Below are 72,089 nucleotides of genomic sequence, written 5' to 3'. Positions count from 1 at the left end.
TGAAAAAGTTTAAAATTTTTATGACAAGCAAAATCTAGGAGCATTCTAATGGCTTCTAATCTAGCAATAAGGGCATATGTCTCATCAAAATCAATTCCCTCCTGCTGATTATATCCTTGAGCCACTAGTCTAGCTTTATTTCTTACCACAATACCATTTTCATCCAATTTATTTCTGAATACCCATTTTGTTCCAATTATGGATTTATTCCTGGGTTTGGGCACAAGCTCCCAAACATCATTTCTTTCGAATTGATGAAGTTCTTCTTGCATGACCAAAATCCAATCATTATTCATCAAGGCTTCTTTTATGTTCTTAGGCTCTACCATGGATAGAAATGCAGAAAAATTGTAAGTGTTTTGAAGTTTAGACCTAGTTTGAACACCTGATTCTAAATCACCAATAACTTGTTCTAATGGATGATTTCTTACTGGTTTAACTTCTTTAGGAAGTTCTAATGAGTCTTCATTTGATGTGTCTAGAAGAGAATTATTCTCATTTAAAGGGGTAGTCTCAACTCTTTTTGAGATTTCGGATATAACATCCTCATCATCATCAATTAGAGGTTTATACTTTTCTTTTGGAGTAGAAATATCAAATCTAATGTTCATAGATTCCTCCACTACTAAGGTATTTTTTTTTAATACACTATATGCACGACTATTGCTAGAGTACCCAAGAAAAATGCCTTCATCTAATTTTTCATCAAATTTTCCTTTGGAGTCTTTAGTATTCAAAATAAAACATTTACAACCAAAAATCTGAAAATAACCAACTTTGGGTTTCTTTTCAAAATATAACTCATAAGGTGTTTTGGATAGGATCTTTCGAATCAAAACATGGTTTAAAACATAACAAGCAGTATTCACAGCTTCAGCCCAAAAATATTTAGGTAGGGAATATTCATTAAGCATAGTCCAGGTAGTCTCTTGAAAAGATCTATTTTTTCCTTTCAACAACCCCATTGGATTGGGGTATTCTAGGAGCAGAAAAATTATGAGTGATGCCTTCATCATCACAGTATTTTCCAAACTAGCTTGAGTTGTCAAACTCACCACCATGATCACTTCTTATTGTGGTGACCAAATAGCCCTTTTGGTTTTGGATTTTCTTATATAATTTTAAAAATTCATCGAAAGCCTCATTTTTATGTCTAAGAAAAGAAGTCCAAGTATATCTAGAATAATCATCAACAATGACCAAAGTGTATACTTTTCCACTCAAGCTTGAAGTAGGGATAGGGCCAAAAAGATCTCAATGGAGAAGTTCAAGTGGTCTAGAAGTTGAAACTATGTTCTTAGATTTGTGAGAAACCTTAACTTGTTTACCCTTTTGGCATGCATCACAAAAATGATTCTTGTCAAACTTTAGTTTAGGTAAGTTTCGGACAGGATCCTTGGAAGCTATTGATTGAATCAATTTGATATTTATATGCCCAAGTTTTCTATGCCAAACACTTGAATCTTCATAGAAAACTAAGCAAGTATTGCTAGAACTAGCTTCATCAATGATCCAAGTATATATACTGTTATTTCTAGTTCCTTTCAATACTACTTTGTTATTTGTATCCATAACTAAGCAATGTGAAACATCAAAGCTTATTTTATATCCAACACTACATAGTTGACTTACACTGAGTAGGTTGTAGACAAGTTTGTTTACCAGATAGACGTTTGAGATGGTAGTACCTCCGATATTGATGTTTTCAATGCCAATTATCTTTCCTTTGCCATTATCTCCAAAAGTCACCCTCCTCCATCATACTTTCTCAACTTTGTAAATAACTTTATATTTGTGGTCATATGCTCGGAGCATCCACTGTCGATGTACCACTCTACTTGTCCTTTGCTCTTCAAGCATACCTACAAAATAAAGTTTACACATGTATTGGTCCCCACATTCTGTTGGGTCCATTGTTGTTAGATTTGAGAGATTCCTTAGGTACCCAAACTGTCTTATAATTTGGATTATAGTTTGTGTCCAGAACATAGTTCTTAGGTCGTTGGTACCTAGGGTCACAAATGTCAAATGGAGATGGTGCCCTTTTCTGACTTTGTGGTCTTTGGCTATTGAAGGAGTTTTGAGTCCTTCTACCTCTTTGAAATCTTTGATGGTCATAAGGTCTATATGAGTTATACTTCATATATGGCCTATGGTTTGGTTGAGGTCTATAGCTTCTTTCCACTGAGTATGGAGTATATGGCCTATAATATTGACCTTGGGGTCTTTGAGGTCTTTGAGGTACATATTTCCTTTGAGGTCTATTCCTTCTTTGAGAGGTATATTGAAATGCATGATGATGTTGATTTCTATACCTTTGATTTCTATGCTCTTGATTTCTATATCCTCGATTCCTTGAAAGGGAAACATGAGAAGTTGACGTTTGACCTTGGTATGTTCTTCCGTCTACCACTTTTTCTTTACCTTTGGCATGGTATGGGATTTTCCCATTATAGCCTAAACCTTCTTTGTCTTGTGGTGGCTTTTGAGGGGTACCAAGGAGAGTGTCTAAAGATTTTTGACCTTTGGTAAAGGTTAGCAATGCTGACATCAATCTCCCATTTTCTCCTTCGAGTTGGGCAATATAGATCCGTAGGTCATCTATTTTATTGTTCAACTCTATTACTTTCTTTTCTAAAAAAGAGTTTGAAGCTTTAAGCTTTTGACTTACCTCATAGAGAGCTTCAAATCCCTTTTCAATATCATCTTCATCTATGTCATCCGTGTCTATCTCATCAATTGAATCACTATATTTAGAATTAGAAGTAAGATAGGCCGAACTTACCTCTATGTCATATTCTGTTGCCATAAGACCTAGATTTGTGACTTCTTCATCAGAATCCCCTATCACTTTTTCTTCACTTGAGTCCCATGAAATTTCAGCGGCATAAGCTTTCTTCTTTTCTTGTCCTTTTGGGCACTCAGTTCTAAAGTGGCCAGACTTTCTGCAGTCATAGCAGACAATATCTTTCTTAGAAGGAAAAGTTTTATCTTTGGTAGGAATCTTACCTTTGCTTGCTTGTCCCTTATTGAAGTATTTGCCTCCTTTTTTTTTGAGGAATTTTTAGAATTTCTTGGTGATAAGAGACATTTCTTTTTCTGAGAAATTGATATCTTCTTCTTAATTGCTCTCTTCATCTAATGATTTAGTTGTCTTGAGAGCTATTATCTTCTTCTTTGATTCTTTTATTTTCGACCATCTTTCATCTTCATTCAATTCAACTTTGTGAGTAAGAAGAGATCCAAGTAATTCGTCCAGGCTCACTTTGTAGAGGTCCTTTGCTTCCTTAATAGCTGTTACTTTCGGTCTCTACTTGGGGGGAAGTGACTTGAGAATTTTTCTCACATTTTTGGACTTGGTATATGTTTTATCCAAGCCCTTTAACTTGTTGGTGATGTTAGTAAAACGCAAAAACATACGAGAAATTCTCTCATTTTCTAACATTTTAAATAGTTCATATTCATGTACTAATTTATCAATCTTGGATTCTTTTACTTGTGAGGTTCCTTCATATGAAACCACAAGTATATCCCAAATTTCTTTAGCCGTTTCACACATGGCTATTTTATTAAATTCGGAATCAGTCAAGGCATATTGTAGGAAGGTGATAGCCTTGAAATTGTACTGAATTTTCTCCTTTTCAGCAGGAGTCAATTCAGAGGTTTCTTTAGGTACACTTTCACCATCTATAGTCTTATTGAAAGAGTAAGGTCCATGTTACATGCCAAATTTCAAGATTATGTGCACATGTGAAGTTTCAAAATCTAATTTTCCAATAAGGAAAATTATCTCCATTGAACAAGGGAGGTCTAGAGACATTTAGTCCCTCAAGAGGATTGGTGTAATGCGATCCCATAGATCTTAGTCTCAATCAAAATGAGCTCCCGCTTTGATACCACTTGTTGGATAACCTAGAGGGGGTGAATAGGTTATCACTAGTGAATTTATGTCCTTTTTAAATTTTTAAAGAAATTAAATAAGATAGAGAAAAAGAGAGTGTGCAAATAGAGGACACAAAGAATTTATAGTGGTTCGGTTAAACTTAGCCTACGTCCACTCCTCTCAACCTTGAGAGAATTCACTAGTTTCTTTCTTTCAGTACAGTAGGTGGGAAGAACACCTTTACAATCTTTTTACATGGGATAAGAGGATCCCAATCTTTTAAGGATAAGAGAATCCAAAATCTTTTAAGGATAAGAGGATCCTTGCAATGCCTAAGTACAGTCTAGGCCAATGCAAACAATGCTTTGTAAACTTAAAAGCATAAACTAAATATAAAAAGAAATAAGGTAGAAATACCTAAGCAAGGAGTGTGATGTGTACTCCTTGCAAGTGCCAAATGATGCGAATGTATGCTTACACAATGAAGACCTTCTCTTAGAATTAAGCCTTGAGTGAACTTGGGAAGGTCCTTTAAGCTTTGAAGTCAACTCTTGATCAATGCGGACAAGACTTCAATTATGAGAGCTATAATCACTTTACACCTTTCACAAAAGTAGAATTTTGGACTGTAATGGATAGGTGAAAAGGACTGACAAGTTCTCTATTTATAGGTTCATTAATGGCCTAAAGAACATGTGCAAAATGTGCTCTAACGGATCTATTTTTCACCAATCCGATCGACCTGAAGATTGTTCCGATCGACCGGATCCTAGCCGTTGGAGAATATAACTGTTAAAAACTAGCCGTTGGAGGTAAATAGGGCATCTGATCGATGTCCGGTAGATCGGATCATCGTCCCACTTGATCTGGTCGATCAGATCATCTATGGGAACGTACCCAAGCAGCTATTGCCAGATTCGGTCGATCCATACACTGAGATCCAATCGACCGGATCATCAGACCAGATCACAATCAGGACTTGATTCTGACTGTTTGACTGATGGGTTCGGTTCGAGACTTTTTCCAACCAATTTTGACTTATTCTAAGTTCATAGGGGATTCATTTGTATTCTCCTAAGGTCTCTAAAAGATGCACATGATTATTTTATTAATTTTTATGCAAGTGCAATACAAGCATGCAGTAAGTGTTCTAAGTATGTGCACACGAGCATCTTGATTAGGGTCTTGGTCTCTTTCTTCGAAGATGTTCTTCAATCTTCAAAAGATCTTTTTAAGATCTTCTTTTCTTGAAATGCCCTTGATATCTTTGATCTTCATTGACTTGTCCTGTCTTCTTCTCTTTTGACTTTATTAGCTCTGTTGACACATAAACATATGCAAGTCTATATCTACATGTTTGTTATCATCAAAACATTCATGGAGGTGGGGTTAGAATTACCCAACAGAAAGATGTGCAAACAAAAATTGTACAATAAAACTTTCTGGCTTACCTCAAAAGTTTTTCTCAAAATATTCCTATCATGGAAAGCCTTGGGTTTTACCTTATAAATCCGGGCATTCTCATATGCCTCATTCTTAAGCTCTTTAAACTCAGATAGTTGGAGTTTCCTATGGGCACCTGTAGTGGGTAGGTCAAAGTTAAGATTCTTGATAGCCCAAAAAGCCTTGTGCTCAAGCTCAACAAGTAAGTGACATGCCTTTCTATATACTAGACGGTACGCAGATTGACCAAGATCTGTCTTGAAGGTTGTCCTATGGGCCCACAAAGCATCTACCAACCGATTAGACCAATCCTTGCGATTCGGGTTGATGGTTTTCTCAAGAATTTACTTTATTTGCCTATTTGAAACCTCAACTTGGCCACTAGTCTGGGGATGGTAGGGTATGGCCAACTTATGGATGACACCATACTTTCGCATGAGAGCCTCAAAGGGTCGGTTACAAAAATGCTTGCCCCGATCACTAATCATAGCACGGGGAGTACCAAAACGGGAGAAGATGTTCTCCTTTAGAAATTTCACAACCACCTTGTGGTCATTGGTCTTACAAGCAACTGCCTCAATCCATTTTGACACGTAGTCCACAGCAAGTAATATGTACAGGTTACCAAAAGAGTTAGGAAAAGGCCCCATAAAATCAATATCCCATACATCAAACACCTCTACCACCAGAATTGGGTTGAGGGGCATCATATTTCTCCTAGTGAAACGCCCTAAGGATTGACATGAAGGACATGCCTTGTAATAAATAAAAGCGTCTTTAAACAGACTAGGCGAATAAAATCCACACTGTAAAACCTTGGCCGCAGTCTTATTAGGCCCAAAGTGGCCTCCACAAGCCTGATAATGGCAAAAAGATAAGACAGATTATTGCTCATAATCAGGAACACATCTCCGGATTACTTGATCAGGACAAGTCTTATAAAGATAAGGATCGTCCCAAAAGAATATTTAACCTATGAAAAGAAATGATTCTTATCTTGGGTGGACCAATGTGCAGGTGTCACACCCATAACCAGATAATTGACAATATCAGCAAACCATGGTTCACTAGACACTGCCATCAGATACTCATCAGGAAACTTCTCATTGACTGGAGAATCAACAGTCAAAGAATTAGGCAGCCGGGATAGATGGTCTGCAACCAAATTTTCACATCCTTTCTTATCCCTAATTTCAAGATCGAATTCTTACAACAAAAGTACCCACCTAATGAGGCGAGCCTTAGCATCTTTTTTCTGCACAAGATATTTGATAGCTACATAGTCAGTATAAACAATCACATGTGATCCAATCAAATAGGGCCTAAACTTCTCTAAAGCAAATACAACAGCTAAAAATTCTTTCTCAGTGGTGGTATAATTAAGCTGTGCATCATTAAGAGTCCTACTTGCATAATAAATCACATGGGGCAATTTGTTGATTCTTTGCCCAAGAACAGCCCCTATAGCAAAATCAGAGGCATCACACATAAGCTCAAATGGCACTGTCCATTTTGGAGCTTGCATAATGGAGGCTGAGGTCAATGCTCTTTTTAATTGCTCAAAACTCTCATAACACTCAAAAGAGAAATCAAATGGGTAGTCCTTTGCCAAAAGAGAGGTGAGTGGTCTAGCTATCTGGCTAAAATCCTTGATGAATCTTCTATAAAAACCTACATGGGCAAGAAAAGATCTAATGTCCTTCACACTTTTGGGTGGTGGTAAATTGGCAATAAGGTCCACCTTAGATCTATCCTCCTTGATCCCTTCTTTGGACACAATGTGACCAAGAACTATGCCTTGCTTCACCATAAAGTGACATTTCTCCCAATTCAGGACCAAGTTCTTTTCTATGCATCTTTTAAGAACCAAAGAGAGATGATGCAAGCAATTAGAAAAGGTAGAGCGTGAATAGAAAAATCATCCATAAACACCTCTAGAAAGTGCTCTACTATATCAGAAAAGATACTCATCATGCACCTTTGGAACGTAGCAGGGGCATTGCAAAGCCCAAAAGGCATACGCCAATAAGCAAAAGTTTCATAAGGGCATGTGAAAGTGGTCTTGTGTTGGTCCTCTAAAGCAATAGGGATTTGGTTGTAGCCTGCATAACCATAAAGAAAATAATAATATTCATGGCCAGCTAGTCTCTCTAACATCTGATCAATAAAAGGCAAGGAGAAGTGATCCTTTCAAGTTGCCGCATTTAATTTCCTATAGTCAATGCACACTCTCCACCCCGTTTGGATACGGGTTAGAATCAATTCATTATTGGCATTCTCAACTACAGTGACTCCTCCTTTCTTTGGTACAACCTGCACAGGACTCACCCATTGGCTATCAAAAATAAGATAAATTATGCCATGATCCAAGTACTTTAGGATCTCTTTCTTAATTGTCTCTTTCATGATAGGATTAGCCCTCCTTTGGGGTTCCCTAGAAGGTTTGAAACTCTCCATCAGATGAATATGATGTTGAACAATGGAGGGGCTAATACCTTTGAGGTCTGACATGGTCCAACCTATGACTTCCTTATGGTTCTTTAGAAGCTTAATCAATTTTTCTTCCTGAATAGAAGTCAAATCAGAAGCAATAATAATAGGGAGAGTATGATCATGTCCTAGGAAGGCATACTTAAGGTTGGAGGGCAATGCCTTCAACTCTAATGTGGGGGGTTCAATATTGGAGGGTTTGGGAATGGAGGTGGATAGGGGTCCAAGGGGCTCCAAAGGTGGTTGGATGCTCCAGACCTCAGATAAGGGGGTATCATCAACACCTTCCAATTCCTGCATACATTCCTGAAATCCTGAATCAAAATCAATTTCAAAGAAAGTATCAATATCATCGGGAAATCCCTGAAGCATATGTACCTCTTCATCCATATCAGGTTGCTTGACCAACCTAAACACATTAAAGTCAACAGAAGTATTGTCAAAAGATAACTTCATGAGACCATTCCTGCAATTGATTAGAGCATTACTGGTAGCTAGGAATGGCTTACCCAAGATGATAGGGATTTGGTCCTTAAAGTTGGCAGTAAGTTGGGTATCTAAAACAATAAAATCCACAGGAAAAATAAATTCTCCAACCTTCAACAGGACATCCTCAATCATTCCCTTAGGAACTTTAACCGACCAATCTATAAGCTGAAGAGTGATTTTGGTCGATTTCAGCTCTCCCAATCCCAATTGTTGGTAGACATGAAAGGGTAAGAGGTTCACACTTACACCAAGGTCCAATAAGGCATTATCAATAGTGGTACTACCTATAGTGCAAGAGATGGTGGGGCTTCCAGGATCCTTATGTTTGGCTGCTACTGGCTGTGAGATGAGAGAACTAATGTTAGCAGCCAAGAATGCCTTTTTGGGCACATTGGTGGTCCGCTTTTGGGTGCATAAGTCTTTGAAGACTTTAGGATAAGCGGGGATCTGGCCAATGGCATCCAACAAAGGGATATTCACCTGAACCTGTTTAAATACATCCAAAATTTTCTCCACAAAAGGGGACTTCTTGCTAACCAACCTATTTGGGAAAGGGGCAGGTGGGGTATAAACTCTCTCAGGGGTGATTTCTTCTACTTTCTCAATAGAATCATCTTTGGTTTTCTCAACCAAATCATCTGGAATTACTTCAGGTTCATCAAGAATTTCTTCAGGTTCATCAGACGAACTAGGAACCATAGGCACTTCAATGGTCTCATCAGAAGGAGGAGAACCAATAGGAGTATAAGATGGTAGAGATGGAGGTTTACTAACCTATTGATACTCACGGCCACTCCGCAAAGCATATATTGCATTTACCTGATTGGAGGGCGCTTGATACTATTGGCCTTGTGCTGTAACATTGAGTGGAGGAGCTTGGGTACCTTGCTGAATACAAACCTGATGCCTAGGATTTGGCTCAGGTTGGCTAGGTAACTTTCCTGTTTCCCTCTCATGCAGGATTGTGACAAGCTGGGTGAGTTGCTTCTCCATATTATTTTAACCTGTCATGAGAAGGGCTATATTGTTCTCCATCTCACTCATTCTTGTTGCCTCTCCTGTATTTATAAACCCTGGGGGTGGCTGATAAGGAGCAAGGAGAGGTGGTCTAATAGAATTAACAGAAGGTCCTAGATGAGGACGAGGGGGAAAGGGCTGAGGAGACATACCTTGGCTTTGTGGTGTATAGTTGGGCCTTTGGAGACCAAGGTGACCTTGATTGTGAAAGTTGGATGGGCCTACTTGGTTCCCTTGAGTCCAGGAGAAATTGGTCCATCCTGGGTTATAAGTGTTGCTATATGGATTGTTTTGGTAGAAGGTACTTACATTCTCAGTATTGGAATTACCCACAAAGGTGTTGGGGCATTCTTCCAAAAGATGTCCAGGGTTTTGACACCAACTGCATATTGACATATAATTGACCTGGTTAACTAGCATAGGCTCTTTAGGCATTAGGGACTCCAACCTTTTGATAAGGCTATCAAGTTTGGCCTCTTTGGGCAGAACACCCTCTATGAGATACCCCCTTAGTGGTCCTTTTAGCCTCTTGGGAAGGTTCCCACTCCCTAGTCTTTCAGCCAAGTTGTTCAAGATTGTCTAGGGCTCATTCTCATCAGAAAAAGAGGTAAAGCCTGTAGGACACATAGATTCTAAAAGCTGCTTGGTCTGAAATTCTATGCCTTCATAAATAATTTGGCAAAGCTGCCATAAAGCAATACCATGGTGAGGGCATTCTAAAAGGAGGTCCTTGAATCTCTCCATGAACTTAGAGAAAGACTCATGTGGTTTCTGCCTGAACTGGAGGATGTCACTCTTAAGCTTATTGGTCTTGTGAAGAGGGAAGAATTTTCTTAGGAAGACAATGGTGAACTCTTCCCCTGTATTAATGGAGTTTGTTGGCAGTCCATAGAGCCACTTCTTGGCCTGGTCTTTCAAGGTAAAGTTTATAAACCTCAGCCTAACTGCATCATCAGTTAAATTTTGAACCTTAATTAAAACACAAACCTTCTCAAATTCCCTAAGGAAGAGATATGCATCTTCATTGGTCATCCCATGGAAGTGGGGTAGCATGCTAATGAAGTTGGTCTTGAGTTCATAGTTGTTGCCTGTAGCAACAAGCAGATTGATGCAAGAGGGTTGTGCAGCCATAGCAGGGTAAAACCTATCCTTAAGAGTCTTAGGTTGTTGGTCACCCATGGTCAAAGGTGGGGTCAAAGGTGGTGGAGAAGGTGGTCTTCTAATAAGACGGTTACTTGAATCACGAGTCCACACCGTAGCCACCTAGATATGAGGTCTCCTTTAGAAAAATTAAAGAAAAATAAACGACTAAAAAAAAAAATACTAAAAATAAGAGGGAGCCATAGGTAGATAGTGTATCTATCCCTCAAAAATCGAAACAATGGTTCAAAAGATGTAAGGATGCCATATAGGTTGACAGTAAGGGAACCCGTATAGTCTTCTATAGCCACCTACGGGCAACTCCAAGCGGATTCTGATGTAGAGTGGAGGTCTACTATACGTTTATGTTTCCAACGCTCTCACTATGTCGCTTTCCTGTTATCAAGAGTAGTCACCTCCAAAGATAAGCCACATGCCAATCCACCCCACCAGGTCAAGATGTAGCATCATAGGTAACTTAATCCTATGAGGGACACCAAAAGATTGAGGGTTGGAGCATATGAAGGACTTTAGATTGGGCGCACACTATTTGAAACAGAAGAGAAACAAGAAGAGGTTTTCAAAAACTGATTTTTTTTTTAAGAAAAAGAAGAGAAAATAATAAATTAAAACACTTCAAACTACTTAAAAAAATTAGAAAAATAAAATGGACAATAATCTCCCCGACAATGGTGCCAAAAACTTGTTTGAGTTAAAATAAAACCGCAAGCGTACGGGTCAATCGTAGCTACGGGTCGAACACGAAGAGATATACGCCACTCTATTTAACTAACTTAAAAGTAATACAAAGTAAAACAAATTAAAGTGTTAAATTAAACTAATTAAACTAACGAAAATTAATGCATCCTAACTCATAAGCATCTAACAAAATTAAGGGATTAAATTGGCATCCTAACACATGAGCATCTAACCTATCAAACTAAAGCGAATTGAAAGGAATAAAAATACAGCTACACATACTAACCACATAAAAAGAAATAAGGGAATAAAACTGCATCCACAAACCACAACCATATAAAACAAAAAAAAAAAAAAAATAGAGGGAGAAGAAGAAGATAGAGAGAGATAGAGGAGAGGGAGAATGAGATTGAGAGTGTAGATAGTAAAACGTGGATGTGCTTGCATGAATGTAATTGAAGAGCTTGAATACTTGCATAAACTTACCATGGCCTCCTCTTCTAAATCTTCAAGTCTTGTCATCAACTTAAGAACTTAGACTAGAAGGCTTAAAGCCTAAACTAGAATTAAGAAATTACAACCCAATTGAAGACTTAAATTGAAATTAAAGCATAAACTAAACCTATTACAACCATTAACTAAAAATCATAAAAGTAAACTAAAACTTAGAAAAACCAAAAAATCACAAATTAGAAAGAGAAAAAGAGAAGAAATTTCACTAAGTGAATCAATAATTTTACAAGAGAAGAAGGGGGTATTCATAGGGGAAAGGGGAGAAGAGGGGGGGAGGGGCTTCCACGTTTTGGGAGGAGTCCCTCCTTCTAAAATCGTGGAAGGTGGAGAGAATCTCCTCATCAAATATTCTCTTATCCTTCTTTTTGTTCTTTGCAAAGTGCTTGAGTCCCAAGGAAAATAAAAGAGTGGGAGAGATTTTAGGAGAGAGAAGAAAATGAGGAGATAAAATAGAAAAAAATAAAAAAGAAAAATATGGGAGAGAGGATAACGTGGGAGGGAGGAGATAAAATAGGGAAATTTAAGGGAGAGATATTAGTAAAAGGATTTTAGTAGAGAAGAACTAGAGATTGGAGAGAGAATCGTGGAGTGAGAGATGGAATGTGAGTGGGAATTGAGATGGAAGAGAGAGAAAAATAAATAAATAAATAAATAGGGGAGAGGTGGTGAGAGCCGTGAGTAGGAGAGAGAAAGAGATGGATTAGGAAAGAGGGAAAAAAAAAAAAGAGAGGCCGTGAGTGGGAGAGAGAAAGATGGATTAGGAAAGAGGGAGAGAGATTATCTCTTCTTTTTTTTTTAATCTCTTTTTCCTCCTATCTCTCCTACTATTTCTCCCATCTTGGCCGATCCTTGCTTGCAGCCCATTAAACTTCTAATTTGGATATGAAATTCCTCCTTTGTCCTTGGTAGCTTTAGTGAGAATTATTCCCATCCTACCCTTGGTCACATGTGAACAGGTGCAGGTCCCATGTGGCTTTTCTCTCTCCTTCAATAATGAAAAAAATGCAAAAAGAGGTAAATGCTTGAGAGGATCGCAACCCATGATCATAATCGTCTTCCTCGATGCCAAATATAAATCTCCAAAAATTCAAACTGGCCTGGGCTTGCGTTTCGGCTCATTTCTAGCCCATTATCATTTCTTGGGCTGAAAAGAATAATTGACTGTACGGTGGCCTAGACTAGTGCGTACTTACGTTTCATCACGTCCAACCTGCTCCAAATTTAGTTCTCTTTACAGCCATACAAAAATATTGGGCTGCTTTACGTGTAAATTTGGAGATGTAGCCTCCGATAGTCCAGAACAGCAATAAATAGTCCAAAAACCTGAAATGCACAAGAAAGCACCAAGTAACTCTGTCCAATGTGGTAAAATGTATGCTTTATGCCCTAAGATTTCACACATAAATGTGCTCATCATCCCATAGGAAATAATCCAAAAAGGCAGATGACAGCACGGGCGGATCCTCGAGGGGATTCAGTTCGAGTGAGTCCGTTCGTGACTCCGGTGCTACTATCATGGCCCAAACTTCAAGGAAAATTGCAAGGGTTTGGCCCATACTTCCAGGTCTTCGAGGGGATACTTTTAGTAATATTTTAAATTTGAGGTTACTGGTGTTGACCAGTGTCACCGTGGCATTGCCGCTTGGGTAAAGGTCTAAATTGCCCTGGGGTATAGGGGTATATTTAGGGTGCGGGTGTAACACTTGTAGTTGATGTACCACCACATTCTAACTTAACCAGATACTACATGGACTTGGCAGTTTTGCATTTTTCATGCAAGTCGATGAGATCATCATGCATCGAGCTTAACATGATAAAGCGAGCACTATGGTCACTTTTAAACCAAGCCTTTTATGCTTCCTTTTCTTGACAGTGGTGGGTGGTAGTACCATCATCGGGTTTAGCCATTTCAGAGGTCAGGTGTTCAAGGTAATCTTGTTCATTAAGTAAGAACTTCATCTTACGATGCCTCATGTCATAGTTGGTTCCATCCAACTTGTTGCCTTGGTTAAGGTTAGCAACAACATTCTTGGTAGCCATCACTATAATGTGCAAGGGATGACATTTAGTATACATTCAAAAAAAAACTTTGTTCAAGAAATCCTAATTAAAATTAATGGTTCCCTCTTCCACATGGTGAGACTAAAAATGTCACTAGGCTCATAATCAAATGTCACAACGTGTGGGTTTGGGAACGTATAATTTTAATTGATTTTGAACAAAATTAGAGGAAAGGGCATCTCCACACCATTATTTAATGCATCATACATCGGATGCGCAATGGACTCACACAAGAGACCCAGATTGGTACTTGAAGTGATATGACGAGTCGATACAAAGTCATAATACGCAATACAGTAGCCTCCCTTTACATGGCTTTTCAAAAAAGTAAAATTAAAATTATAACCAACTCTTTACATTCAAGAATCCTACACATCACTACTAGGGAGCACCGCACTTTGTATCATGTCCAGGTACCAATTCTATCGCACATCCATCAAAACATATTCCTTACACAAGCACCAATATTCCATTCCATGAAATACAAAAAATAAAATCATATATGTTGCATAGGATGGGGGTTTGACAGCGTTACCAAAATGGTAGAGTCAAACAAGGTCAATACTGTCACAAGAAGGTAAAATTAACATTTTGATTGTTGCTTAAAGTCCCAAAATAATCTCCATATCATATGAGAAAAATTTGGGATGATTTGGGATGACTCCCTTTCTACCATCTTTTTCCCATAGATCTCTTTAATGGATTTCTTGCTAATGGGTAACCACATCACAAAATAATTCAATCCATAAAAATAAACTAACCAGTAGCAAGAAATCCCCTTAAAGAGATGTCCCCAAAAAATATGAATCACACAAAAAATCTCTTGAATGGGACAAAAATATAATCTAGTATAACATCAGTATCCCATTCACGGGGCACAGGTATAATCCAACCAATTCAAGAAATCAGTGTGCAACCTAATTAATTCAAGAAGATACATGTGCAATCTAACCAAATCAAGAAATCACACATGCAATACTATTAATTCAAGAAATCCATAGGTTGCATCTTCAAAAAAAATTTCTTGGTTCCCTTTTTTTTTTTCTTTTCTGTTCTTTGCCCTTTTATGTTTCTATTTTGCTTGGCAGTAGCTGCTTGGCCTAGCCAACGACTGCTGCCTTGTGCATGCCCAAAGACCCGTGGCAGGCCTGGCTGCACACAACCACAGCAGCCGTAGGCCATGCTGCTGCTGTACGTGGCTAGCGTATGCGCCCTCTGCACACACCCATGGTAACCGGCCACGGCCTACTACTGCCGTGTGTGTGAGCTAAGGGCTACGCGGCATGCGGAAGAAAGAAAAAGAGGGAAAAAAAAAAGAAAGAGAGGGGAAAGAGAGAAATAGAGGAGAGGCATGAGCTGCGCTTCATGAGCAGCACTCATGCTCCTTCCAAACCAAAAAACCTTAATTCCATAATCCAAAAAATAATAATCTCTTTCCCATATAGGCGAACCATAAATCAATAGCTCTAATGCCATTGTTAGTTCACATAAAACTAAGATCCAAATAATCCCGGGTTTGGATCATACTTGAATGTGTACGGAAAGGCAGTAGAAGAAGAATCAAACGCCAAGCTTATGGTTACGAGCACATGAACAAAGCACCACGATCTTGATAGGTTTTTTCTCAGAGAACTCCACGCCACAAATCCCTAGGAAGAGATGAAACCCCAAAGAGAACACTAAACACTGGAAAGAAGGAGAATTTGGTTTTTCAGATTATATGACCATAGGGTTAGAGGCTCTCTATATAAAGCCAAAAACCCTGAGGCCCTGCCCCCTTTTAGATTCACACTAGGATTCTGATCAAGACGAGGGGAGAGAGTCAGCCACTTAAGTGGCTGGCTCTCTCCATACTCACGAGTTGGGCTAGCTTGTCCCTTGTGGGCAGTTTGAACTGGGCCCTCGGCCCTATATCGATTAACAAGGACAATTACAAATTATGAATAGAACCCATTGAAACTACATTCCTGTGGAAGTCACCATTATAACATTATTTGAAGACCCACCACCGACTGCTTTATTATTATAGGCATATGATGATAGCATTGGGGACACACCTCAAACGGAGGTAATGTAATCTTAATATCTCATGGTCTTATGGACGACCCATATCACATAAAAAATTCAAGTGGCTTAAAAAGACGATCGACCACCTAACGCAGGTGACGAGTGCTTTTTGTTCGCCATCAGTGGTGACAACATGGATGGGTCCAACGAGTGCATGGATCCGGATAATGACACATTTGAGCCAATGTGGGGTCTAACACAAGTAGTCATCGATCCTTGTTGGTATCAACCAAACTCCAATACTAATCTGATTCCAATATCCATCCCTGAAACAATACGACTAAACTTTAAAATATAAAAGGAAAATCTGATATCTCTATTTTTTAGGGGAAAATAGTTTACATCGGACGTGTTGGGTCAAGAAATCGCTTAGCGGTCCTTCGAATGCCGTAACCTGCAAAAGACCATGGGTGACAAAGGAGAACCGGTGTGGTTCCGGCCTAGGACTCTCCGATGCCTAAGTTAGATTTCTCTGAGCAAACAGATGAATAGTAGTATTCAAGATGAGTTAAGATGTGTCCAGCTGACAACCTATCAAGGAGGAGCGCTGCTACTCAGGGACTCTATCACCTACGGCAAATACTCTACATCAACTGGGACTCTCCACACCGCCATACACTACTATAAAAGGCAAGGTACACAGCCCCATCAAGGGAGGCTGAACACATCTTAACTCAACTTGAATACTACTATTCATTTGTTTGCTCAGAGAGATCTAACTTGGCGCCAATCTGTTGCGTCAAGAAATTGCTCAGCGGTCCTTCAAGTGCCGTAACCTACAAAAGAACCTGGGTGACAAGGGAGAACCGGTGTGGTTCCGGCCTAGGACTCTCCGATGCCTAAGTTAGATCTCTCTGAGCAAACAGATGAGTGAATAGTATTCAAGATGAGTTGAGTTCAGATGTGTTCAGCTCTCCCTGATGGGGCTGTGTACCTTGCCTTTTATGGTAGTGTATGGCGGTGTAGAGAGTCCCAGTTGATGTAGAGTATTTACCATAGATGATAGAGTCCCTGAGTAGCAGGGCTACTCCTTGATAGGTTGTCTTCCCGTGAGATGTAGTGTCCTTGATAGACTTGGTAGTTGTCTTCCCATAAGAAGTAGTGTCATGGTAGAATTGGTATCCTTGGTGGATAGACCTCATCTATGTGGTAGATGAGGTTCTCAGTATATGAGTCCGTTCAGAGTACGTGACTCGATAGGTGGTGGCCTAGAGTCCTTGGTGATGCGATCTGTGTCTTGTTGATGGCGGTGATGACTGCCGTGTTCAAGGGAGACTGTGCCTGGGGATGGCGTGTTTGGGGAAGTCATGCCCGAGGTATTTGTCCAAGGGGTTGGCACCCAAGGAGATCCGCACCCAAGGGGGTTGGAGCCCAGGTCCGCACCCCAAGGGGGTTGGTGCCCAGGGAAGTCCACGCCCCCAAGGGGGTTGGCGCCCAGGGAGGTCCAAGCCCCCAAGGGGTTTGGCGCCCAAGGGTGGCCACGCCCGTGGCTATTGGTGGATGGTGCCTGTGGTTGGTCCTTCACTGACCTTGTTTTGGTTTCCTTTCTTGGTTCAGGACACGTGGCGACCTCTTATTGGTTGGAGTGATTTTGGGTTCATCATTTGCCCCCCACTCTCTTGGAATGGAGTGCTCAAGAGAGTATCCTCCACCTCATTGTATCAACTAGGGGGTTCCCTACGAATAATTTCTTCTCTGAGGGTGTGCTTGTGAATAACTTGGTGAGGGAGAGGTTATAGGTTCAAACCCCTCCTTCCCCATCTTTTTGTCTCTTTCTTCTTTTTTCCTTCTTTTTATAGATATATGCCTTTACCTCATCCTATCATTTCACTTTTTGCTTTTCACTTCTCTCTCTTTCTAGCTTTTCTCCTTTTTGCTTTTTCTCTTCCACTTTTCACTTGAGCTTTGGGTCTGGTGACCACTCATTGTGCCCCCCAAGTGTTTGATCTTTGGCCATAATGAGGGGCATCTTGCTTAGCTCTTAGACATTAGCTTTGCCCTTGGTGACGTTTGCCCATTGCTCGATCAACTTGCACTTGTTACTGCTTCGACATTCGTTTGCCATCCACGGTCAGCGCCTGAGGTGGTTGGCTTCTAGTGACGATCCACGCCCAGGCGATTTGTGCCTAAGCGGTCTACCCCCGACGATCCGTGCCTGTGGTCCACACCTAGGGGTTGACTTGTCGGCGGTGATCAATGCCCTGACGATTTGCGCCCAGGCGGTTCGTGCCCGATGATCCGCGCCTGCGTCCGCGCCCGATGATCCCCGCCTAGGGGTTGGCTTCCCGGTGGTGATCCATGCCCAGACTATCTACGCCTAGGCGGTTCGCGCCTGGTGATTTGTGCCTGTAGTCCACGCCTTGTGGTTGGCATCCATCGATCCAGGCCCAGGTGGTTGGCATCCATCGATCCGCGCTCAGGTGGTGGGCTTCCATCGATCAGCGCCTGTCCGTGTTTAGTGTGTATTGCTCTTCTCTTCTTCTTTTTTTTCTTTTTTTTTGATTGGTTCTGCATTGGTGGTTACAGGTTATCTCCTTTCTCTTCTCCTCGGTTGCTTGGTTTTGGGGAGTCCTTCGCTCAGAGTAAGTAGCCAGTTCGCTTCCTTGTCTGTTCATGTCTTCGTCTGACGATTCTAATCCGACTTTGGTCAGGGTCAGATCTATCGAGGAGTCTTCTTTGGGGTCATCTTCCCCCGCAAATACTTCTTCTTCTTTACCTTCTCCCATAGCTAGTGATGAGGAGGAGGTCTCTGGAGGTTCCGTCCCTAGTAGGGGCCATCAGGCCTCTAGAGCATCCACTTCTATCGGTGACCCTAGGAGTAAGTTGGCCCATATTGCTAGCGTCTTGACTTCTTTGGACTTGGTGTCTCTTCATCGGGAGTTCCATATACCCTCTGAGGCCATGCTCCATGTCCCTAGACTGGACGACCGTGCTTACTCCCATCGAGGAGATGAGGTCTGCCTGTACCGCATTTTCTTTGTTCATGGTCTTCGTTTTCCTATCTCCCATTTTGTGGAGCTGGTGTTGGAGCATTGGTGCCTTACCACTAGGCAGGTGTTGCCCAACTCTTGGCGGGTCATATTGGGCTTCTATGTGTTCTTCGCCCGGATGGGGCATGTTGCCACTGTTCCCTTGTTCTCTTACTTCTACGTGTTAAATAATGGGGAAGGTGGGTGTTACCACTTCGCCCGTTGTCTCCCTAGGGGATCTCTTGCCGTGCTCGATCCTTTGGTGGGGATCACTAGTTCGGTGAAGTACTGGAGGGATCGCTTCTTTTTTGCCATGGTCCCCCAATGTGCCTTGCGGTGTACCTGGGAGGTTATTGATATCAAGAGGGTGAACCACCCTCTTGAGTTGAGCGACTTTGAGCGCGACTCCCTCCAGCGATGCCAGGGATGCGACCTGTTCGACGTCAATCAGTTGGATTCTGAGGCCTTATTGTGTCTTTGGAAGTTGAGTCCTAGTAAGATACTTGACTTCTTTGAAATTTGCTTAGGTACTTTCCTTCTATGTATCCCTGGCTTGACCTACTTTGTGTGTTTTATTGGATGTTGTTGTGCAGTGGACATCAGGCCGGATCTTGGCATCTTTCGCTTCAACCTGCAGAAGAGGAGCGCTCCGACTGCTGCTTCTGGGGGTGGTTCTCCTAGTATAGTACCCCCAGCTTCTACTTCACCTCTTGCAGTCGCTGGGACCAAGAGGAAGGGGGGTCCTGATCCCCACAGCTCGGTGAGGACTGGGCTGCGGGTTATTCTTCCACGGACGTCTCCTCCTATTTCCACCCCTGGGTCCGCTGTTCCACCCTCTTCTAAGGAGAAAGGGGTGGCTTCTGCTCCCGCTGACATTGCCGCTAACCCACCGACCTCTTCCCCTTTGGTGTTGGCATGGGATCTTCTAGAGGGAGCGACATTGGCCACTCGTGGTGTGAGTCGAGAGTGGTTGGACATGGGAAGGCTTCCCGCAGAGCGTTCGGTCCTCAAGAGGTTTAGTGACACCTTCTTGGCACAAACCCTCTACCAGGACATGGCTTCTATGAGTTGTACTTCTCACTCTTTTTATGCCATTGCTTCTCTTGTACTTGGGATGTTTATTGTCTGCCATGTTGATTGTAGGTCTAGCATCGTGCTACCGAGGTGGTGCTTCGACTGGAGAGTCATGCTTTTCATGAGATTTAGATACAGCGTGCACTGCAGAATGTGGAGACGGAGCTTCAAGGGCATAGGGCTGCCCACGAGGAGGCTGTGGCACGTGAGCGGAGTGTGTCAGAGGAGCTCAGGGTGGCTACCGCCGCAGCGGCTCAGAGTTCATCTAGAGTTCAAGCCTTGGAGGAGGAGCTTCACGCTTTGAGGCAGAGGCACGAGGTAGAGCTGTCTGAGGCTAGGGAGAGGGCAGTGGTGGCGTATCGACAGTCTCTTGAGATCACTATATACTTTCATCAGTACAACCAGGAGATCTATAATAGAGGTATCAAGGACTTGGCGGTTTGCATTTTAGAGAGGACCCCTGATTATGATTTCTCGGGGTTCCCAGAGGTTACCATGCTACTACCTGAGACTATTGCAGTGGCTTGTGTCCCCCCTGAGGATGGCGCTGTGACGATAGAGGAGGGCGCGGCTGCACCAGAGGAGAGTGCTGGTCCTCCTGCTGAGGCTAACATGATGTCTCCTGCTGGATCAGAGGTTGTTCCTCCATCAGACGCCCCATGATTTTATAGATGTTCTTTTTAGATGTTGAATTTTTGGATGGGAACTTTTTATATGAGAACTTTTGGATTGTGACGCTTGCTTTTTATCTTCCTGGGATTATATGTACTTGACTTTTTCTTTGGTGATGTTGATATGACCTGCATTTGATCCTTGTTGCTTTGATGGTTCTCGTATCTGTGCCACCCCATGTGGTTGGTAGTCCTTTAGGGATGTCTTATCTTGGTGGTCTATGGACCTTGGTGGCCAACGAGCCCCTGGTGGCATAACGTCTTGGTGGCATAACGCCTTGGTGGCATAATGCCTTGGTGGCATAACACCTTGGTGGCATAACACCTTGGTGGCATAACACCTTGGTGGCATAACGCCTTGGTGCGGTGGCGGTGATTCGATTGAGTGGTAGAAGAAGACAAGTATTCTTGAAACAACTCTTTATTTTGAATGAAAATGTTTCAAATTGCCCTTGAAATAGTGATGCCATCTTCTGCTACTACTACTGCTACTACTACTTGATTGCTACTATCGATGGTAATGTCGCTTCTACTGCTATTGCTTCTACTGGTAATACTTCTTCAGGTGTTCTGAGTTCCAAGTACGGTCTACCTTCTTGCCCCCCGGAGTTTTCAAGTGGTATGTCCCGGGGCGTATCTACTTGGAAACTATATAGGGTCCTTCCTAATTTGTTGATAGCTTTCCCTCTTTCCTTGGTTGTGATGCACTTGCCCTCCATAGGACTAAGTCCCCCTGATGGAATAACCGTTCACGTACCCTAGCATTGTAGTACTTGGCTGTTCGCTGTTGGTAGGCTATGTTCCTCAGTAGTGCCTTCTCACGCACCTCATCCAGGAAGTCTAGGTTCGCTCGTAGTCCATCTGTGTAAGTTCTTTCATTGAAGTGTAGTACTCTATGGGACATGGCGAGGACCTCTACCAGTGCCAATGCTTCTATTCCATATGCCAGGCGGAATGGACTTTCTCTTATGGGTGTCCTTACTGTGGTGCAGTATGCCCATAGAACACTCAGTAATTCTTCGACCCACTTCCCTTTGGCTCCTTCCAGTCTTTTCTTTATTCCGTCCAACAGGGTTCAGTTGGTGACCTCTACCTGACCATTGGCCTGTGGATAGGCTACCGAAATAGGCCGATAGTCAATGTTGTAGCTCTGACAGAAGGTGCTGAACTTGGGGTTGTTGAACTTGGCACGCCGAACCTCTAGATGATGTCGTCACGGATGAACTTCTCCATTTCTTTCTCTGTAATTTTTTCTAGTGGCTTGGCTTCCACCCACTTGGTGAAGTAGTCAATGGCTACCACCAAGTATTTACGGTTGCCTGATGCTACTGTGAAGTCACCCAAGATGTCCACCCCCCACATGGCAAAGGGAATGGGGTTGAGGATCGATGTCAGCTTGGTGGCGGGTAGATGGGGTACTGGGGTGAACAATTGACATTGCTCATAAGCCTTGACATATTGCACCGCTTCCTCTTGCATTCTTGGCTAGTAGAGTCCTTGTCGAAGGATTTTGTAGGCTAGATGTCGTCCTCCCATATGGCTTCCACAGATCCCCTCATGTACTTCTACCAGGGCATATTGGGCTCCCTTGGGTCCTAGGCACCGAAGCAGTGGTGCTGTGGCCCCCCTCTTATACAGTACTCCATCCAGGACCGTGTACTTTACAACTCTCATCCTTATCTTCATAGCCTCGACCTTGTCTTCTGGTAAGACGTCGTTCTATAGGTAGTCGAGTATAGGGTCCATCCAGCTAGGCCCTTCCTCGATCTCATTGACCAGCTTCTCCTAGTATGCCGGTTCATGCAATATTTCCACATATACTGCACTGGCTAGGTTCTTGAGTTCATCGTTGGCTAGCCTAGATAGTGCATCTGCAGTAGCATTCTCGATCCTGGGCACTCGAACCATCTCAAACTTCACGAACTACCCAATCAATTCCCGAGCATGTGCTAGGTATGATGCCATGCGCTCATCCTTTGCCTCATACTCTCCATTCACTTGGTTCACTACAAGCTGGGAGTCACTCCAGATGGATAGATGTGTGACTTGGATGGCTTTGGCCACCCAGAGTCCAGCCAACGGTGCTTCATACTCTGCCTCGTTGTTAGATGCTGAGAAGGTGAATCAGAGAGCATATTGGATTCGAAATCCTTCGAGGCTGGTGAGTATGAAACCAGCTCCGCTTCCTGTGGCGTTACTCGAACCATCCACAAACATCTCCCACGATCGTTGATCAAGCTCCTTTGGTTCCTCTTTTTCTGACTCGGTCTCAGGTAGGGTGCATTCAGCGACGAAGTCTGCTAGTGCTTGGCCTTTAATAGCCGTCCTAGGTTGGAACCTGATGTCGTGTTCACTCAATTCAACCGCCTAATCGATCAACTGTCTGGAGATGTCTAGCTTGTGCTGTACCTTCTTTAATGGTAGGTTGGTGAGGACTGTGATGGTATGGGCTTGGAAGTAAGGTCGAGCTTCCTAGCCGCAATCCCCAGTGCGTATGCTACCTTCTCAATCCTTGTGTACCTGGTATCTGCGTCAATTAAGACATGGCTAACATATTAGATGGGTCTTTGTATCTTACCCTCCTCTTTTAGTAGTACTGCACTTACTGCGACGGGTGTCGCAGCCAAGTAGATCTGTAACTCTTCGTTGGGTTCTGGGGGCCCAAGCGATGGTGGATTCTTGAGGTACACCTTCAGCTCTTCAAACGCTTTTTGGCACTCCTCTGTCCATGTAAAGTCTTTAGGACTTTGGAGGTTCTTCAATGTCTCGAAGAATGGCAGGCACTTATCTCCCGACTGTGACATGAACCTTGAAAGGGCAGCGATCCTTCCATTCAATCTTTGTATTTCTCTGACTGTCCGAGGTGGTGCCATCTCTTGGATGGCCTTGATCTTAGATGGGTTAGCTTCTATTCCCCGTACTGAGACCATGAACCCCAGGAATTTCCCTGACGTTACTTCGAAGGCGTGCTTCGCAGGGTTTAGCTTCATCTGGTTCCTTCTCAGCACGGCGAACACTTCTTCCAGGTCAATCAGGTGTTGATGGGCTTGGACGCTTTTCACGAGCATGTCATCTACGTACACCTCCATGTTGTGCCCAATCTGTTCCTCAAACATCTTGTTGACCATCCTCTGGTAGGTGGCCCCTATATTCTTCAATTCGAACGGTATGAAGCGATAGCAGTAGTTCTCCTTATCCATTTGAAAGGTGGTGTAAGACTCATCATCCTTATGCATGAAGATCTGATTGTAGCCGGAGTAGGCGTCCATGAAACTCAGCATCTCATATCTAGTGATGGCATCGATCATCAGATCAATCCTGGGTAGTGGGTACTCATCTTTTGGGCACACCTTGTTCAAGTCAGTATAGTTGACGCACATTCTCCACTTCCCATTAGGCTTGGGTACCATGACCACGTTCACGAGCCAGGTAGGGAACTTCTCTTCTCTGATGAACCCTGCTCGGCTCAACTTCTCGACCTCTTCCTTGATTGCTGCTGTCGGTTGAGGGCAAAATTTCTTCTCTTCTGCTGGATAGGCTTCCTGGTTGGGTCTACAATTCAACCTGTGCTCTGCTATGGATCTGGGTATGCCTGGCATGTCTGTAGTTGACCATACAAAGACATCCATGTTAGTCTGGAGGAGGTGCCCTAGTTCTTCTTTTTGTTCATCGCTCAATAATGAGCCAACCTGTGCGACCTTGGAAGGGTCGTCTTTGCTGAGTGGCCAGGGGATGAGGTCCTCCACCAGTCTTCCTCTCTTTTCTGTCAGTTTATCTCTCTGGTCACTGACCAGGTTCCCTATGCACAGTGCCATCCCTCATGTGTTTCCATTGTTCTTCTTCACGAAGGTGGTATAGCAGTCTCTGGCCATTTTCTGATCACCTCGAACTTCCCCCACCCCATTGTCAGTGGGGAACTTCATCTTCAGGTGGAGTGGAGACACCACACCTCTAAGGGCTATCAGGGAAGGTCGCCCTAGGAGGCCGTTGAACGACACCACTAACCTGACAACCATGAAGTTTACCATGATGGTCACCTGTCGAGGGTGCTCTCCAAAGGTGACGAGTAACTCTATGGTGCCTCTGATGGAGGCTATGGCGCCTGAGAATCCATGGAGGTAGGTGGGCTCTGGCTTGAGTTGATCGTCTTTGAATCTGAACTTGCAGTAGGCTTCCAGTGAGAGTACATCCACGGACGCCCCTGTATCTATCAGTACCCTATGCACAGGTCGGTTGGCTATCTCCACCTGTACTACCAAGCATCTTCATGTGGAAAGCTCACACCTTCTAAGTCATCATCCGAGAAGGAGATCACCATCTTTGCTATCTTGCTTGGCTTCTCTGCTACTCCTATGAGCCTGGCATGGGCTTTGGCCTTCCTGGTTAACTCTTGCCCCGGTCCTCCAAGTATGGTGAGGATGGGGGCTCCCTTGGTGCCGTTGGGTTCCACTACAGCTCTCCTTTCATCAGTACGGTCTCTCTCCCTATCTCGGTCCGCTCTCCTTTCTTCCCTCCTTGGTTCTTCTCTTTCTCGATCACGTCCTCGATCTCCTTGGCCCGAACGACCATCACGTCTCCCCTTTATGTACTTGTTCAAACTCCCTGCTCTCATAAGGCCTTCTATCTCCCTCTTCAGTTGGTAGCAGTCTTCTATGTCATGCCCATAGTCTTTGTGGAAGAGACAGTACTTGTTAGGGTTGCGTTTCTCAGGTCCTGCTAGCATGGGTCGTGGCCATCAGATTAGGTCACTATCCTAGATCTACATAAGGATTTGGGAGCTGGTGGTATTCAGCGGTGTGAACTCTGGACTGCCTGCTCTCTCACTCCTCTTTGGGCCACGATCACTTCTTCCGGATGGGCGATCGCCCTTCTCTTGTCAATGTTTAGTCATCGACCTCTTACTCTCTTTACGATCATTGGTGCTAACCTCTTGTTGTCCTGTGGCTTGGTTTCGATTGCCTTCTTTCGAGCTTGTACTATCTCGCCCATGTTAGCAAACTCGTTGCACCGCTCCAGGAGCTCCTTCGTAGTCCTGGTCTCATGATGCGCCAGGTCCTTGATCAACTCCACGTCTCAGATGCCCCCAGCCAAGGCAGCATGCTGGGTCTGATCGTCTAGGTCTCTAACTTCTAAGGACTCCTTGGTGAACGTGCTGACATACTCCTTGAGGGACTCCCCAGGGTTTTGTATCACGTTCAGTAGATTGACCGTGATCTTCTTCTGCTTGACGCTGCTCTAGAAGTGGGTTACGAACTATTCGCATAGCTCTGCAAACAACCCAATTGACCGTGGTCACAGTCTGGAAAACCATGAGGTCGCTGCACCCTTGAGGGATGCAGGGAATGCTCGATAGGATACCACATCCGATCCACTATAGAGGGTCATCATCCCGTTGAAATAGTTGATTTGGTCATTAGGGTCTGTGGTACCACTGTAGAGTTCAAAGGTGGGTAGCCTGAACCTGGATGGGAGTGAGGCTGACATGATCTCTTCTGAGAAGGGGTGTTGTCCAAGGATCGAGTGTGTCTCACCCTTGGTCTGCTTCTTCAACCCTTCCAGCTTCTCGTCTAACTCTCAAAGTCTCTTGTCTAGCTCTTCATCCCGTGTTTATTCTTCATGTCTGACTGGTCGTTCGCTGTGAGCTTGCTCGCATCCTCTCCTAGAAGTCCCCTCCCTTCTCGACTATTGGCGAGATGGTGAAGGGTCATGTCATGATGAATCTTGTCTTAACCGTGAGGGGCTTGCTCCATGGTAAGTCCAGCTTTGCTCTGGTACATAGCTTCCTCTTAGTCGACCATCAAACTCTGACCTCCGGATGGACCCTTCTGGGTTAGGTACTACGGATCGGTGTGATGGCGTTCTCCCTTGATTTGACCATGCTGGAGGATCCGTCGATCTCCCCCTAGGATGGGAAGGCTCTCCCCGCTGCCTGGTGTGCCTGTCTGATCTGTCACCCCTGGGAGGGGTCCTCCTGGGGCTCTGTTCCCGTCAAGGGTCTATCCTGCGACGGTGTTATGTTACACGCTGCCTCAAGTAGTCACGAAAGAGTCGTTGATCCTCGAGGATTTGTCGTTGTAGGTCATTGATCTGACCCATAGTTGCTGGGGCATTGGGGTCAGGTACCACCTCCACCACTACTTCATTGTTGGGTTCAACCACCGCAACTTGATCATCGTCTAGGATCTCCCTCTCCAGAGAGACATGGTCCTGGTCATTGGCTCTGCGACGTGAGTTCTCTGGAGGAGGTGATCCATTCCCCTCCCTTGGTGATTTTTGGTGGAGGGAGCAGTCTTCTTGCGTGCCATGGTTGATCAGATATAGAAACAAGCTAGTAGAGGTGATGGCTAGCGTCATTCCCACAGATGGCGCCAACTGTGGGAACAATGCTAGCCATCACCTCTACTAGCCTGTTTCCATATCTGATCAACTATGGCACATAAGAAGACCGCTCCCTCCACTAACAATGCCTCAAGGGAGGGGAATGGATCACCTCCTCCAGAGAGCTCACGTCGCAGAGCCAATGACCAGGACCATGTCTCTCTAGAGAGGGAGATCCCAGACGATGATCAAGTTGAGGTGGTCGAACCCAACAACGAAGTAGTGGTGGAGGTGGTACCTAACCCCAATGCCCTAGCAACTATGGGTTAGATCAATGACATACAACGTCAGATCCTCGACGACCAACAACTCTTCCACGAGTACCTAAGGCAGAGAGCGGTGAACCACCATCATAGGCGGGAGGAGAACCCTGAGAGGTCACCTCCCAGGGGTGACACATCCGAGAGGCACACCAGGCAACATCCCAATTCCCAAGGAGAATGGCAGACCTTCCGGCATGGTCAGACCGAAGGAGAACACCATCACACTGATCCGTGGTGCCCACCCCTGAAGGGTCCATTCGGAGGTTGGTGTTTGATGGTCGACTAGGAGGAAGTCATGCACCAGAGCGAAGCCGGACTTACCGTGAAGAGAGCCCCTCGCGTTCGAGACAAGATTCATCACAGCGTGACCCTTCGCCGTCCCGCCAATAGTCAAGGCGGGAGGGGACCTCCAAGAGAGGACGTGAACGAGCTCATAGTGAACGACTAGTCAGACGTGAGGGACAAACACGGGATGAAGAGCTAGACAAGAGACTCCGAGAGTTGGACGAAAAGCTTGAAGGGTTGAAGAAGCAGACCAAGGGTGAAACACACTCCATCCCTGGACAACACCCCTTCTCAGAAGAGATCATGTCAGCCTCACTCCCATCCAGGTTCAGGCTACCCACCTTTGAACTCTACAGTGGTACCACCGACCCTAATGACCACATCAACTATTTCAATGGCATGATGACACTATATGGTGGATCGGATGTGGTATCCTGTCAAGCATTCCCTGCATCCCTTAAGGGTGCGGCGACCTCATGGTTCTCTAGACTATGACCGAGGTCGATTGGATCGTTTGCAGAGCTATGCGAGTAGTTCGTGACCCGCTTCTAGAGCAGCGTCAAGCAGGAGAAGACCACGGTCAATCTGTTGAACGTGATCCAAAATCCTGGGGAGTCCCTGAGGGAGTATGTCAGCAGGTTTACCAAGGAGTCCTTAGAAGTCAGAGACCTGGATGACTAGACCCAGCATGCTACTTTAGCTGGGGGCATCCATGACATGGAACTGATCACGGACCTGGCACGTCATGAGACCAGGACCATGAAAGAGCTCCTGGAGCAATGCAATGAGTTCGCCAATATGGCTGAGATAGTATAGTCACGGACGAAGGCAATCGAAGGCAAGCCCCAAGATAACAAGAGGTCAACACCAGATGACCGCAACGAGAATAAAAGATCAAGGACTGAGCGACGACAGAAGAAAGGCGATCGCCCATCTGGAAGAAGTGATCATCGATCAGAGAGAAGTGAGAGGGTAAGCAGCCCAGAGTTCACACCCCTCAACACCACCAGGTCACAGATCCTCATGCAGATACAAGACCGTGACCTAATCAAATGGCCATGACCCATGCTGGCATGACCTGAGAAGCTTAACCCTCACAAGTACCGCCTCTTCCACAAGGACTATGGGCATGATGCAGAGGAGTGCTACCAACTAAAGAGGGAGATAGAAGGCCTTGTGAAAGCAGGGAGTTTGAACAAATACGTGAAGGGGAGACGTGATGGCCGTTTGGGCCAAGGAGATCGAGGATGTGACCGAGAAAGAGAACCAAGGAGGGAAGATAGGAGAGCGGACCAAGATAGGGAGAGAGACCGCATTGATGAAAGAAGAGAGGTAGTAGAACCCAGCGGCACCAAGGGAGCCCCCATCCTCACTATACTTGGAGGACCGGGGCAAGAATCAACCAGAAAAGCCAAGGCCCACGCCAGGTTTGTAATACCCTGATTTTGGACTAAGGGTAATTTGGTCATTTTACCTAATGCAGGATTAGGGCAAGCCGAAGTGTAGGAACTTGGACTAGCTAGAGGTGCACACACGCATGCATGGTAAGTAGTGTGCCCTAGTGTAACACCCTCATTTTGAGTTTATTCCTTGCCTAAGTGTAGAATTAGGGTTTTATTCATAACATATATAATTTGATTTGGAAAATAATTCACAGTTAGTAACCTAGCCTAGTATTTAGACATTTAATTCAATTTGTTAGAGGTCTAAGGTTCTATTATTTAGAGGAGCAATTAAATATTTTATTTTTTATAATTTTATAGGACTTAGAATGGGCTTCCACGATTCTAACTTGGGAGGTCATTGATTTTATCTAGGGAAGTATTATGGATTGATAAGAAAAGGTGAGGTGGTAATCTCCAATTGGTTGGAAACTCAAACTTGAAAAAAGAAAATCTTCATAAAATAAAATCCCAACAAAAAAGGAATTTTAGGTAAAATAAAATTACCTAATCTAAAGTTTTAATTTAAAATCTTAAGTCAGGATTCCTTTTAAAATATTTTCATTGGAGGACAAGTAAATAGATGTAGTTAGAGACAAAATAGGATTTTTCCCACCTTCTTTCTTGTTAAGATTAAATCTCCATAACTAAATCCCAATCTTTATTCATTTTATCATAAATTTGAGAGAGAGAGAGAGGGAGAGAGGAAAATTCATGGACTATAGAGAGGAAGAAGAAGAAGAGAGAAGAAGAAGAAGAAGGAAGGAGAAGAAGGAGATTCAGACTGTGCAGAACCAGCAACTGGACGTCCAATTTTGACCCTTTTTGGAGCTGAATTGGGAAAATCTTATTTCATAATATAATGTAGCCTCATCTCTTATCTTCTCAACCCAACTTGAATCAGCCCAAACAGAGTTTTGAGCAGAGAGATATTACTAATTTACTAAGGGTAGGTCATTTTGTCTAACATCTGTGTTTCCCAAATCCGAGTTTATGCATTATATTGATGTTGATTTCATCATTACCTTAATCATAAGACTCCATTAAAGTGGTTCTGAATTAGGAAGACATATATAAATATTATTGAAGCATTGATTTGAGGTCTCTTATAAAAACCCTAATTGCTTCACACAAGGTTAGTAGATCTTCAACTATTATACCTGATATTTTTCTTACTTATAAAATTTGTTTTGAAACATTATTTTTAAATCTGCAATTTGGTTTTAGATTGACATTTCATTCATGCTTTTACTCCATTAAATTGTTCACACATGATTGCTTCCAAGGAATGGTGATTCCCTTATGATTTAATTCACATATGTGTGTGCAGAATTTTTAATAATGTCATGTTTATAGAATAATGAATCCAATTCTTATTTGTTGATAGTATGATGAAGGTCTATGAATGATTCTTCATGATTATAACCTTATGCATGATGTTTTTGGATGATGCATAAAAATCTGATTTTGTCTAGGGTTTACTTTAATTTTCATTGATGTTATTGTTGGATAAGTGATTGCGAAGATTTTACCCAATCTTCCCTATTATTGTTCTTCACTTTATGTATTGATATGTTGATGAAAGTTACTATTTTCACACGTTATTTTATTCTTTTCAATAACATGTGTTAGGGTGGAATTGGGGAGTTGCTAACCCTAAGTTCCGAACTTGGATGTATAGCTTTAAATTATAAGCAAACCCTTGATTGTTATTTTGTTGTTTACCTTACCGACATTGGTGAATATGTTGGGGTAAGGATAAGTTGGTGAGTTTTTGAGCTATGGGCTTACCCTTATTGGAGCTATATGGATTACTAGAAAAAGGGGTGATGATAAAAAACTCTTCAGGAGGGCATTGCTGGGAAACCTTCGGGGGCTTTGACTCGGTCTGGGGCAAGTTTGGTCACTAGTTTCTCCATTAGTTTCTTGATGTTGAGAGGGGACAGTGGTGTTGTAGTTGATCATAGCTGGAGTCATGCGCCGCTATCATGAGGGCCTTGACCAGTGTATGGTAACTAGTTCACACCAGTCCATTAGGGAGTGATGTGTTTATTATTTTACGTTCTTTCGATGTATCTTTCATTGATTGTTGTCATATATACTTTTCATTACAATAGTGGTGATAAACAAATATGGTTATGATCATTTTGTTTTATTTTTTTTTTGGATTTATATATACATATTATTGTATGTCTTTACATTTTGTATTACTTGTGCATGTTTTCACACCTGTATAGTTGTCATGGATTTACTTGCTAAGCTTTTCCCGAAGCTTACCCTCACCACTTTTCAGATGAACAACTTTATTAGAGGAGGAGGTCCAAGAGGACGAAGCATTTGGAGTAGAAGATGAAAACTACTATTAAAACTTTATACTTTCTTTCAATTTTAGAAGAACTTATAATTTATTTGAGTTTAATTAATTTTGGAGATTGTAACCTTTATTTCAGAATTTTAAGTTTAATTTGGAAGTTGTAATAATTTAGTTTGACTACCATACTTTATTTGAAGTCTTAATCTATACATTTTAGACATGTGTTTGTGTTTTGGTTCTACTCCAGTTCATATCTCCTTGACATAAACGATCTTGTGGACCATCAATGTCCCAAAACCACTAGGGTGGTTTTGGGGGCGTTATAAGGTTCGTGGGAGTAATAGAGAAGCCAAGCAAAATAGCAAGGACCGAGACGGTGATCTCCTTCTTGAATGCAGACTTGGAAGGCGTAAGCTTTCCACATGAGGATGCCCCAGTAGTGCTAGTGGAGATAGCCAACCGACTAGTGCACAGGGTGTTGATTGATACAAGGGCGTCCATGGACGTACTCTGACTGGAAGCCTACCACCAATTTGGGTTTGGAGATGATCAACTTAAGCCAGAGCACACCTACCCCTATGGATTCTCGGGCCCCACAGCTTCCATCAGAGGCACCATAGAACTACCCGTCACCTTTGGAGAACACCCTCGACAGGTGACCATCATGGTAAACTTTATGGTCGTCAAGTCTGTGGTGTCATTCAATGGCCCCCTAGGGTGAGCCTCTTTGATGCCCTTAGAGGCATCGTATCTCCAATCCACCTAAAGGTGAAGTTCCCCATAGACAATGGAGTGGGTGAAGTACAAGGTGATCAGAAGAAGGCCAGAGAATGCTACGCCACCTTTGTGAAGAATAACAACGGCAAAACCCGAGGAATGGCACTGTGCATAGAGAACTTGGTCAGTGACCAAAGAGATGAATTGATAGAGAAGACCGGAAGACCGGTCGAGGACTTAGTTCCATGGCCACTCAGCAAGGATGACCCTTCCAAGGTAGTACAAATTGGCACACTGTTGAGCAATGAACAGAAAGAAGAGCTAGGGAACCTCCTCCAGACAAACATGGATGTCTTCACATGGTCGACTGCAGACATGCCAAGCATACCCGGATCCATAGTAGAGCACAGACTACATGTAGACCCAACCAAGAAGCCCGTCCAGTAGAAGCTAAGGAATTTCACCTTCGACCGACAGGCAGCCATCAAAGAAGAGGTCGAGAAGTTGAGCCGAGCAGGGTTCATCAGAGAAGAAAAGTTCCCTACCTGGCTCGCAAACGTGGTCATGGTACCCAAGCCTAACGGGAAGTGGAGGATGTGCATCGACTACACTGACTTGAACAAGGCATGTCCCAAGGATGAGTACCCACTACCCAGGATCGATCTGTTGATCGATGCAACTGCAGGACATGAGATGCTGAGTTTTTGGGACGTCTACTCCAACTACAACCAGATCCTCATGCATGAGGATGATGAGTCTTACACCGCCTTCCAAACGGACAAGGAGAATTACTGCTACCGTGTCATGCCGTTCGGACTGAAGAATGCAGGGGCCACCTATCAGAGGATGGTCAATAAGATGTTCGAGGAACAGATTGGGCGCAATATGGAGGTTTACGTGGATGACATGCTCGTGAAAAGCGTCCAAGCTCATCAACACCTGGCTAACCTGGAAGAAGTATTTGCCGTGCTGAGAAGGAACCAGATGAAACTTAACCCTGCGAAGTGTGCTTTCGGAGTAACGTCCGAAAAATTCCTAGGGTTCATGGTCTCAGTACGAGGAATAGAAGCCAACCTCTCCAAGACCAAGGCCATCGAGGAGATGGCACCCCCGACGACAGTCAGGGAAGTACAGAGGTTGAATGGAAGGATCACCGCCCTATCAAGGATCATGTCATGGTCCGGAGACAAGTGTCTGCCATTCTTCCAGACGTTGAAGAACGTCCGAAGTCCTAAAGACTTTACATGGATGGAGGAGTGCCCGAAAGCATTTGAAGAATTTAAGGTATACCTCGAGAACCCACCATTGCTTGGGCGCCCAGAGCCCAATGAAGAATTACAGATCTACTTGGCAACGACCCCCATCGCAATGAGTGCAGTGCTGCTAAAAGAAAGGGCAAAATATAGAGGCCCATCTACTATATGAGTCATGTCTTAATCGATGCAGAGACCAGGTATACAAGAATAGAGAAGGTAGCATACGCATTGGTAATCGCGGCAAGGAAGCTCAGACCATACTTCCAAGCCCATACCATCACAGTCCTCACCAACTTCCCACTGAAGAAGGCATTGCACAAGCCCGATGTCTCCAGACGGTTGATCGCCTGGGCGGTTGAGTTGAGTGAGCACGACATCAGGTTCCAACCCAGGAAGGCCATCAAAGGCCAAGCTCTGGCAGACTTTGTAGCTGAGTGCACCCTGCCTGAGAATGAGACAAAAGCACAGGAACCAGAGGAGCGGGATTGAGGATCGTGGGAGATGTTCGTGGATGGTTTGAGTAATGCCACAGGAAGAGGAGCTGGTTTCATACTTACCAACCCCGAAGGATTTCGAATACAATATGCTCTTTAGTTCACCTTCCCAGCATCTAATAACGAGGCAGAGTACGAAGCACTGTTGGCTGGACTCCGGGTGGCCAAAGCCAGCCAAGTCACACATCTATCCATCCGAAGTGACTCCCAACTTGTAGTGAACTAAGTGAACGGGGAGTATGAGGCGAAGGACGAGTGCATGGCATTATACCTAGCACGTGCTCGGGAATTGATCTGGCAGTTTGTGAAGTTTGAGATGGTTCGAGTACCTAGGATCGAGAATGCTACTGCAAATGCACTGTCTAGGCTAGCCAACGATGAACTCAGGAACCTAGCCAGTGCAGTGTACGTGGAAATATTGCATTAATCGGCATACCAAGAGAAGCTGGTCAATGAGATCGAGGAAGGGCCTGGCTGGATGGACCCTATACTCAACTACCTACAGAACGACATCTTACCAGAAGACAAGCTCGATGCAATGAAGATAAGGATGAGAGCTGCAAAGTACACCATCCTGGACGGAGTACTGTACAAGAAGGGGGCCACAGCACCACTGCTTCGGTGCCTGGGACCCAAGGGAGCCCAATATGCCCTGGCAGAAGTATATGAGGGGATTTGTGGAAGCCACATGGGAGGACGATATCTAGCCTACAAGATCCTTCGACAAGGACTCTATTGGCTTGAATGCAAGAGGAAGCGGTGTAGTACATCAAGGCTTGCGAGCAATGTCAATTGTTTGACCCAGTACCCCATCTACCCGCCACCAAGCTAACATCGATCCTCAACCCCATTCCCTTTGCCATGTGGGGGGTGGACATCTTGGGCGACTTCACAGCAGCATCAGGCAACCGTAAATACTTGGTGGTAGCCATCGACTACTTCACCAAGTGGGTGGAAGCCAAGCCACTAGCAAAAATTAGAGAGAATGAAATGGAGAAGTTCGTCCATGACGACATCATCTATAGGTTCGACGTGCCAAAGATCTTAATCTTCGACAATGGGAAGCAATTCAACAACCCCAAGTTCAGTGCCTTCTGTCAGAGCTACAACATTGACTATCGGCCTGTTTTGGTAGCCTACCCACAGGCCAATGGTCAGATGGAGGTCACCAACAAAACCCTACTGGACGAAATAAGAAAAGACTATAAGGAGCCAAAGGGAAGTGGGTCGAAGAATTACTGAGTGTTCTGTGGGCATATCGCACCACAATAAAGACACCCACAGGAGAAAGCCCATTCCACCTGGCATATGGAACAGAAGCATTAGCACCGCTAGAGGTCCTCGCCATGTCCCACAGAGTACTACACTTCAATGAAAGAACTTACACAGATGGACTGCGAGCGAACCTAGACTTCCTAGATGAGGTGCGTGAGAAGGCACTGCTGAGGAACGTACCCTACCAATCGCGAACAGCCAAGTACTACAATGCCAGGGTACATGAACAATTATTCCATCAGGGGGACCTAGTCCTAAGGAGGGCGAGTGCATCACAACCAAGGAAAGAAGGGAAGCTATCAGCAAATTGGGAAGGACCCTACATAGTTTCCAAGCAGAAACGCCTAGGGACATACCGCTTGAAAACTCTGGGGGGCAAGAAGGTAGACCGTACCTAGAACTCAGAACACCTGAAGAAGTATTACCAGTAGAAGCGACAGCACCATCGACAGTAGCAGTCAAGTAGTAGTAGCAGAAGATGGCATCACTATTTCAAGGGCAATTTGAAACATTTTCATTCAAAATAAAGAGTTGTTTCAAGAATACTTGTCTTCTTCTACCACTCAATCGAATCACCGCCATCGCACCAAGGTGTTATGCCACCAAGGCGTTATGTCAGGCGTTATGCCACCAGGGGCCCGTTGGCCACCAAGGTCCGTAGACCACCAAGACAAGACATCCCTAAAGGATTACCAGCCACATGGGGTTGCACAGAGAAGAGAACCATCAAAGCAACAAGGATCAAATGCATGACCTATCAACATCACCAAAAGAAAAATTCAAGTACATATAATCACAGGAAGACAAAAAGAAAGCAGCACAATCCAAAAGTTCTCATCCACAAATTCAACATCCAAAAAGAACATCTATAAAATCATGGGGCATCTGATGGAGGAGTATCCTCTGATCCAGCATGAGACATCAAGTCAGCCTCAACAGGAGAAGGAGTAGCACTAGCCTCTGGTGCGGTCGTACCCTCCTCTGTCGCCACAACGCCATCGTCAGGAGGGACGCGAGCCACTGGAGCAGTCTCGGGTAGTAGCGTGATAACCTCTAGGAACCCCGAGAAGTCATAATCAGGGGTCCTCTCTAGAATGCGAACCGCCAAGTCCCTGATGCCTCCATCATATATCTCCTGGTTGTACTGTAGAAAGTACGCAGTGATCTCAGGTGACTGCCGATACGTCGCTACTGCCCACTCCCCAGCCTCAGACAACTCTACCTCGTGCCTCTGCCTCAAAGTGCGAAGCTCCTCCTCCAAGGCTTGAACTCTAGATGAACTCTGAGCCGCTACAGTGGTAGCCACCTTGAGCTCCTCCAACACACTCCGCTCATGTACCACAGCCTCCTCGCGGGCAGCCCTATGCCTCTGAAGCTCCCTCTCCACATTCTGCAGTGCACGCTTTATCTGAATCTCACCAAAAGCATGACTCTCCAGTCGAAACACCGCCTCAGTAGCATAGTGTTGGACCTACAATCAACATGGTAGACAATAAACATCCCAAGTACAAGAGAAGCAATGGCATAAAAAGAGTGAGAAGCACAATTCACAAAAGCCATGTCCTAGTAGAGGGTCTACGCCAAGAAGGTGTCACTGAACCCCTGGAGGACCGAACGCTCTGCGAGAAGCCTTCCCATGTCCAACCACTCTCGACTCACACCACGAGTGGCCAATGTCGCTCCCTCCAGAAGATCCCAGGCCAGCACCAAGGGGGAACAGGTTGGTGGGTCGGCAACAATGTCAACGAAAGCAGAGGGTACCCCTTTCCTCCTAAAAGGGGGTGGAGCTACGGACCTAGGGGTAGAGACAGGAGGAGACATCCGAGGAAGAATGACACGTGGCCCCGTCCTCGCAGAGCTAGGGGGATCAGAACCCCCCTTCCTCTTGGTCCCAGTGATCGCAGGAGGAGAAGTAGAAGCTGGGGGTACCACACCATGAGAACTACCCCCAGAAGCAGTAGCATGAGCGCTCCTCTTTTGCAGGTTGGAGTGGAAGAGGCTAAGATCCGGCCTGATGTCCACTGCACAACAACATCTAATAAAAAATACAAGGTAGGTCAAGCCAGGAGTACATAGAAGGAAGGTACATAAGTAAATACCAAAGAAGTCAAGTATCTTACCAGGACTCAACCTCTAAAGACACAAGAAGGCCTCAGAATCCAACTGACGAACGTCGAATGGGTCGCATCCCTGACATCGCTGGAGGGAGTCGCGCTCAAAGTCGCTCAACTCTAGAGGGCGGTTCACCCTCTTGATATCAATAACCTCCCAGGTGGACCGTAAGGCACATCGGGGGACCGTGGCAAAAAAGAAGCGATCCCTCCAATACTTCACCGAATTGGTGATCCCCACCAAAGGATTGAGCACGGTAAGAGATCCCCTAGGGAGATGATGGGCAAAGTGGTAACACCCACCTTCCCCCTTCTTCAACACGTAGAAGTAAGAGAACAAGGGAACTGTAGCAGCGCGCCCCATCCGGACGAAGAACACATAGAAGCCTAATATGACCAGCCAAGAGTTAGGCAGCACCTGCCCAGGAGTAAGGCACCAATGCTCCAACACCAGCTCCACGAAGTGGGAGATAGGGAAATGAAGACCACAAACAAAGAAAATGCGGTACAGGCAGACCTCATCTCCTCGATGGGTGTGAGCATGGTCATCCGGTCCAGGGACACGGAGCACGACCTCAAGGGGTATATGGAACTCTTGACGAAGAGACCCCAAGTTCGAAGAAGTCAAGATGCTAGCAATATGGGCCAACTTACTCCTAGGGTCACCGACAGAAGTGGAAGCTCTAAAGGCCTGACGGCCCTTACTAGGGGCGGAACCTCCAGAGACCTCCTCCTCATCACTAACGATAGGAGAAGGCAAAGAAGCAGAAGTATCTACGAGGGAAGATGACCCCAAAGAAGACTCCTTGATAGATCCGACCCCGACCGAAGTCGGATCAGAATCGTCAGACGAAGACATGAACAGACAAGGAAGCGAACTGGCCACTTACTCTAAGCGAGGGACTACCCAAAACCAAGTAACTGAGGAGAAGAGAAAGGAGATACACACTAAACACGGACACTTGGGGGGCACAATGAGTGGTCACCAGATCCAAAGCTCAAGTGAAAAGTAGAAGAGAAAAAGCAAAAAGGAGAAAAGCTAGAAAGAGAGAGAGAAGTGAAAAGCAAAAGGTGAAATGATAGGATGAGGTAAAGGCATATATCAACAAAAAGAAGGAAAAAAGAAAAAAAGAGACAAAAAGATGAGGAAGGAGGGGTTTGAACCTATAACCTCTCCCTCACCAAGTTATTCACAAGCACACCCTCAGAGAAGAAATTATTCGTAGGGAACCCCCTAGTTGATACAATGAGGTGGAGGATACTCTCTTAAGCCCTCCGTTCCAAGTGAGTGGGGGGCAAATGATGAACCCAAATTCACTCCAACCAATCAGAGGTCGCCGCATGTCCCGGACCAAGAAAGGAAACCAAAACAGGGCCAGTGAAGGACCAACTGCAGGCACCATCCACCAACACACATAGGTGCGGCCACCCTTAGGTGCCAACCCCCTTGGGGGCGTGGACCTCCCTGAGGACCAACCCCCTTGGGGGCATGGACCTCCCTGGGCGTAAACCCCCTTGGGGTGCAGACCTGGGCGCCAAACCCTTTGGGCGCGGATCTCCTTGGGCACCAACCCCTTGGACAAAGACCTTGGGCATGGCTTCCCCGAACACGTCATCCCCGGGCACAGTCTCCCTTGAACACGGTAGTCATCACTGCCATCAACAAGACACAAATCGCATCACCAAGGACTCTAGGCCACTGCCTATCGAATCACGTACTTTGAACAGACTCATATACTGAGAACCTCATCTACCACATAGATGAGGTCTATCCACCAAGGATACCAAGTCTACCATGACACTACTTCTTATGGGAAGACAACTACCAAGTCTATCAAGGACACTACGTCTCACGGGAAGACAACCTATCAAGGAGGAGCCCTGCTACTCAGGGACTCTATCACCTACGACAAATACTCTACATCAACTAGGACTCTCCACACTGCCATACACTACTATAAAAGGCAAGGTACACAGCCCCATCAAAGGGGGCTGGACACATCTTAACTCATCTTGAATACTACTATTCATCTATTTGCCCAGAGAGATCTAACTTAGGCATCGGAGAGTCCTATGCCGGAACCACACCGGTTCTCCTCTGTCACCCAGGGTCTTTTGCAGGTTATGACACTCAAAGGACCACTGAGCGATTTCTTGATGCAACAGGACGGTATACTGGTACCAAACCAATACTGAAACCTAAATTCATGATTTTAATGCACAGTATTGGATCAGGTATCAATTGCCTTCAAAATTGATATAATATCAATACGATATCGATTGTCCTTATCAGAGGATCTGATATGATACGGATACCTCAAACAATGCACGTGATCATTATAAAAACCAGAACCGTACATCCAAGTGAGGGTAGCTGCAAAAAAGAAGTCCAGTCTAAAGCATTTAAAAAAAAGTGAAGATTCAAGAAAGCGTGCACTGCCGTTACTAACAAGTGCCACTTACGATTTTCATTAATCCAACAAACAAAAATAGCTGTCTGTGTCGGAGATTGAAACTCGAGACAATGTGATGGTCCCAAGTTTTCCGCTCCAGCTAGATACAATACAAGCAACTGTGTAACTATGCAAGACAGTTGTTTCAGGCTTTCATTGTTTCTTCTTCTATTTTCTCTCTTTCTTTATTTATCATCGCTGTAAATTAATAGATATACACGTACAAAGGTACTCGAAGCTATTTCACACGTGTGGATTTCATTAATGAGAGAGAAATTTGCACGCACGAAACCAAAGAGGTGTGAGGGAGGGAGGGAAAGGGACTAGGGGAGAGAGCAGAGAAGCCAGAGATAAAGAACCAGATAATGCAGACTAGAAACCGCTGATTTTTCTTTGAAATCAAGATTTTTGAGCTTGTTTCCCAATCTCCTGTAAGCTCCAATGGCTTCGGATTGCCAAAATTTCGCTTTTCTCCAACCCTAATAATCGTCCAAAATCACTAACCCCCTGTGAATCTGTAATAGAGAGCGAAACAAAGATAAAATAAGAAATAGCCAAAAACATGAGAAAGGATAAATAATCTCGTCAATGAAGCTACATTTACCTGTCGGCTTCCAAGACCGTCGAATGTCTTTGAAATGACCTAAATCTACAAAGCAAAAAAGATTGCAGCGATGGAAAAAAAAAAAAAAAAAACTCAATCTCGTCCAAAGATGCACTCGCTAAAGTTAATTAGGGTTACCTGTTTGAGAAGGATCGTAAGAGCAGAGGTAGAGAACAAGTAAACAGAAAAGTGTGAGGATTGGTATCAGAAGTATGGATTTCTCAGGCCGAGAAATCATCAATCTGTGTGGTTTCTTGACCTGGTTTTCTCGTTCATCTACAGTTATAGCTGTACCTCCTCCGCTCTTCCGCTTCTGTTCTCCTTCTTCGAACTTCTTCTCCTTTTTCGCTTCTCCATGGCTATGGAGTTTTAGTCCAGGGGAGCCTAGAGACTGTCTTTGCATGCTCAGAGGGAGGACGAGAGAGAGAGAGAGAGAGAGAGAGAGAAAGATGCTGCTTAGTGGTGTGGTGGTGTTTGCTGTCCAGGCCTTTGACTAGGGACTAGGGTACATTTCTTTGTAGAGGTTTTATATTCCCACATTTGCCCTTTTAAAAGATACGCTTCGCCGTAATCTTATGGGGATCAAATAAGGTTTTTATTTTTTTGGTAAAAGATTAAATAAGGTTAATTATTTATTAATGATATCAAGAGGCGCTGACAGCAGAAGATGCCCCATTCGATCCCCGTGTACATTAGAGTATTAATCAATTTAGAATCAAAATCCAAACCGAATTGGTTTTGTTTTGGTTTCATTTGGAATATTTTATTAGTTCGATTCGATTGTAATTTCATGACTAAAACTATTGAACTAAACTGAATTACCAATTAACAATCCAAATAAAGAATCAGGCAAAATTATATTCTTTTCTAATATTTCAATCAATGTGGATGATAAATTCTATTCCTCTTTAACATTTGGAAAAGTTTGGGTGGATTATGACCCTAACAAAAAAATGCTTTTTTGTTGGTGAAGATGTAAAAAGTTGGCCCAAACACCTAAAATAAGACCTAAACCGAATAAAAATTGAAACCAAACCAAACTACGTTGATTTGGTTTTGATTTTGAAAATGCCTTTCTATTCTTGGTTTGGTTTGCTTTTGGTTTCTACATTTTACATCTTGTATGAACTGAATAACCAAAACGATTGAAACCATTAAGTGTAGTTCCTCCGAAGAAATATGGCACTTGAAACATCTGACACGTCACTGATACAATGGTGGCAATGGAGGAACTCTTATTCAAGTTAAACCCTTCCAAGGAAGAAGATACGTGTGTGTGTGTGTGTGTGTGTGAGAGAGGGAGAGAGAGAGAACTAAAACTTTGACCTTTCTATTTGTCACGCCCCTAGCCCGATAAAGAATATAATAATAATAAATGGGGATGATTAGGACGACACACATCATCCCACTAAGCTATCAGGATCGCAGATACAATGTCCCAATCTACAGTCTTAAACTAACACAATATCTCATCAATATCAGAGTGCAGAAAGGAAGTAAATATCATAATTCAAATCTCAATTGCAAGTGGAAGCGTTTCATATTAATAGTTATATGATGTTCACTGCTAATGATAAATAGTACTATAGTTTTACATTCACATGATCATCAAATAACTACAAAAGGGTATAACAGTAAAATATTTATACAAGGGCTTCATGCCCCAAAAATGAACAAAAAGGGAGCAAAGTCCCAAGTACCAACACAGCCCGTAGGCACAATCATCACATGGGCATCTGTCACTGTGCTCCTCAGCCACAGCTTCCAGATCCTCAGTTCTGATATCATCATATCCCGAGGATTCAACCTCGAGTCCAACAAGATAACCACTACCTGTATCATCATCTAAAAAGAGTGTATGTCACACCCCTATCCCGATAAGGGATAAAGTACAATATCAAGGTATGATTGGAGTGACACGCGTCATCCTACCTCACCACCAGGATCTCGATGCAGTGGCTAACTCACAGTCATAAACCAATATTAAAATACAATAATATCAGAGTGCGAAAGACAAAGGAATATTACATTCTAAGATAGGTCAGAGTTTGCGAAAGCGTAAATGAAATAATTATAAGATGTTCATTGACTAATGATAATAAGTAACATAGTTACAAAATTCCTATGACCATCAAATAGCTACCAAAAAGGTAAAACATAAAAGTTTATACAAAGCACAAGGCTCTCAAAAATAACAAAACAGGAATGATCCCGAGTAACAGTACAGCCCATAGGCACAATCATCATGGGCAACCATCGCCATGATTCTCAGTCATGGTCTCTGGCTCCATAGTAATCATCTGCATCAAAATCTAAAAAGAATGTGTGCACGGGGGTTAGCTCCACCGAGCTAGTGAGAGAGAAAAGGGGATGCACAATCACACAATCATAAATAGTCCATGATGCATGCCATTATTAATTCATTTACCACCTAACACACAATGCTAAGTCAATGGGTATATGCTACTGTAATAACTCAGGAAGACACTGTGGATCCTTCCATTCTCACCACAATGCAACCTTAATTATTACTATGGGGCCTGCATCGATCGTAGCCATCACCACCCAGAGGCAGACCTCGATAACCATTACTACCCTTGGCCTGGCCTCTCTAACTCTCCACAGACAGTAGGTGCTCTGGCTACCCAACACCTAAACCCCTGTTGGTAAGGGTCGTAGCATAGGAAACTGAGCCTAACCACAGATATACTACATGAATCCTATCGTGTTGAGAGGTACATCCGGGTGTGTTAATGTCCCATTCCATCTAACAACTAGGTACCAGCACAACATGGTGCATGCACGCAAGGATGAGATGCAGTATACAATTCCACGTAATCTGGGAGTTCCTGTGCCAGTACTTCCTGGCACCATATCCCAACACAAATCTATATCATCCTAATCATCATCATCATCATCATCGAATAAGAATAAATGCAAATATACAATCATGCTTGAATGATAATGTCATAATATAATTCATAAATGCATGAATAAGCAATAGTAAACAAGCTCAGACAGTCACCCAAACCCACTCACCAATACTTCAAATAGAATTTGTATAAGCACAATGATTTCCGCTCAAAATCACTCCATTGCACATATGCTGGCACTTATGGAAGTGAATAAGAGTGTGAGAGAGTGTAGGGGAGGCCTCATAGAGAAACCCCATAGTTTACATAAGTTATAGGCCTTGAAAACAACATCGGAGGCACGCCGGACTCAACAGTGCCTGCCTCCGACTCTGAGTTCGACCCTTCTTGCAGGCTCAGGCCACATCGGAGGCAGCGTCAGACTCAACAGGCTTGCCTCCAACCCTGAGTCCGACCCTTCCTACAGGCTCAGGCCACATCGGAGGCAACGTCGGACTCAACAGGCTTGCCTCTAACCCTGCATCCCACCTTTCCTGCAGGCTCAGGCCACATCGGAGGCAGCGTCGGACTCAGCAGTGCCTGCCTCTGACCTTGCATCCGATGTAACCCAGGTACAATTTCAAGGTCCTTAAAAGCCTAGGGTTGTCCCATTTGGTTCTTTAAGTTCTAAGGGACTAGGGAGGGGGTGTCTTATGATCTATTAAGGTCTTAGAAGTACCCATCATCAAATGATTGAGGGATTTAAAGGATCAAAAGCTCAAAAATCCAGATTTGGGGTTTCCTTTGGTGGTTGAAGCTTTAGAATCAAATAGATTCAGCAAGAGGTCAAATAGAGGTATTTATAGGACAGTAATACATTAATGGAGTCCCAAAAACATAGCTTAGGATAAACCATTTGGTTCCAAGAGGAAACCCAAACTCAAGACTGAAATTAGGTGAGCCATCTAAGCTCAAAAAGAAGGACGTGGAGGGCCTTCCAAGCTCAATCGAAAAGAGAAAAGAGAAGGGAGAAAGGCAAGAGTGTTCTTGGCCTACCTTCTTCTCCTTCTTCTCCACCTTGCTGCCTCCTCTCTTCAAAGCTCTCCTCTCCTTTCACAATTAGCTTAGGAAAGAAAATGAGAAAGACTAAGGAATAGCCCTAGCTCTCATATCTATAGATGTGCCTTACTAAGGCCTGTTTGGCTAGGGCCTCTTAGCTATAAATCTAGGGCTTGTTTGGGTAGGGTAGTTTAAATGCCCACTTAGGTGTTGTTTGGGTAGGGTCTCTTAATGTACCATAAACATATTACCCATTTAAACTCATTACCCACCTAAACTCAATTAAACACCATTAAGACACAACTTGGGCCCAATGGGCTTCATTTTAGAATAAAGCTTGGGTCTTGTTTGGCTAAGGTTTTTTAATGTCTAAAGTACATTAACCTATTTCAAGCATGACTTAGGCCCAAGGGCCCACTTAAGAGGTCACCAAAATAGAAGGGAGGCTAGGGTAGTAGTCAACCACGACAAGGCACCAACAGCATCATCGATAAAGGGCATGTGGGCCCCACATATGGTCTCACTCAAATTAGCCACAGCAACAGCATCGGATGCAGGGTCGGATGCATATAGGACCCTGCATCCTATGCAATAGAAAGGATAGATAAAGTATCAAAAAGGTCTGGGCTTGGACCCAAACCTCAGGGACTTTAAGGGGAAGGAAACAAGTAAAAAACATCGGTTTAGTAATTTACCATTTGACCATCATGGTGAAAGACACACCGGCAAACAAGGCAGCATAGTCTACTCACCACAAGGATAAATAATAAACAAATAGGCTCTTGGGTGCGGGTGTAACATTCCCCCAACCTTATAAGAAATGTCATCCTCAAAATTTGACGTGCCTGGGGATCCGAATAGATGAGGCTACTTCAACTGCCTAACAACTCCTTGCCTCTAAGCAAACGATCAAAACAAATCCTAGGCTCAATTGGGTTAAAGGTCAATGTGTCTAAGAGTCTAGGGAGGTTCAAACTTCAGATACAAACCACAAGGAAACAAAAGGTCTAACTAAACCTCTGAACTACGCCCAATATTAAACTTCCTTTAACTAGGGTCTCAAGGTTAGGTTTGTACTACTTTTCTTACAAGGCTTTGCTTTGAAGACTTTCACTTCTGATTCCCCAATACTTAAGTCAACTTAAGAATGAATTGGAATATTGATGGAATCTCCTATTGTCGTTGGAGAAGGTCTTGTTACATCCTTTAGTTTCAGCTTTCAAGGTCTTTAAACCCATCTCACAGTGACTCCACAGGAAAAAGTCCCTTATGGTTCTCCTTCGAGAGCCAAACCACCTCCTATGGTAGGTCTAAGTCAATTCATGCTAATTAATTTATCCAGTCATTGATGAATTTATTAACTACTACCCTATGATCACTATGACCAAGGGTCTAGGTTCAACCAAGTGGTCACAGTAAAGCCTAGGTAAGGTTATACTTATAGTACTAGAGAATCATTCTAGTCACACAAGTCTAAGGTCCTAAGGGACACACCTATATATACATATACCACACAAATTCATAGGTAAAATTCAAGAATTACATTCATATCCCTAGGGACATATCTATCATCTAGATCAAATCACAAGAACAAGAGTCCTCGAGTATGGTTTGCTAAGCCTTTTTGGGAAGTCAACTCACGGTGTAGGACTCCCTCTATGAGTCTAAACATGGTTTGGAGGAACCAAGTAAAGTACAAATAGAGTCGTCACTAACTCAAGGTGTCATGAGCAACCTCCAATTATACATGACCTTTGTGGCTCTTTCAAAGGAACCCGTCCAAACCGGTCTATCACTTCCTTCCCTTAATATCTACCCACAAGGTTAGGTTTTCTATCCATAAGGTCCGAGTTCATCAATTCACGGGGTCTAAGGGTCTTCATCCCCAAGAGTAACTCTTCTCCCTTTTAGGTAAGAGGGGAGTCACAACGCACATTGTTGCTTGTCATTCCTTATTGGCTGGTTTGGCCGATGTAGGTCCAAGGATGCAGACATCATGGTTTGTATCTAAGGCAAGCAATTAACCATGCATGGGCCAAGTAAAATGGGTGCCCACCCTAGGATTTAGACATGATAACATCACACAAGGGGTTTGTCATGCCCCAAACCACCCCTTTGGAGGATTTAGGCAAGTGACCGGATATCCTACGACATCTGCCAATCCCCAAGGATCTAGAAGTAGTATTTACACGTCACAAACCACACATTAAGGTTAAAAGATAATAAAAGAATATCAGAGTGCAACGGAAGATCAAACTACCCACAGATGATTTATATCATCAATAATAAAATCCCAAGTACCTATGTTATACCATAAACATATCCATTTATGATCAATAGATACATTATCTTGGTAATTACACTTCTTGAAATAAGGAAACTTAAATAATAACAAATTCGTCGCTAAGCAACGAAATGAGGAAGATCTACAATTCCATCAACGGCTTCCTCGCCCATTAGCAAACCCGAACCTGCAAAATCAGCTAAAAGAGAATACACAAGAGTGTGAGCTCCACCGAGCCCATGAATGAAATATAAACCATGCATGCACATGCAAGCACAACCAAATGAGTCCTACATGAGGTGCAGATCATTTTATTTATTAGCCACCTAACATCACAACTAAGTCGGGTCAGTGCTACTACAATTCTCAATACATGTATCCCTAGTGTGGGCTTGGTTACCTCTTCCCGCGATACACCCATTGAGTTGTTAGAGAGGACTAGTCAGCTCCAGCATCTCCCCCACCAAGGTCAGCCTAACCAGCCTGACGTGATTTACTTATGGGGTAACCGTTAGTATTTAGCTCAATTCTTTCCTTTTCTTTTTTTCTTTGGATTATATTATGGCATAAAGCCCGGCATATAGCTCCTGACATTAATTTTGGCATAAAGCCCAGCATATAGCTCCTGACATTAATTTTGGCATAAAGCCCGGTATATAGCTCCTGGCATTAATTTTGGCATAAAGCCCGGCATATAGCTCCTGACATTAATTTTGGCATAAACCCCGGCATATAGCTCCTGACATTAATTTGTCATAAAGCCCGGCATATAGCTCCTGACATTAATTTGGGCCCCCACAGGCATCCAACACCTTAACCCCTGTTGGCAAGGGTGCGTAGCATGGGTGGTGAAACTCTAGCCCCATGTCTATATGGCATCGTATGAGTCAAGCGGTGTCAACCGTATCCCATAATACGGGCTACCACAGGACTCATTTCCAAGCCGGCTACGGCATCTAGTCAAGCAATTCCACATGCAAGCATTATCATCCATTTCCAAAGTTCATCAGATAAGATTCAAAATTTAAATGAGAATATAAAACAATTTAAAGTAACAAAAGACAGTAAATATTATTGTTGTTGTTGTCATGACCCATCAATCATGTTACACCTACACTCATGGTATAATTCCACTCACCTTGGTTTGATCCTACTAGTTCAAATGTTTGTTCAGTTCCGGTCGATATTTGGCTGTGCACCTCGAGCACAGAAACAAATCCTAAAGCAATAAATTAGAAATATGTTATTTTAATTATTCAAACTATTTTGGATAACCCAATGTTAGTCTAGGCTCCTAGGTCTATCTCGGTGCTCAGTTCGAGATCACTTTCAATTCTCTAGGCCAGTGCCTAGGGTTCAGGGGCAAAGTGGTCATTCGTCAATGCCCATACCTGCCTCTAGGTTAGAACATGGTCCCACAACAGTCTATGACATAATTACATTGCTGTCCACTTTAGGTCAGTGATGTAGAATCAAGCACAGCAGTGCACAGTCACATGCGGGCCCCACTTGGGGTTCCAAAATATTTTTCACATATAGATAGATGTGGGGGAAGGGCATTTTTGTCATTTCCCACATCCCACAATGTCCAGGGATCAAGGCCAATAAGAAATTACAGACCTGCCCCTTCGTGTCTAAAAGATTCCATCACTGGGCCTTGCTGTATCGCCCAGTGCATGGCTCAGTGCCTGCAGAATCGACCTTGGGCTGAGTTTCCAAGGTTGGACATGCAGGGCTGGGCCCACACTTGATCCTCTGGATGTTTGGGGATCTAGGTAGCCCTTGCAATGGTCTATCTCATGGTTCCATTGATTTTCCCATCAGGGTGCCAGTCAGCCTGTCTGTGGCTGCCCAAATAACCTTGGTGAATAGTGTTCAGGGTTTTGGCTATGCTTGAAATTCAGTTCCAGCCTTGTCCAAGGCTGAAATCTCCTGAAACAAGGGGTTTGAGGCTGTACCCATCTAGGGTTAGGACTGTACACGCTTAGCCAACTCCTAGGGTTCCACCAACACTGGCCAATAGGCCATCTGGCAGTGCAGGTGAGCACAACCAGGTTTCGGCCATGGCAGCAGCATAAGTGCCTGCTGAAAAATGACGAAAAACACAGATCTCCCATGCTCTATGCATGCATGGCAGATCTGGAGCCAGACTTGGCAAACCCTAGCTTGTCTGGGCTGCCCAGGGTTGCAAAGCACAGCAAGAATAGAGAAAGAACAGGTACAGCAGGTATGGGGGAGGTTTCTATACCTGAAAATCGCTACAGGTGAGCTCGGATCAGCCAGAGATGGGGCTGCTGCAGCTCCCTCTTCTTCCTTCCTTCTTCCTTCTCCTCCTTCTTCTTTCTCTCCTTTCTTTCCTCTCCTTTCTCTCTCGGATTCAGATCTGCCAAGGGCTCTAAAATGAGCCCAAGGCCCCCTATTTATAAGCTTAGCCTCTACTGAGGCCTATTTGCCAGCTTAGGTCTCCCTTCAAAATGCATTTTTAGACTGATTCTCAGTCATTCCAGGCACTCTGGTGAGGTCCAAAGTGATCCGAGGGTATGAGGTGGTCCCCCAGACTTCCCTCAACCTATGGAAGGTGCCCATGTCTGATATGGGTGGTCCCCACACATCTGTACATTAAAATACAGAAATTTCCCACTCTAGGTGATGTCATTGGGCCTTGCTGCATTGCCCAGTACCATCACCCAGAGAATATATCTGCAGAATTGTTTGGATTGAAATGAAATTTCAGTCCATTTAGAGACATAATTGGATCATGGTTCCTTCTAAGAAAATGAATTCCTATGAATCTTATTTCTAGGAAAATTGGACCCAATGATTGGATTATGAAGTTATGATATTTTTATTACGCAAAGGGCAACCTGTCAAAACAGCAGGATCCGATTTTGACTGAAAGTTGAGCTAAGCTTTTAACTAAATTAGAGACATATCTAGATAATGGTGTCTTCTAACAAAATGCAGCCCTATGAGTCTAGTTTCCAAAAATATTGGAACCAACACAATTGAAGTTTGGGTGGTCGAGTTATATCATTTTAACTAAGAGAAGGTCAATCTATAAATTAGCAAAATTTGTCATTTATGTAGGGATTTAAGATGTATGTATGGAATTGGGTTCTCATCAAATCAATCATGCAAATTGATGTTTGGGTTTAAAAATGTTTTATCTAAAACATTCAAGTTGATGAGGGTCATCATTGGTTTAGCCTAGAACTAGGATTTAAGTCCAAGGGTCCTAGAATCAAGGGTTGGTACCTTCCTCAGGCTGTACATTATGCAGTGGGCTGTACATCTACAAAGGTCTACAATCCATCTTTTGACAGGTATGTAGGGGGACATCCTCGGGGCTTCTCCATTAAATTCAAACACTGGAGTGACACTCCATAGTATGCTTGGATGCCATGTCAGGGGATTCCTGTCCTACCATCAAATCCCTAGCCAGTCAGGGGCGGGTTTGACATTTCTCCCCACCTTACAAAAATTTTATCCTCGAAATTTGCTAACCATGTGGCTCAAAGAGTGTGGGATACTTTTCTTGCATTTCATCTTTGCGTTCCCATGATGCCTCCTCAGTGTACTGGTAGCTTTGACCTTGGATTCTAGACTTTCAACAAAAATTCCAATTAGCCCCTATTTTTGGGCGGGGGTTTACATTCCCCCAACCTTATAAAAATTTCATCCTCAAAATTGAACGTGTCTGGGGATTCTAGCAGGTAAGGATACTCTAACCGCCTTTCATCCTCATCAATCAGACATTTCTTGATCGAGCCGACCATCCCACAGTACCTTTACAACAAGACAATCCGGTTGTGGAGACTGTGCTTCTCACATCCCACATTCTCTTTGGATTTCTCTTGACGGGTTATGGCGACAGCGAGCCTAAGTGGTTGCTGAGTCAAGACATGAGTCGAGTCCAGGAGTTACTTCTTCAACACCGATGCATGGAATACATTAGGGACTTCTTCCAATCAGTATGCCACTGGTCATGATTTACGAATTCAACTTCCCTTTTTATCAAATTGCACCACCCCTTTGGTTGGAGATTCCCAAGAAAATACTTGATTGCCCATGACGTACTTCAGGCCCTTTTGTCTTGTATCGGGATCGCTCATTGTTTCTATTGAGCTATAAAGATCTGGTCCTCAAATATATCCAAGTCCAATAAGTTATTTAGATTACCCCTGAATTTGATTGATCTAATGTCCAGCTTGATCTTGAGGGCCTAAGGAAAATTGAACTCCCAACATATACCTCAAGAGAAATAAAATAGTCCAACTACTTTCGCATATTTTGCCTAATAATCTATAGCTCCTACGACTTTGGGTTGTGTGGTATAAATCTACACCATCTTTCCTACATAGCTCTTCCTATGAGTATTTTAACTTCTGGTATCCCCAATACCTAGTCTCAACTTTAGGATGAATTGGGATATTGATGGAGTCCCTATTGTTCACTCCTAATAACGGAGGGGACATTCGGTGACCTATTATCCCCTTCATACCTATTGTTGAGCAAGGTTTTGTCGGATCTTTTAGTTCCAGTTTCATCTTGATCTTGGTTGTTCTATTCGTTTGGTTTGTGGTATAATGCTTTACCAAGACCTAACTATGCGCCTACAGTCTTTTATCATCCTTCCAGAATCTATGTACGAATATGAAATTTTCAAATGGACAAGGTCTATAATCTTCATTTAATTTCACAACATTTCAAATAACAATGCTAACCACCTATTTGGAAATGTGGGCAGCTTCCTCTTATCAGCAAACTCAGTAGAACGAAAGAGTGTAATGAGCCGAAATCAGAATATCATTTGAACAGGTGAGGATGATATGGGTAGAGTACCTGTTATTATTCCGAATTGGCCTCAGCTCCTCTTGTGTCCAAGGCATATACTTGTTTTTTTTTTTTTTTAACTTTATTGCTTTAGGACGGGAAAAGATGAGTAGTAGGTAGATTTCGTCGTGGCACACGGAATCTGCGATGAGGACAATCTCTGGACATGTGTTTGGGCAGCTTGCATGTGTAGCAGTAGCTAGGTTTAGCAAGTGGATGGGTAGGTGTAGGACGGATAGGCTGAGAAGTAGTCAGGCCTTCTTGACCCGACACCAGGCAAGGTGGTAGAGTGGATTAGCCCGATGCATGGCGATAATACTGTGTGGGCTGTTCGAATATTGGGCGAATGGGTTGATATGCTTGACCCATTTCAAGCCTATGATACTGTGTCGGGCTAGGACTTAGGTTAGATCCTCGGAAGGTCTCGCTGGGCCGTTCTAAATTTTGGAAGAAGTTAGGCCTCTTGCCTAGCTCTATTGATACTCTGGTCCCCCTATTCAGTCTATCTTCTATAGTCTTGGCTTTATCGACCATCTGTGCATAGGTCTGAATATCCATGACTGACAGGATGGACCCGATCTCAGGCTTGAGCCCCTTTTCAAATTTCTTCATTTTGCTAGCCTCCCCCTTTATATGTTCCGGTGTGAAATGGAACAATTCCTCAAATTGCTGCTGGTAATCCAGCACTGACTTAGTTCCTTGTTCCAGTGCAATAAATTCAGCTTCTTTTCTATCCCTGAAGCTCTCTGGGAAGTAATTCTTGAAGAAAACTTCTCTAAATTGCTCCCACGTGGGGTTCGGATGGGTGGCTTCTAGATTTGGCTTAGTAGCCCTCCACCAAGCTTCAGCTTCATTCTGCAACTGATAGCCCGCACATATAATCTTTTGTGCGTCCGTACACTCTAGTACTTCAAATGCCTTCTCCAGGGCACTAATCCATCTCTCCGGTTCCATCGCCTTCGAGTTGATCTTCGAAAAAATGGGCGGCTGTAGTTTCTTGAATCTCTCCATTACCCTAGCAGTGGAGTTGTCTACAGCATGCTGAGGCACCGAAGGTGGAAATTGTGGGGGTTGATTGACTGGTGGCATCGCTTGTTACTGGATCAGGGTCGCAAACTGAGTGGTCACATGGGCCAGCATTTCTTGTTGTTGCTGCATGATCTGCATCATGTTTGCTATGATGCTATTCAGTTCACCGGCAGTCATAGCCGGAGGTGGTGAGGTAGCAGGAGCCGAAGGGGTCTCAGGTGCGGATGTGGGTGAAACTTCTATGTTCTAAGCAACAGGTTCATTAGGAGGATTGACTAGAGGGTTAACAGGAGGACATGCTCCACTAGGAATAATTCTGTTGGATCGAGTTTGCACCATGCTTGCTTTCTGAAAGAAATTTAGGATTTATGTTTATTTGGATGCAACAGGAAAATTCAATATATTTTATATATTGAGGTGACATCTATGTACTTGAAATATTTGACTAGAACGATTTGGAGAAGAAATTTGAAATACATGGTGCAATGATCTTAAGGCAGTGTTGAGTAAGATATGCACCAGCATACCCCGAATCAGGCACTAGATTTGATCTGACCATCGTTCGAGTAAGATTTCGATATAGGTGGTATGAGTCTAGAGGTATTCTATTTCCCTCTTAATTACACAGAAGTCCCTAGCTATCAAGGTTCAATTATATACAGCTGGGTCTATAGGTACCTATGATTTGTTGATTATCATTTCGAGCTTAAGGTTCAGCTCAAGAGTAGGTCTAGTTTTAGAATTTAAAAAAAAAATTAGAGTCTTCCTATTTATGTTTGTGTTTGTTTCAGGTTTATTGGTTACACTCTCCCAGTTTTCCTTCCGGATGTAAAAGTTTATGCCTCTTCAATTATAGAGTTATCGACTTTTGTACCTAGCTAGTCTTCTACTGTGTTCTTCTACTTCTTTATTTCGGTGTTTTCTTAAAACTTTTATTTCTTTGCCTCTAGCCACCCACCATCCTACTTCCATTGTTTGTGAATGTAAATAGAGCTTCTCGCTCTGATACCACTCTGTCACGCCCCAAACCACCCCCTGGGAGGATTTAGGCAAGTGACCGGATATCCTACGACATCCGCCAATCCCCAAGGATCTAGAAGCAGTATTTACACGTCACAAATCACACATTAAGGTTAAAAGATAATAAAAGAATATCAGAGTGCAACGGAAGATCAAACTACCCACAGATGATTTATACCATCAATAATAAAATCCAAGTACCTATGTTATACCATATACATATCCATTTATGATTAATAGATACATTATCTTGGTAATTACACTTCTTGAAAAAAGGAAACTTAAATAATAACAAATTCGTTGCTAAGCAATGAAATGAGGAAGATCTACAATTCCATCAACAGCTTTCTCGCCCATTAGCAAACCTGTACCTGCAAAATCAGCTAAAAGAGAATATACAAGAGTGTGAGCTCCACCGAGCCCGTGAATGAAATATAAACCATGCATGCACATGCAAGCACAACCAAATGAGTCCTACATGAGGTGCAGATCATTTTATTTATTAGCCACCTAACATCACAACTAAGTTGGGTTAGTGCTACTACAATCCTCAATACATGTATCCCTGGTGTGGGCTTGGTTACCCCTTCCCGCGATACACCCATTGAGTTGTCAGAGAGGACCAGTCAGCTCCAGCATCTCCCTCACCAAGGTCAGCCTGACCAGCCCACTGTGATTAACCTGTGGGGTAACCGTTAGTATTTAGCTCAATTCTTTCCTTTTCTTTTTTTCTTTTGATTATATTATGGCATAAAGCCCGGTATATAGCTCGTGACATTAATTTTGGCATAAAGACCGGCATATAGCTCGTGACATTAATTTTGGCATAAAGCCCGGCATATAGCTCCTAACATTAATTTTGGCATAAAGCCCAGCATATAGCTCCTGACATTAATTTTGGCATAAAGCCCGGCATATAGCTCCTGACATTAATTTGGCATAAAGCCCGGCATATAGCTCCTGACATTAATTTGGGCCCCCATAGGCATCCAACACCTTAACCCCTGTTGGCATGGGTGCGTAGCACGGGTGATGAAACTCTAGCCCCATGTCTATATGGCATCGTATGAGTCAAGCGGTGTCAACCATATCCCATAATACGGGCTACCACAGGCCTCATTTCCAAGCCAGCTACGACATCTAGTCTAGCTATTCCTCATGCAAGCATTATCATCCATTTCCAAAGTTCATCAGATAATATTCAGAATTTAAATGAGAATATAAAACAATTTAAAGTAACTAAAGACAGTAAATATTATTGTTGTTGTTGTCATGACCCATCAATCATGTTACACCCACACTCATGGTATAATTCCACTCACCTTGGTTTGATCCTACTAGTTCAAATGTTTGTTCAGTTTCGGTCGATATTTGGCTGTGCACCTCGAGCACGAAAACAAATCCTAAAGCAATAAATTAGAAATATGTTATTTTAATTATTCAAACTGTTTTGGATAACCCAATGTTAATCTAGGCTCCTAGGTCTATCTCGGTGCTCAGTTCGAGATCACTTTCAATTCTCCGGGCCAGTGCCTAGGGTTCAGGGGTAAATTGGTCATTTGTCAGTGCCCATACCTGCCTCTAGGTCAGAACATAGTCCCACAACAGTCTATAACATAATTACACTGCTGTCTACTTTAGGTCAGTGATGTAGAATCAAACACAGCAGTGCACAGTCACATGCGGGGCCCACTTGGGGTTCCAAAATATTTTTCACATATGGACAGATGTGGGGGAAGGGCATTTTTATCATTTCCCACATCGCACAATGTCCAGGGATCAAGGCCAATAGGAAATTATGGATCTGCCCCTTCATTTCTAAAAGATTCCATCACTGGGCCTTGCTGTATCGCCTAGTGCATGGCCCAGTGCCTGCAGAATCGACCTTGGGCTGAGTTTCCAAAATTGGACTTGCAGGGCTGGGCCCACACTTGATCCTCTGCATGTTTGGGGATCTGGGTAGCCCTTGCTATGGTCTATCTCATGGTTCCATTGATTTTCCCATCAGAGTTCCAGTCAGCCTGTCTGTGGCTGCCCAAATAATCCTGGTGAATAGTGTTCAGGGTTTTGGCTAAGGTTGGAATTCAGTTCCAGCCTTGTCCAAGGCTGAAATCTCTTGAAACAAGGGGTTTGAGGCTATACAGCCTTAGCCAGCTCCTAGGGTTCCAACAACACTGGCCAATAGGCCATCTGGCAGTGCAGGTGAGCACAGCCAAGTTTAGGCCATGGCAGCAGCATAAGTGCCTGTTGAAAAATGATGAAAAACACAGATCTCCCATGCTCTATGCATGCATGGTAGATTTGGAGCCAGACTTGGCAAACCCTAGCTTGTCTGGGCTACCCAGGGTTGGAAAGCACAGCAAGAATAGAAAAAGAACAGGTACAGCAGGTATGGGGGAGGTTTCTATACTTGAAAATGGTTGCAGGTGAGCTCGGATCAGCCAAAGAAGGGGCTGCTGCAGCTCCCTCTTCTTCCTTCCTTCTTCCTGCTCCTCCTTCTTCTTTCTCTCCTTTCTCTCTCGGATTCAGATCTGCCAAGGGCTCTAAAATGAGCCCAAGGCCCCCTATTTATAAGCTTAGCCTCTACTGAGGCCTGTTTGTCTGCTTAGGTCTCCCTTCAAAATGCATTTTTAGACTGATTCTCAGTCATTCCGGGCACTCTAGTGAGGTCTATAGTGATCCGAGGGTATGAGGTGGTCCCCCAGACTTCCCTCAACCTATGGACGGTGCCCATGTATAATATGGGTTGTCCCCACACATCTGTACATTAAAATACAGCAATTTCCCACTCTGGGTGTTGTCATTGGGCCTTGCTGCATCGCCCAGTGCCATCGCCCAGAGAATTCATCTGCAGAATTGTTTGAATTGAAATGAAATTTCAGTCCATTTAGAGACATAATTAGATCATGGTTCCTTCTAAGAAAATGTATCCCTATGAATTTAGTTTCTAGAAAAATTGGATTCAAAGAAAAAAATGATTGGATTATGAAGTTATGATATTTTTATTACGCAAAGGTCAACCTGTCAAAACAGCAGGATCCGATTTTGATTGAAACTTGAGCTAAGCTTTTAACTAAATTAGAGACATATCTAAATAATGGTGTCTTCTAAAAAAATTCATCCCTATGAGTCTAGTTTCCAAAAAAATTGGAACCAACACAATTGAAGTTCGGGTGGTCGAGTTATATCATTTTTACTAAGAGAAGGTCAATCCATAAATTAGCAGAATTTGTCATTTATGTAGGGATTTAAGATGTATGTATGGAATTGGGTTCTCATCATCAAATCAATCATGCAAATTGATGTTTGGGTTTAAAAATGTTTTATCTAAAATATTCAAGTTGATGAGGGTCATCATTGGTTTAGCCTAGAACTAGGATTTAAGTCCAAGGGTCCTAGAATCAAGGGTTGGTACCTTCCTTAGGTTGTACATTATGCAAGGGGCTGTACATCTACAAAGGTCTATAATCCATCTTTTGACAGGTATGTAGGGGGACATCCTCGGGGCTTCTCCATTAAATTCAATCACTGGAGTGACACTCCACAGTATGCTTGGATGCCATGTCAGGGGATTCCTATCCTGCCTTCAAATCCCCAGCCAGTCAGGGGCGGGTTTGACATTTCTCCCCACCTTACAAAAAGTTCGTCCTCGAAATTTGCTTACCATGTGGCTCAAAGAGTTGGGGATACTTTTCCTGCATTTCCTCTTTGTGTTCCCATGATGCCTCCTCAGTGTACTAGTAGCTTTGACCTTGGATTCCAAACTTTCAACAAAATTCCGATTAGGCCCTATTTTTGGGCAGGGGTTTTACAGGGTTGGTCGAAAGGTCTCAAAATCTAGGGTATAAATTCTAAAAGAATAGCGAGCGGACTCACGAGCAATATCAGTGCTCTAGTTCCATTCATGTTTCCCTAGCAAGACAGGGAGAGCGGGCTAACAGGCGGATGCGGAAGGTGAATCCGTTTGTTCGTCCGTTCTCAGAAGATCAAAAGTCTGAGAGAATACGAATTGATCAGATCTACGGGCAGACTCATGGCGGTGGATCCGTTCGTTGATCCGGTCAATTATAAAATCACAAATTTTCAAATTTTATGCGGGGCAGATTGACGAGCGGAGTCATGATAATTGATTCCGTTCATTCGTCCGTTCGAGGAATTTAACAAAAAAAAATAGAACCATGAGTTTCAAAACTCACTTGGCTCCAAAGAAGACATAACCGCAGGGAGAGGGAGAAAGGCTCTACAGATTTCTTAAGAGGATTCCTTGCAAGTTCAAGTCTCAAAGATCACTTCTCAATCGATCAAGGTAAAATTTTCTCTTCCTCCACTTTCCTTTCAATCCTCTATTCTTCTCATTGAGAGATTTTGCTTTTGTGTCTTCATCTTCTCTTTCATTTCTCCTTAGATTTGAGATAATTCATCCCAAGTATGATCACGTCTTGGTTTTGGTTGCATTCTTATAGCCATATATACCATGTTCATGCCAAAATCGATTTAAACTAAGGCTTTTGGGTTTGAGTCAAGCTCTAATTATCAATTGCACTATAGGAACGGCTTCTTACTTGTTCATTGTATCTTCATAGATTAAAGAGTTTATGCAAGTATTTTAGGATTTGTTTACTATGCTTTAGTTAGTTTACATGGATTGGTTCTAGGCTCGATTGGATGAACTCTTCAATTCCTTCATGCTTGAGAACCCCTTTTAAGATCATATTTAATCCATTACATGTATCTAGGCTTCACCAAATCATTCCATTGACATACCATCAAGTACATTTCTTATACATTTGTATAACAGTAGATAAAATCCTTGAAATCTATCTTCTTTTCTCAATAGTTCATCCTCTTAATGTATTCCCAAATGCATTTTATATTCTTGGGATTACTTGCACAATCCTTGGTATTCATTCCCTTTTCCTTGACGAATGGTTCTTGTCTCAAGTTGGAATATTCCATTCCACAACTTGTTTGTTTGACATATAATGGGGTGTAAGATAATCAACATATGCTTATTGCTTACTTCAGTCCCATCCTTCACATCCACACATAAGGGATTACACGTGGGGCTTTATTTGCATATTAATCTTGTCTCTTATCCTTTCTCCAAACATATCTCCAATGATTTTCCACGTTCCCATTATATTATCATTTTTTTTTGTCACACTTATATGCACTCCTCTTTTGATTTCCCCATCATGTATAGTCTTCCCTTCAAATCATCTCCACATCAATTGGGCATTTTACTTCTCCAAACTTATTTGCCAATTACATACATCCATATTCCAATTTGACTTACCTTTCTGGTCCTTTTACAGGTTACGGCACTCGAGGGACCCTTGTACGATTTCCTGACGCAACACCAGGTATGTATTTTTTTTAGTTTTAAATTAGTTAATTTTTTAGTTATTACGTTTTAATTTCTGTTTAATTAGCACGTTCAACTTGTGTTGTGATTCGTGCATGGTTGGCGTTCTTTGCACCCCAACTTGACTTCCCTTGACCTAAAATAGAGTGATCTGTACCTAAGGATAAGGATATGGATAATAATATTAACATGGGTGACAGAAATCAGCCAGGAAGGCCGCTGAGTGAGCACTTCACTCCAACTGCCTATACCCCTACATCTTGTATTCAGTTGCCTGCCATTCAGGCTGCTCAATATGAGATCAAGTCCAGCATCATATAGATGTTACCATCCTATTATGGACTTGCTAATGAGGAGCCTTACAAGCATCTTGATGAGTTCTTAGAGGTATGTTCTATAGTGAAAATCAAAAACCTCTCTGAAGATGCTCTAAAGTTACTCCTATTCCCATTTTCCTTAAAGGACAAAGCCAAACACTGGCTTCATTCCCTAGATTCGATTAGGATTTCTACATGGGCAGGGATGCAGTAGGAATTTCTAAAAAAATTCTTCCCCATTGGCTGGACTAATAGCCTTAGAAGAGGCATTACTAGTTTCTCCCAATTAGAGGGCGAACAATTTCGTGAAACGTGGGAAAGACTCAAGGATTTACTTAGGAAGTGCCCCCACCACGCTCTCCCGAAATGGCAGTTAATCCAGTGCTTTTATGATGGACTCCATGACCGATATAGGCAGATGGTGGACTCCTCTTATGGTGGAACATTTATGCACAAGAATGAGACGGAAGCATGGGATCATTTTGAAACCCTTAGTGAGAATTCCCAACATCATTCTTCGGCCTCTCGGACTGAGATTCCACACATAGGGAAACTAAAGAAGGGGGGTCTCTATGAGATCAATCCAACTGTAGAGATGACTGCTAAGGTTGATATGCTGTCCAAGAAATTGGACTATCTGATGTCTGTAGGATAGCATTCTATATTCCCTTTCCCAATGAGTTTTCCTCCACCCAATCAGACCGAAGCTTGTGCCTTATGTGCTAGCCCTAGTCATTATGTGATGGACTGTCCTTCGGTTACACAATACCCTGAACTTGTTTAGGAATAGGTACAAGTGGCTCAAGGTTTTCCTAAATTGGGTAATAATCCTTTTTCCAATACCTGTAACCCGGGATGGCGTAACCACCCAAACCTTTCATGGAGAAACTCAGTACCTAATAATCCTCCAAACCCACCATATAGGCCACCATTTAATGTTCAATCTAATGCCTATAGGGGTGGACAACCACCATATCCTCAACCCCAACAGAATCAATCCTTTGAGGAAAAGGTGCGAAAAGCATTAAGTAGACTCGAGCAGAATACACAGCGACTACACTCACATACTCAGTCCATTAATAAGCTAGAGAACCAACTAGGTCAACTAGCTGATGCTATAAGCAGGAGGGAGGCTAGCCAATTGCCAAGTCAGCCAATAGGTAATCCAAACAATCAAATGGGTCTAGGGAAAGAATAGGTCTAATCGATCACAGTACTAAGGAGCGGCAAAAGGGTGGAAAAACCTGATACACCCTTAGCCATTAATGAGACGTTGCCTACTAAGTCTCAAAGCCAAGGAGAGGCTGAGTCAACCCTAGAGAATTATGGTGGTGGTGTAGAAACACATGATTCCATTACTTAAACACCACCTATGGAAAGCACTCATCAGTTCCCAAGGAAGGGGCAGCACATCCCCATTGTGGAGGGACCATCACCTGACTCTTACATTCCAAAGGTTCCTTTTCCCCAAGCCCTTCAGACATCAGCCCCAGACTATTTGGATAAAAAGGGTGTAAAGATGCAAGAGATGATAGACTTGTTCCAACAAGTTCGCATCAATCTCCCCCTTTTGGATGCTATCAAGCAAGTTCTTACTTACGCTAAATTTTTAAAAGACCTCTGCACCCAAAAACGTAAGTTGAGAACTCAAATCCCTAAGACTGTCCATTTGACTGAACAGGTTAGCTCTCTAATTTTCAGCCACCTACCCCCTAAGCTTAAGGATCCAGGTGTGCCTCTTATTTTCTGTATCATTGGAGATCTCTCCATAAGTAGAACACTATTTGATTTAGGGGCTAGTGTGAATATTTTGCCTAGTTCAGTCTGTGACAAATTTGGTTTAGGAGATTTGAAACCCACTGAGGTCATCCTTCAGTTGGCTGATCGTTCAGTCAAGACACCTTGTGGTTTGTTAGAGGATGTTTTAGTGAAGGTGGAAGAATTGTACTTTCCTGTGGACTTCCTTGTCTTGGATATGGATACAGCCACCACAGCCAAGCTTTCCCCTATCATTTTAGGGCTCCCCTTCTTAGGTACTGAAAATGCTTGTATAAATTGTAGATCAGGTGCCATGGACATCTCTTTTGGGAATAAGAAGCTTAGGCTCAACATCTTCAATGCATCTTTAGGTTCCATTTGAGGGGAAGAGTGTTTTGCATTGGATTTATTAGATGAAGTTGTGGCTGATCACACTTTGCACATGCTTATTGATGACCCTTTGCAGCACTATGTAATGTTTGGAGAGGAGTCTGAGCCATATACTAAAGAGGTGCAAACTTTTCTAGATTCCTCACTCTCTTCAGAATGGCCTCCTTGGACAGTTAGGTTTGAGCCTCTTCCGCCTTTGGCTACGTCTCTCCAACCTTCTTCTTTAATATCCCCTCCAAAGTTGGAGCATAAACCTTTCCCTTCCACCCTTAAGTATGCATTTTTAGGGAAAGGAGAAACCTTGACTGTTATTATCTCATCCGATCTTTCTTCCAAGTAAGAAGCTCAACTTTTGGAAGTTCTTTCTGAGTATAAGGCCGCCATTGGTTGGTCATTGGCTGATCTTAAGGGTATTGACCCTTCAGTCTATATGAACATGATCTATTGTGAGGAGGGAGCAAAACCCTTTAGGGACCCACAACGTTGTCTGAACCCTAATATGAGGGAAGTAGTGAAGAACGAAATAGTAAAGTCGCTTGATGTGGAATCATATACCCCATCTCGGATAGTTAATGGGTCAGCCCCACTCAGGTTGTCCCTAAGAAGTCCGGCATCATGGTTGTTTCTAACGACCAAGGTGACCTTATCCCAACTCGTACCACTATGGGTTGGCGTGTTTGTATTGATTATCGGAAACTGAACAAGGTTGCCCACAATGACCATTTTCCTCTGCCCTTCATTGATCAGATTTTAGAGAAATTGGCTGGGTAGAGCTACTTCTATTTTCTTAATGGTTATTCGGGATACAATCAAGTTCCTATATGTCCCAGTGATCAAGAGAAAATAACCTTGACTTACCCTTTTGGTACGTTTGCATTCATACGCATGCCCTTTGGGTTGTGCAATGCTCCGGCCACCTTTCAAAGGCGCATGATGGCCATCTTTTTTGACATGGTTGGCCAATCTTTAGAGGTTTTCATGGATGACTTCTCTGTCTTTAGGTCATCCTTCGATGAGTGTCTCCACAGGTTATCTCAGGTTCTTAAACGTTGTGTGGAGACAAACCTCGTTCTTAGTTGGGAGAAGAGCCATTTCATGGTTCAAAAGGGTATTGTCCTTGGCCACATTGTTTCTACACGAGGCATTGAGGTTGATCCAGCCAAGGTTCATTTGATTGCTAAGTTACCCCCTCCCACTTTCGTTCGACAGGTCCATTCTTTTTTGGGCCATGCCGGCTTCTATAGGTGTTTCATCAAAGACTTTAGCTTGATTTCTAGGCCCCTGTGCACTCTACTTGCAAAGGATGCCCCTTTTATCTTTGATGATAAATGCCTTCATGCTTTCCATACCCTTCATGATTCATTGGCTAAAGCACCCATTATGAGGAAACCTGATTGGTCTCTCCCCTTTGAGATCATGTGTGGCGCGTCCGACTATGCTGTTGGTGCTATTTTAGGCCAAAGGGTTGATGGGAAGCCTGTTGTGATTTACTATACTAGTAAAACCCTCTCTGATGCACAGATGAATTACACCACTACTGAGAAGGAGTTACTAGAAGTAGTTTTTGCCCTTGATAAGTTTAGATCATATCTTTTGGGCTCAAAGGTGATTGCCTATTCGGATCACTCAGCTCTTCGGCATCTCCTATCCAAGCGTGATGCTAGGCCGAGGCTCACCCGATGGATTCTCCTCCTTCAAGAGTTTGGAGATCAAGGATAAATAGGGATCGAAAAATGTTGTAGCAGACTATTTATGCCAGATTCTTCTAGATTCCCCTCCCACACCGGAGTTAGTTCGGGAAACTTTCCCCGATAAGCAGTTGTTTTCCATTTCATCGAAACCAACTCAATGGTATGCAATTATAGTGAACTATCTTGCTATTGGACAATTACCTCCTGATTGGGATAAAGCAGCTTGAGATAAGTTCCTCTCTACTGTGTGATACTACTACTGGGAGGATCCAGAATTGTTCCGATACTGTTCGGACTAGGTCCTTCGTCGTTGTGTCCCTGAGAGTGAGTTTCAGAGCATATTATCATTTTGCCATACTCTCGCCTGTAGGGGACACTATAGTGGCAAGAAAACTGTTGCCAAGGTACTGCAGTCTAATTTCTATTGGCCCATGTTATTTCGGAATGCACACACCTTCTACAAGGCATACGTAAGATGCCAACAAGTTGGTAATCTATCCCAACGTGATGAGATGCCCCTGAGCCCTATCCTAGTAGTTTAGATTTTTGATGTTTGGGGTATAGATTTTATGGGCCCATTTCCTGCCTCATTTGGTAATAAGTATATTCTTGTGGCAATTGATTATGTCTCGAAATGGGTAGAAGCCAAGGCTATGAAAACCAATGATCACAAGGTGGTTATGTCTTTTATTCAGGAATACATCTTTAGCTGTTTTAGATTTCCTAGGGCCATCATTAGTGATGGTGGCTATCATTTTAGACATTGGAGGTTAGAGGCTTTACTGAAGAAGTACTCTATTACCCATAAAGTGGCCACCCCTTATCATCCCTAGACATCTGGTCAGGTGGAGGTATCTAACCGAGAGATAAAATGGTTATTGGAGAAGATAGTTATACCGGACAGTAAGGACTAGTCTACTCGACTGACTGATGCTTTGTGGGCTTACCGAACTGCATATAAAACTCCTATAGGTATGTCTCCATACCGATTAGTTTTCGGTAAAGCCTATCATCTTCTAGTTGAGTTGGAACACTAAGCATATTGGGCCATAAAGACATTTAATTTTGATATGACTCAGGCTAGTTCCACTCGCCATCTCCAGTTATCCGAATTGGAGGAGTTGCGCAATGATGCCTATGAGAGCTCACACATCTATAAGGACCGCACTACAGTGTTTCATGATAAACACATAGGTCAGAAGTCCTTTAAGCCTAATCAGCGTGTTTGGCTCTTTAATTCTAAATTGCATTTATTCCCTGGGAAATTGAGATCTTGGTGGGATGGGCCTTTTGTGGTTGTATCTGTTACACCTCATAGTGCTATTGGGATAAGAAATCCATAGAATAGGAACACATTTAAGGTTAATGGTCAAAGACTGTAACACTATGTTGATGGCCTTGCTGATGGCCAATTGATTGAGTCTTTAGACCTAGTGGAAGTGGATTTTGATCATGCTTCTGATGGACTATCCTGAGCTTTACTGTCGTCTGGCTGAAGACATTAAACTTAGCGCTCTTGGGAGGCAACCCACTATTTTTTTTTCTTTCTTCTTTAGTACTTTTGTTTTTGTGTTTGTTTGTTTTTTTTTTTTTTAGGTAGTTGCTACTGATTACTGGATGCACTGTTCTGCCGTATGTTGCTGATTTCTGGTACACTCCTTCCCTTATCCCTATTTTTATTCTTCTGCATGCATTGAGGACACTGCATACTTTAAGTGTGGGGGGGGTGTGAGACCGATTGATAGATTTTTGTTTTTTGGCTTTTGGTAAGTTTTACATGTCTCTCTGTTACTTTGATGCGAAACACAAGAGAGAGAGACGTAGGAACCCTAATCTGAAGTAATGAAAACCCTGTTGAGAGGACAGTAGCTAGTATGTATCCTGAGGTGGGTTTTAACTCAGACAATAAGAGCCCCATCTCCATCTTATCGAAGGGACAGACCACTTGGCTGTCTTGTGTTTCTTTGAGCTTTTGGTTAGGAGCTGAGACCAAGTTTAGTTTTGGCGTGACATAAAAAAAAAATCATGAGAGTTTAGTTCTGTTGCTTCAACTTAGTAACCGTGGCATCTAGGCCACAAGCCTGGAGTCTCGCGTACAATGGTTGGAGTGACCAGTTAGGTTATTATTACTAGTATTCTTGAATCCAGTTCGGGCTTGTAGCCTTTTTGGTTCGAGTGAGTAAGCCTGAGGAGTTTTTCACACTCAATCCCCTAAAGCCATCTGGCTTGGGAGTAGCTGGCTTAAAGCTCATTACATGATCCTTCTAGAAAGCTTAAAAGGCCAGAACATTGCACGGATCTGAGAATCACGTAATTTTCAAAAAAGTTAAAAAAAAAAAGAAAAAAAAAAGTAAGAGTTGAATTCCTTGGAGCTAGACAGGGCACTCCGCCTCAGGAAGCGAGGTGACTTGATCGACACTCTTTGGGGTGAAACCTCTGAAAAATAACTCTAGCATCACTATCCTTGTGGATATCCTTGTAGTGATCCCCCCCCCCCTTTTATTGGACTCAGACAATGAAATGCTCACCAGGATTCCGTCTATGGAGGAGATCAAGGCAGTGGTTTTTGATTTGGACCCTACAAGTGCCCCTGGACTAGATGGATTCCTAGGCATGTTTTTTAGAACTTGCTAGGAAGTTGTGGGAAAGGATGTCTATTGCGGTATCCAAAATTTATGTAGGGAAGGAGTGGTAACAAAAGGGATTAATTGCAATTTTCTAAGCCTCATACCAAAAGTCGAAGGTGCAAACAAGGTGGGGCAATTTCGCCCAATCTGCCTAGGAAATTTCTTCTTCGAGCTGATCCCAAAGATAATGGCAACTCAGCTCTCCTCAATCCTTCACAAGCTTATCTCAGATGAACAGGGGGCTTTTCAGAAGGGAAAAGTAATTTTTGGCAACATTGGTGTGACCTCTGAGTTGACAAACATGATGTCGATAAAGTGCAGAGGGGGAGGTTTGGGCATGAAATTGGACATTCAAAAGGCCTTTGACACCCTTGTTTTAACTCAAACAAGTATTTGGCGCCGTTGCCGGGGAGATTATTGTCCACTTTATTTTTCTGATTTTTAAGTAATTCGAAGTGCTTTATTTTATTTTTACCTTTTCTTCTATAAAAAAAAAAAGTTTTTGAAAACCTCTTCTTGTTTCTCTTCTGTTTCAAATAGTGTGCGCCCAATCTAAAGTCCTTCATATGCTCCAACTCTCCATCTTTTGGTGTCCCTCATAGGATTAAGTTACCTATGACGCTACATCTTGACTTGGTTGGGTGGATTAGCATGTGACTTATCTTTGGAGGTGACTACTCTTGATAACAGGAAAGTAACATAGTGAGTGATTTTGGAGACAAAAAACATATAGTAGTCCTCCACCCTACATTAGAATCCACTTGGAGTCATACGTAGGTGGCTATAGCTGTTTGGTATTGCAGCGCTTGAGAGAAAAGCAACTATATGCCAAGTTCAGCAAATGTGAATTTTGGCTGCAACAAGTGGCATTCCTGTGGCACCTTGTTTTTGCCAAGGGAATTGAAGTTGACCCCTGTAAGGTGAAGTCGGTAGTTTACTCTGGGAGACTCCCAAGAATGTGGTAGACATTCATAGCTTCTTGGGCATAGTTGGTTACTACAGAAGGTTCATTGAGAACTTCTCAAGAATTTCAGCTCCTATGACTCAACTGACTTGAAAGGGAATGAAGTTTGAGTGGTCCAATATCTATGAGAAGAGCTTCTAGGAGTTGAAGAGGAGGTTGGTTTCCACTTCAGTGCTTACCTTACCTAACAGTATTAGAGGGATGGGGGTATACAGTGATGCGTCTAAGATGGACTTGGGTTGTGTTCTGATGTAAGATGGGAAGATAGTGGCTTACGCTTCTCATCAGTTGAAAAATTATGAGAAGAATTACCCAACCCATGATCTGGAGCTTGCAGCTATGGTTTTCACTTTGAAAATCTAGAGACATTATTTGTATGGTGAGAAGAGCGAGATCCACAAGAGTCTCAAGTACTTCTTCACACAGATGGAACTTAACATGAGACAACAATGGTGGTTGGAGTTGATGAAGGATTATGATTGCACCATCTGTCACACCCTAAACCACCCCCCTAGGAGGATTGGGTAGGTGACCCGAATTGCGTAATGACAATCCGCCAAATCCCACGGATCTAGAAGCAGTGCTTACGATCATGGAACCATATCCACATCTTAACCATAAGTAAGATCAGAGTAATGAAGGACGTCTACAATTTAAAAGTAAAAGGGAAGCATAGCGATACGGGAAATGGTAATAATATATACATAATAAGTCTTGTTTGATACATCTCCCGGCCACGCACAACCCACAACAAAGAAACAAAAGCTAATAAGAACAGTACTACATACAAAAATACATACAGGGCGAGCATTCTCAGCCCCAAAAAGGAAAAGAAAAGAAAACTACAATAACCAAGTCAGTACGGGGATAACTCCAGAAAACCCATAAGGAGTCCCCAGTTAAAACATCACATGCACACTTTAATGGTCTTCATCCGTAATGACCACCGAGAACGTACGCAGAATTGGTATAACCTCCGTCGGGGTCCACACCAACATCATCGTAATAATCAAAACTCTCCTCCTCGAGATAGCCTGCCATGCCACAGCGGCATCCACCTACAGTCATAATTCTTTACCAATTCTAGCCACTGCCTCTGTCTCATGTTCAGCTCCTTTTAGGTGAAGAAATACTTCAGGCTTTTGTGATCGCTAAAGATTTCACTCTTTTCACTGTATAGGTAGTGTTGCCAAATTTTCAATGCGAAGACTACCGCTGCTAACTCTAAATCATGAGTGGGGTAATTCTTCTCGTGTTCTTTTAACTACCTGGAGGCATAAGCGACTACTTTACCTCTTTGCATCAAGATGCCACCTAGGCATGTTCTAGATGCATCCGTATATACTACCATTCCTCCAGTTCTGTCTGGAATGGTCAAAACCGGAGCTGTTACCAATCGGTTCTTCAGTTCTTGAAAACTCTTCTCGCACGTCTCATTCCATTCAAACTTAGTACCCTTCCTCGTGAGTTTTTTCATGGGCGCCGAAATGCGTGAGAAATTCTCAATAAATCAGCGGTAATAACCGGCCAATCCTAAGAAACTTTGGACCTCAGTGGCATTTTTCAGAGTCTCCCATTCAAGAATTGCTTTCACTTTGTCGGGGTCTACCTTGATGCCATCTTTGGTGACGATATGCCCCAGGAAACCAATTTGGTTGAGCCAAAATTCACACTTACTGAACTTGGCATTGAGTTGGTGTTCCCGCAGCCGCTGCAACACGAATGTAAGGTGTTGTGTGTGCTCTTCCTCATTCTTAGAGTACACCAAGATGTCATCAATAAATACTATGACGAATTTATCCAGTACATCATGGAATACTCTGTTCATCATATCCATAAATGTTGCTGGGGCGTTGGTTAATCCGAATGACAACACTAAGAACTCGAAATGTCCGTATCGGGTTCGAAACGCCATTTTATGAATGTCACCACTTTTGATCTTCAGTTGATGGTATCCTGACCTAAGATCAATCTTGGAGAAAATTCTTGCTCCTTGTAGTTGATCAAACAGGTCATCGATACGTGGTAACGGATATCAATTCTTAACTGTCAGTTTATTCAACTCACGGTAGTCGATACATAGCCGCATGCTACCATCTTTCTTCTTTACAAACAGCATAGGTGCTCCCCAGGGTGACACACTGGGTCGAATAAATCCCTTCTTCAGTAGATCTTGAAGTTGTGTCTGCAACTCTTTCAATTCGACTGGTGCCATTCTGTATGGTGCCTTAGATACCCATGCTGCACCAGAATCAGGTTAATCACGAACTCTATATCGCGGTCCGGCGGCAACTGTGTCAGATTCTCTGGAAATACATCAAGAAATTCTCTGACAGCGTGAAGTTCCTCCAAGGGTTTTATCTTCGCCTCCGTGTCTATCACAGTGGCTAAAAAGCCTTGGAATCCATCATCAAGCAACTTCTGCACCTGAAGTGCAGATAATGTTATCCTTCTGGACTTCCTCCTCGGTTCACTTTGATAGGTGAATTCTGACCCATCTTCTAGTTTAAACTTTTCTCCACACACATGACGTTTGCACCATAGGCAGACAGCCAATCCATATCTAGTATCACGTCAAAATCATTTATATCCATTTTTATCAGCCGTGCGGTTAGATTCTTCCCACAAATTTCAATATGACAAGGGTCATAGTCCTCTTTTAAACTCACGACACTCCCTGTCGGGGTACTGACTATTAACTCGTGCCCGATGTCCCTTGGTTGATCTTCCATCTTACTCGCAAAGGTTGAGGAGACGAAAGAGTGGGTTGCGCTCGAGTCAAATAATACTCGTGCGGGTATGGTTAAGACATTCAGGGTACCTAGGGTTTATAGGTAATTTAGGTTACATGATGTAAGACAATTATTCCCTATAGTCAAGTAGTGTTTAGCAACATACCTGTCAATACGTCGGGGTTCGCCTCAGCTTCTTCATTTGTCAAAGCGTACACCTTTCCTTGCATCCAATTGTCCCGTGACTGGAAAGGCCTAGCGTAGGGCTGATTAAATGAATTGTTGCCATATCCACGAGATTTGCAATCCCTAGCCATATGTCCTTCCTTGTTACACAGATAGCACTTAAAGGGCAGAGCTTTAGGTATTGAGGCCTTGCTCGCTTGACTTGCAACTGGTTGGGCTGCCAAAACTGTTGTCGTAGCTTGACTTGTAGTAGGTTGAGCGGTTCGAGTAAATGTAGGGTGAAAAGAATTCTGACCTATGCTTGGCCTACGATATAGAGTTGGAGTAGGGCTTGAATTTGTTCCTCGATAAACCTTATTTGGCCAACCATAGGTTTGAAAATTATTTGACCTTTTGTTCAAACTAGGCGACATCACAGTCTTTTCTTTCTCTTTTTCCTTGATTCTATCCTCCATTATCTTCGCCTTATCAACCATTTAAGCATAATCCCGAATATCCATGATTGACAAAACTGAACCAATCTCAGTTTTAAGTCCCTTCTCAAATTTCTTGGCCTTACTAACTTCCCCGTTCAAGTGCTCTGGAGAAAAATGGAATAGATCTTCAAACCGTTGTTGGTAATCTAGTACCGACTTGTTCCCTTGCACCAGTGTGATGAATTCTGCTTCCTTTCTATCTTTGAAACTTTCGGGAAAGTAGTTTTTGAAGAATACCTCTTTAAACTATTTCCATGTGGGGTTTGGGTGAGCAGCTTCCAAATTAGGCCTCGTGGCTTTCCACCAAGCTTCGGCTTCATTTTGCAACTGATAACCCGCACAAATAATCTTTTGCGCATCCATGCACTCGAGTACTTCAAATGCTTTTTCCAGGGCACTAATCCATCTTTCCGGCTGCATTGCCTCAGAGGTTATTTTAGAAAATGCAGGCGGTTGGAGTTTCTTGAACCTTTCGATAAGCTTGGCGGTAGAATTTTCCGCTAAGTGCTGAGGCACAGGTGGTGGAAATAGCACTGGTCGATTTGGTGGTGGTGGTGGTGCAGCGCGTTCGTACATCATAGTTGCAAACTATGTAGACATCTAACCAAGCAACTCCTGTTGTTGTTGCATGGTTTGTATCATCGTGGTCGTGAACGCAGTCACGTCGCCGGCTGCCACACTTGGCTGAGGTACTACTGCAGTAGTTTGTGCAGCTGCTGGTGCTCCTGATGAAGCAGCCGATGGCTCAGAGTTTTGAGCCTCAGTTCCGTTGGGCAATTCAACCTCCGGTACAATTCTAGGTTGTTTACCCTTACGACCTCCACGAGAACTTCTAGTGTTGACCATTGTTGCTTCTCTGAAAAGAGGAGCGTGTTCAATATTCCAATTCCATCTGTATGGATCAACAGTTGTTTCCTAACTAAGCAGGTATAAATCTAGTCCACAGTTCCAATGAGTATCATGCGCCATACCAGTAAGGTGGATTGTTAGATTCAATCTCTTGGTTTGTTAGGTGTTGTGTCTTATTGAATACCTTATGTTTCTCTTTCTTATGTGTTTTATGAGTCAGTATGTTATGCATGGCACTAATAAAAAAAAAAATTTCAGATTTTTAAATAAAGACTTTTAATTAATTACTTGATCTAGCAGGCAAACATCTCCAGCTTCTTCCCAGTCTCGAACTCTAGTGCCAGTAGAAATTCTGTCAGCTATTACCTCTCCAGGTAGACCCAGAAAATGCTCTTAGTCCTCGGGTCCACTAATGGCTGCAATAGCCAAGTAAAAGTCCAGTCGACTCTCAGCCCAGGGTAACACTAACCGTATCCATCTCAGTCTCTCTCGTAAATGTCTAATATAAAGCATGATGCTGGGGTCACCAACCTCAGTCAACTCACTGGTCCTGTCACATAACATGGTTCTAAGCATTAGGACATACTTAATTGAAAGAATTAAGTACACGACTATTGGAAGCTTAAATAACCATAACATCAATATAACAAATCCTTGGGTTGGGTCGAGGTACCTTAGCGTCTAAGGATTTGATTGACTAGACAACCTATCAGATCCTGCTCTCAGCTATCCTACACCTTGGTTAGGGTAAGATCTATGCTTCCCACACTTAGGAAACACATAATACAACATACCTACGTAACTAAGTTCTATTTTGCATAACAACAGTCCGGTCAGTTCGTACATTATAATAGGCACGCATTTAGCTTATTTGTAATACACCATATACTATAATTATATACATGCTAATATACTCACCAATATGTAATACATCCTTATTTTAATCTAGCCATATAGGTTCTTTTCCCTTAGTCCCTAGGTGTTGCATTTGTAAAATTTTCACTTTCTTGAATCAATGAGATCTAAGTTCTTAGGTCATGAATTATTTATTATTATATTGTATTAATATAATATTCTTATTATTTAATAATAATAAATTTTTTTTTTGTCCTTGTTTTTATGTCCTATGGGGTTATTATGCCCAAAACTAAGTTCCCATGTGTAAATTCTGGATTTTCTGCAAATTTACCATCACTGGGCGATGTCTCTGGGCACTGCCACATCGCCTAGTGTCATTGCCTGGACAATTGGGCTTAGGCTTTTTAAGTCCGAGAGGGCCCCATTCTTTCCTAGTTTCATTCTAAACTCCTCTAAACACTTGGGAAAAGTTCTAGAAGAGCAAGGGGACCACTTCCACACCAATTCTTGGTAATTTCTCGGCCTATTTGCGACTTCACACGTGCCTAGGTAAGTTCCTTTTATTTTTAGGTTTTCTCTATATGCTTTACTTGTTTTCCTCCATTTCTTCTTTACCTAGGTTAGGTTTTATTTATTTACTTGCCCTAAACATGGTATTCTCTCTCTTGTTGTGTAGAAAATGTCTACTAAT

At 43.1% G+C, this 72,089-nt stretch overlaps 1 protein-coding gene and 1 non-coding gene across 2 annotated transcripts; both read right to left on the bottom strand.

Annotated features, from left to right (window-relative positions):
• Positions 1-39,903: 39,903 nt before the first annotated feature.
• On the bottom strand, positions 39,904-40,581 carry LOC122665441. The gene is made up of 3 exons (XM_043861591.1): positions 40,247-40,581; positions 40,067-40,153; positions 39,904-40,019 (listed from the first exon to the last, which is right to left on the bottom strand). Exons 1-3 carry the CDS (start codon positions 40,509-40,511, stop codon positions 39,904-39,906), a joined length of 468 nt encoding a protein of 155 aa, XP_043717526.1. The 5' UTR covers positions 40,512-40,581.
• Positions 40,582-59,120: 18,539 nt separating this feature from the next.
• On the bottom strand, positions 59,121-59,227 carry LOC122666375. The gene has a single exon (XR_006333568.1). It is a non-coding gene; the product is annotated as a small nucleolar RNA R71 (small nucleolar RNA).
• Between the last annotated feature and the right edge of the window lie 12,862 nt (positions 59,228-72,089).

Source organism: Telopea speciosissima, chromosome 6, assembly GCF_018873765.1.
Source record: "Telopea speciosissima isolate NSW1024214 ecotype Mountain lineage chromosome 6, Tspe_v1, whole genome shotgun sequence".
NCBI classification, from domain to species: domain Eukaryota; kingdom Viridiplantae; phylum Streptophyta; class Magnoliopsida; order Proteales; family Proteaceae; genus Telopea; species Telopea speciosissima.
This window is presented reverse-complemented; position numbering and strand designations above follow the sequence as displayed.

Coding starts and splice junctions, on each gene's coding strand:
- LOC122665441 (XM_043861591.1), bottom strand. CDS start 40,511: ATGCAAAGACAGTCTCTAGGCTCCCCTGGACTAAAACTCCATAGCCAT. Junction 40,154..40,246: donor TTACGATCCTTCTCAAACAG/GTAACCCTAATT, acceptor TTTGCTTTGTAG/ATTTAGGTCATTTCAAAGAC. Junction 40,020..40,066: donor GATTATTTATCCTTTCTCAT/GTTTTTGGCTAT, acceptor TCTCTATTACAG/ATTCACAGGGGGTTAGTGAT.